The sequence below is a fragment of the Notamacropus eugenii genome, chromosome 3, assembly GCF_028372415.1.
Source record: "Notamacropus eugenii isolate mMacEug1 chromosome 3, mMacEug1.pri_v2, whole genome shotgun sequence".
Classification (NCBI taxonomy): domain Eukaryota; kingdom Metazoa; phylum Chordata; class Mammalia; order Diprotodontia; family Macropodidae; genus Notamacropus; species Notamacropus eugenii.
Window position 1 is genome coordinate 97,689,992 of NC_092874.1, and position 66,270 is coordinate 97,756,261.

The 66,270-nt window shown below is 61.7% G+C and overlaps 1 protein-coding gene and 20 non-coding genes across 22 annotated transcripts in view; 20 read left to right on the forward strand and 1 right to left on the reverse strand.

Annotated features, from left to right (window-relative positions):
* The first annotated feature begins 12,904 nt into the window (after window positions 1-12,904).
* On the forward strand, window positions 12,905-12,976 carry TRNAC-GCA (transfer RNA cysteine (anticodon GCA)). Its single transcript has one exon. It is a non-coding gene; the product is annotated as a tRNA-Cys (tRNA).
* Window positions 12,977-14,765: 1,789 nt separating this feature from the next.
* TRNAC-GCA (transfer RNA cysteine (anticodon GCA)) lies at window positions 14,766-14,837 on the forward strand. The gene has a single exon. It is a non-coding gene; the product is annotated as a tRNA-Cys (tRNA).
* Window positions 14,838-16,635: 1,798 nt separating this feature from the next.
* Window positions 16,636-16,707, forward strand: TRNAC-GCA (transfer RNA cysteine (anticodon GCA)). Its single transcript has one exon. It is a non-coding gene; the product is annotated as a tRNA-Cys (tRNA).
* Window positions 16,708-18,477: 1,770 nt separating this feature from the next.
* Window positions 18,478-18,549, forward strand: TRNAC-GCA (transfer RNA cysteine (anticodon GCA)). The gene has a single exon. It is a non-coding gene; the product is annotated as a tRNA-Cys (tRNA).
* A 1,797-nt stretch (window positions 18,550-20,346) lies between these two features.
* On the forward strand, window positions 20,347-20,418 carry TRNAC-GCA (transfer RNA cysteine (anticodon GCA)). Its single transcript has one exon. It is a non-coding gene; the product is annotated as a tRNA-Cys (tRNA).
* A 1,787-nt stretch (window positions 20,419-22,205) lies between these two features.
* On the forward strand, window positions 22,206-22,277 carry TRNAC-GCA (transfer RNA cysteine (anticodon GCA)). Its single transcript has one exon. It is a non-coding gene; the product is annotated as a tRNA-Cys (tRNA).
* Window positions 22,278-24,060: 1,783 nt separating this feature from the next.
* TRNAC-GCA (transfer RNA cysteine (anticodon GCA)) lies at window positions 24,061-24,132 on the forward strand. Its single transcript has one exon. It is a non-coding gene; the product is annotated as a tRNA-Cys (tRNA).
* Window positions 24,133-25,931: 1,799 nt separating this feature from the next.
* Window positions 25,932-26,003, forward strand: TRNAC-GCA (transfer RNA cysteine (anticodon GCA)). Its single transcript has one exon. It is a non-coding gene; the product is annotated as a tRNA-Cys (tRNA).
* Window positions 26,004-27,803: 1,800 nt separating this feature from the next.
* On the forward strand, window positions 27,804-27,875 carry TRNAC-GCA (transfer RNA cysteine (anticodon GCA)). The gene has a single exon. It is a non-coding gene; the product is annotated as a tRNA-Cys (tRNA).
* Window positions 27,876-29,657: 1,782 nt separating this feature from the next.
* On the forward strand, window positions 29,658-29,729 carry TRNAC-GCA (transfer RNA cysteine (anticodon GCA)). Its single transcript has one exon. It is a non-coding gene; the product is annotated as a tRNA-Cys (tRNA).
* A 1,799-nt stretch (window positions 29,730-31,528) lies between these two features.
* Window positions 31,529-31,600, forward strand: TRNAC-GCA (transfer RNA cysteine (anticodon GCA)). The gene has a single exon. It is a non-coding gene; the product is annotated as a tRNA-Cys (tRNA).
* A 1,779-nt stretch (window positions 31,601-33,379) lies between these two features.
* On the forward strand, window positions 33,380-33,451 carry TRNAC-GCA (transfer RNA cysteine (anticodon GCA)). The gene has a single exon. It is a non-coding gene; the product is annotated as a tRNA-Cys (tRNA).
* Window positions 33,452-35,230: 1,779 nt separating this feature from the next.
* Window positions 35,231-35,302, forward strand: TRNAC-GCA (transfer RNA cysteine (anticodon GCA)). Its single transcript has one exon. It is a non-coding gene; the product is annotated as a tRNA-Cys (tRNA).
* Window positions 35,303-37,099: 1,797 nt separating this feature from the next.
* On the forward strand, window positions 37,100-37,171 carry TRNAC-GCA (transfer RNA cysteine (anticodon GCA)). Its single transcript has one exon. It is a non-coding gene; the product is annotated as a tRNA-Cys (tRNA).
* Window positions 37,172-38,968: 1,797 nt separating this feature from the next.
* On the forward strand, window positions 38,969-39,040 carry TRNAC-GCA (transfer RNA cysteine (anticodon GCA)). Its single transcript has one exon. It is a non-coding gene; the product is annotated as a tRNA-Cys (tRNA).
* A 1,778-nt stretch (window positions 39,041-40,818) lies between these two features.
* TRNAC-GCA (transfer RNA cysteine (anticodon GCA)) lies at window positions 40,819-40,890 on the forward strand. Its single transcript has one exon. It is a non-coding gene; the product is annotated as a tRNA-Cys (tRNA).
* A 1,798-nt stretch (window positions 40,891-42,688) lies between these two features.
* TRNAC-GCA (transfer RNA cysteine (anticodon GCA)) lies at window positions 42,689-42,760 on the forward strand. The gene has a single exon. It is a non-coding gene; the product is annotated as a tRNA-Cys (tRNA).
* A 1,797-nt stretch (window positions 42,761-44,557) lies between these two features.
* On the forward strand, window positions 44,558-44,629 carry TRNAC-GCA (transfer RNA cysteine (anticodon GCA)). Its single transcript has one exon. It is a non-coding gene; the product is annotated as a tRNA-Cys (tRNA).
* Window positions 44,630-46,426: 1,797 nt separating this feature from the next.
* TRNAC-GCA (transfer RNA cysteine (anticodon GCA)) lies at window positions 46,427-46,498 on the forward strand. The gene has a single exon. It is a non-coding gene; the product is annotated as a tRNA-Cys (tRNA).
* A 1,787-nt stretch (window positions 46,499-48,285) lies between these two features.
* On the forward strand, window positions 48,286-48,357 carry TRNAC-GCA (transfer RNA cysteine (anticodon GCA)). Its single transcript has one exon. It is a non-coding gene; the product is annotated as a tRNA-Cys (tRNA).
* A 10,910-nt stretch (window positions 48,358-59,267) lies between these two features.
* The window catches only part of LOC140533065 (zinc finger protein 783-like), a 25,427-nt gene continuing 18,424 nt past the window's right edge, over window positions 59,268-66,270 (reverse strand). For both annotated transcript variants that reach the window (XM_072652387.1, XM_072652386.1), the window contains 2 exons: window positions 64,099-64,215; window positions 59,268-62,792 (listed from right to left, as the gene is read on the reverse strand). In XM_072652387.1, the coding sequence (XP_072508488.1) occupies window positions 61,591-62,792; window positions 64,099-64,215 (1,319 nt within the window). In that variant the 3' untranslated portion in view covers window positions 59,268-61,590. The remainder of the gene's footprint in view (window positions 62,793-64,098; window positions 64,216-66,270) is intronic.

A 66,270-nucleotide genomic window follows, 5' to 3' on the forward strand; every position in this document is an offset into this window, starting at 1 on the left:
TTCAGTCACGACGGCCCCGGGCTTCTCAGGCTTCTCAGGCTTCTCAGGGGCATGAGGACCCCCTAGCCGCCGCCTCCCCAGGTCTTCCCAAGCCCCGGGTGCCCACTTTCCCTGCTCCTAAGGGCCTGGTCTCGGGTTGCCACCTCTCCTTTGTCCCTCACGGGTGGGGTGGGGCTCTTCCTCTCTCTGCCACTGAGTCTCGGGCCCCTGTCTCTGGGGCTTGCTGGTCACGTGGCCCCAGCCTACGCCTGGTGCCCAGCAGGGTGGGCTGAGTGCTGTGCACCCAGGCCTCCCCGCCTCCGTCTGGCACGGCGCCAGCCTGGCTCACGTTCCAGCGCCTCTGGCCAGCCGCGGCAGCGGGGCTCCTTGGGGCCACCTTGGCATGACCTCCTCGGTGTCCTGCTTCCTCAGGCCTCGGGAGACGCTCTTCTGGCTACCGAGGGCTCCAGGCCGCCCAGCCAGCAGCCTGCTGGCTGAACCCGCTGGGCCCTGGCGCTTTCGGGCTGGACCTGGTGCACAGCGCCCAGGGAGCTTGCCTGTGCTTCCAGGGGCTAGCCTGTTCTATCGCATCCGTCCCCCAGGGGACAGGAGCTGCCAGGAGGCTCGACAGGAGCTGGAGAGCCTGGCAGCGATGGGAGATGGGGAGCCTGGTGCCCAGACCCAGACAAGAGCGGGCCTTGGCAGGGCTGGTTCAAGATGGGGGCAGCAGACCCTGCACCTGAGCCTGGATGGAGAGCCTGGCCCTCTGCAGGACAGCCGGTACCAGGCCTGTGCTGCCCGGCCATGCCAGCTGTGCCACGGGCATGCCAGGTCCCGCCACGTTGCCGAAAGACCACCCCAGCGTCTGCGGACATGTGACTCTGCACCGGACCGGCCCGGGCTTCATGCCGACGGCCAAACGCAGATGGGCCTGCGGGCTGGCCACCCAGGCCCAGACCTGCCTTCTGAAAGGCCCCAAGCGCCACGGCTTCTGCTGCCTGAGGGACAGGCTTCCTTGCCTGTGGGCCCCCCCCCCCACCACCACCAGTGGACCCCAAAGTCCCAGCAAGGCTTTCAGGCGGGCGTTCTGGGGAATGGGCTGGTGTTGGCACCCGGGGGCCCTTCCTGCTGGGTGCCCGCCTGGGTGAAGTTCCCCTCACACTGGCGGGGAGGGCAGCGCTCAGCACAAACTGCGGGGGTGGCCAGGGCTTCCGTGGCAATGGGGGAGGCCCAGGGCTCGAGCAGAGGGCATCCTGGGGGCTGGGGACCCCCGAGGAGGGGCTGGCCCCGGCCCCCAGGGCCAGGGCTGGCAGCTGGGCCCTGGGCAGGCTTCTCCCTGCCAGTGGCCACGCCTCTGGGATCCAGCTGCTGTGGGTGTGGCAGGGCAGCTTCGAAGGTGCTAATTGAGGGTGTCCCTGCGGGCCAGGGGGTATAGCTCAGGGGTAGAGCATTTGACTGCAGATCAAGAGGTCCCTGGTTCAAATCCAGGTGCCCCCTACCAGCTGCCTCACCTTTTAGGCCTTCCAGCCGCTCCTGGCCCAGCAAGTTCCTGCCAGGCCCCCAGCCTCAGCCACAGCAGGACCTGGGCTGGAGCAGCTGGCCCACTCCACAGATGCTTGTCACGGGCCCAGGCTGGGGCCACACCCTGAGCTCCTGCTGCCCAGCCCTGGGTGACTCCCCACGTTGCCTCCCCGTGGCCAGCGTGCCCTCGGGCCCAGCTCTTGGGGCGTCACGGCCTCAGGGGACGGAGAGTCTGGCCCTGGCCCAGCTGACTCACACTTGAGGCCCAGACTCCCCCCTCTGAGAGCCTCGAGGGGGCCCTTCACAAGTGTCAGGCTGATGCCACGGGCTTGCCAGAGCCAACCCGCTCACCAGGCAGATTTCAGTCACGACGGCCCCGGGCTTCTCAGGCTTCTCAGGCTTCTCAGGCTTCTCAGGGGCATGAGGACCCCCTAGCCGCCGCCTCCCCAGGTCTTCCCAAGCCCCGGGTGCCCACTTTCCCTGCTCCTAAGGGCCTGGTCTCGGGTTGCCACCTCTCCTTTGTCCCTCACGGGTGGGGTGGGGCTCTTCCTCTCTCTGCCACTGAGTCTCGGGCCCCTGTCTCTGGGGCTTGCTGGTCACGTGGCCCCAGCCAACGCCTGGTGCCCAGCAGGGTGGGCTGAGTGCTGTGCACCCAGGCCTCCCCGCCTCCGTCTGGCACGGCGCCAGCCTGGCTCACGTTCCAGCGCCTCTGGCCAGCCGCGGCAGCGGGGCTCCTTGGGGCCACCTTGGCATGACCTCCTCGGTGTCCTGCTTCCTCAGGCCTCGGGAGACGCTCTTCTGGCTACCGAGGGCTCCAGGCCGCCCAGCCAGCAGCCTGCTGGCTGAACCCGCTGGGCCCTGGCGCTTTCGGGCTGGACCTGGTGCACAGCGCCCAGGGAGCTTGCCTGTGCTTCCAGGGGCTAGCCTGTTCTATCGCATCCGTCCCCCAGGGGACAGGAGCTGCCAGGAGGCTCGACAGGAGCTGGAGAGCCTGGCAGCGATGGGAGATGGGGAGCCTGGTGCCCAGACCCAGACAAGAGCGGGCCTTGGCAGGGCTGGTTCAAGATGGGGGCAGCAGACCCTGCACCTGAGCCTGGATGGAGAGCCTGGCCCTCTGCAGGACAGCCGGTACCAGGCCTGTGCTGCCCGGCCATGCCAGCTGTGCCACGGGCATGCCAGGTCCCGCCACGTTGCCGAAAGACCACCCCAGCGTCTGCGGACATGTGACTCTGCACCGGACCGGCCCGGGCTTCATGCCGACGGCCAAACGCAGATGGGCCTGCGGGCTGGCCACCCAGGCCCAGACCTGCCTTCTGAAAGGCCCCAAGCGCCACGGCTTCTGCTGCCTGAGGGACAGGCTTCCTTGCCTGTGGGCCCCCCCCACCACCACCACCAGTGGACCCCAAAGTCCCAGCAAGGCTTTCAGGCGGGCGTTCTGGGGAATGGGCTGGTGTTGGCACCCGGGGGCCCTTCCTGCTGGGTGCCCGCCTGGGTGAAGTTCCCCTCACACTGGCGGGGAGGGCAGCGCTCAGCACAAACTGCGGGGGTGGCCAGGGCTTCCGTGGCAATGGGGGAGGCCCAGGGCTCGAGCAGAGGGCATCCTGGGGGCTGGGGACCCCCGAGGAGGGGCTGGCCCCGGCCCCCAGGGCCAGGGCTGGCAGCTGGGCCCTGGGCAGGCTTCTCCCTGCCAGTGGCCACGCCTCTGGGATCCAGCTGCTGTGGGTGTGGCAGGGCAGCTTCGAAGGTGCTAATTGAGGGTGTCCCTGCGGGCCAGGGGGTATAGCTCAGGGGTAGAGCATTTGACTGCAGATCAAGAGGTCCCTGGTTCAAATCCAGGTGCCCCCTACCAGCTGCCTCACCTTTTAGGCCTTCCAGCCGCTCCTGGCCCAGCAAGTTCCTGCCAGGCCCCCAGCCTCAGCCACAGCAGGACCTGGGCTGGAGCAGCTGGCCCACTCCACAGATGCTTGTCACGGGCCCAGGCTGGGGCCACACCCTGAGCTCCTGCTGCCCAGCCCTGGGTGACTCCCCACGTTGCCTCCCCGTGGCCAGCGTGCCCTCGGGCCCAGCTCTTGGGGCGTCACGGCCTCAGGGGACGGAGAGTCTGGCCCTGGCCCAGCTGACTCACACTTGAGGCCCAGACTCCCCCCTCTGAGAGCCTCGAGGGGGCCCTTCACAAGTGTCAGGCTGATGCCACGGGCTTGCCAGAGCCAACCCGCTCACCAGGCAGATTTCAGTCACGACGGCCCCGGGCTTCTCAGGCTTCTCAGGCTTCTCAGGCTTCTCAGGGGCATGAGGACCCCCTAGCCGCCGCCTCCCCAGGTCTTCCCAAGCCCCGGGTGCCCACTTTCCCTGCTCCTAAGGGCCTGGTCTCGGGTTGCCACCTCTCCTTTGTCCCTCACGGGTGGGGTGGGGCTCTTCCTCTCTCTGCCACTGAGTCTCGGGCCCCTGTCTCTGGGGCTTGCTGGTCACGTGGCCCCAGCCTACGCCTGGTGCCCAGCAGGGTGGGCTGAGTGCTGTGCACCCAGGCCTCCCCGCCTCCGTCTGGCACGGCGCCAGCCTGGCTCACGTTCCAGCGCCTCTGGCCAGCCGCGGCAGCGGGGCTCCTTGGGGCCACCTTGGCATGACCTCCTCGGTGTCCTGCTTCCTCAGGCCTCGGGAGACGCTCTTCTGGCTACCGAGGGCTCCAGGCCGCCCAGCCAGCAGCCTGCTGGCTGAACCCGCTGGGCCCTGGCGCTTTCGGGCTGGACCTGGTGCACAGCACCCAGGGAGCTTGCCTGTGCTTCCAGGGGCTAGCCTGTTCTATCGCATCCGTCCCCCAGGGGACAGGAGCTGCCAGGAGGCTCGACAGGAGCTGGAGAGCCTGGCAGCGATGGGAGATGGGGAGCCTGGTGCCCAGACCCAGACAAGAGCGGGCCTTGGCAGGGCTGGTTCAAGATGGGGGCAGCAGACCCTGCACCTGAGCCTGGATGGAGAGCCTGGCCCTCTGCAGGACAGCCGGTACCAGGCCTGTGCTGCCCGGCCATGCCAGCTGTGCCACGGGCATGCCAGGTCCCGCCACGTTGCCGAAAGACCACCCCAGCGTCTGCGGACATGTGACTCTGCACCGGACCGGCCCGGGCTTCATGCCGACGGCCAAACGCAGATGGGCCTGCGGGCTGGTCACGGCCTCAGGGGACGGAGAGTCTGGCCCTGGCCCAGCTGACTCACACTTGAGGCCCAGACTCCCCCCTCTGAGAGCCTCGAGGGGGCCCTTCACAAGTGTCAGGCTGATGCCACGGGCTTGCCAGAGCCAACCCGCTCACCAGGCAGATTTCAGTCACGACGGCCCCGGGCTTCTCAGGCTTCTCAGGCTTCTCAGGCTTCTCAGGGGCATGAGGACCCCCTAGCCGCCGCCTCCCCAGGTCTTCCCAAGCCCCGGGTGCCCACTTTCCCTGCTCCTAAGGGCCTGGTCTCGGGTTGCCACCTCTCCTTTGTCCCTCACGGGTGGGGTGGGGCTCTTCCTCTCTCTGCCACTGAGTCTCGGGCCCCTGTCTCTGGGGCTTGCTGGTCACGTGGCCCCAGCCTACGCCTGGTGCCCAGCAGGGTGGGCTGAGTGCTGTGCACCCAGGCCTCCCCGCCTCCGTCTGGCACGGCGCCAGCCTGGCTCACGTTCCAGCGCCTCTGGCCAGCCGCGGCAGCGGGGCTCCTTGGGGCCACCTTGGCATGACCTCCTCGGTGTCCTGCTTCCTCAGGCCTCGGGAGACGCTCTTCTGGCTACCGAGGGCTCCAGGCCGCCCAGCCAGCAGCCTGCTGGCTGAACCCGCTGGGCCCTGGCGCTTTCGGGCTGGACCTGGTGCACAGCGCCCAGGGAGCTTGCCTGTGCTTCCAGGGGCTAGCCTGTTCTATCGCATCCGTCCCCCAGGGGACAGGAGCTGCCAGGAGGCTCGACAGGAGCTGGAGAGCCTGGCAGCGATGGGAGATGGGGAGCCTGGTGCCCAGACCCAGACAAGAGCGGGCCTTGGCAGGGCTGGTTCAAGATGGGGGCAGCAGACCCTGCACCTGAGCCTGGATGGAGAGCCTGGCCCTCTGCAGGACAGCCGGTACCAGGCCTGTGCTGCCCGGCCATGCCAGCTGTGCCACGGGCATGCCAGGTCCCGCCACGTTGCCGAAAGACCACCCCAGCGTCTGCGGACATGTGACTCTGCACCGGACCGGCCCGGGCTTCATGCCGACGGCCAAACGCAGATGGGCCTGCGGGCTGGCCACCCAGGCCCAGACCTGCCTTCTGAAAGGCCCCAAGCGCCACGGCTTCTGCTGCCTGAGGGACAGGCTTCCTTGCCTGTGGGCCCCCCCCCCCACCACCACCAGTGGACCCCAAAGTCCCAGCAAGGCTTTCAGGCGGGCGTTCTGGGGAATGGGCTGGTGTTGGCACCCGGGGGCCCTTCCTGCTGGGTGCCCGCCTGGGTGAAGTTCCCCTCACACTGGCGGGGAGGGCAGCGCTCAGCACAAACTGCGGGGGTGGCCAGGGCTTCCGTGGCAATGGGGGAGGCCCAGGGCTCGAGCAGAGGGCATCCTGGGGGCTGGGGACCCCCGAGGAGGGGCTGGCCCCGGCCCCCAGGGCCAGGGCTGGCAGCTGGGCCCTGGGCAGGCTTCTCCCTGCCAGTGGCCACGCCTCTGGGATCCAGCTGCTGTGGGTGTGGCAGGGCAGCTTCGAAGGTGCTAATTGAGGGTGTCCCTGCGGGCCAGGGGGTATAGCTCAGGGGTAGAGCATTTGACTGCAGATCAAGAGGTCCCTGGTTCAAATCCAGGTGCCCCCTACCAGCTGCCTCACCTTTTAGGCCTTCCAGCCGCTCCTGGCCCAGCAAGTTCCTGCCAGGCCCCCAGCCTCAGCCACAGCAGGACCTGGGCTGGAGCAGCTGGCCCACTCCACAGATGCTTGTCACGGGCCCAGGCTGGGGCCACACCCTGAGCTCCTGCTGCCCAGCCCTGGGTGACTCCCCACGTTGCCTCCCCGTGGCCAGCGTGCCCTCGGGCCCAGCTCTTGGGGCGTCACGGCCTCAGGGGACGGAGAGTCTGGCCCTGGCCCAGCTGACTCACACTTGAGGCCCAGACTCCCCCCTCTGAGAGCCTCGAGGGGGCCCTTCACAAGTGTCAGGCTGATGCCACGGGCTTGCCAGAGCCAACCCGCTCACCAGGCAGATTTCAGTCACGACGGCCCCGGGCTTCTCAGGCTTCTCAGGCTTCTCAGGCTTCTCAGGGGCATGAGGACCCCCTAGCCGCCGCCTCCCCAGGTCTTCCCAAGCCCCGGGTGCCCACTTTCCCTGCTCCTAAGGGCCTGGTCTCGGGTTGCCACCTCTCCTTTGTCCCTCACGGGTGGGGTGGGGCTCTTCCTCTCTCTGCCACTGAGTCTCGGGCCCCTGTCTCTGGGGCTTGCTGGTCACGTGGCCCCAGCCTACGCCTGGTGCCCAGCAGGGTGGGCTGAGTGCTGTGCACCCAGGCCTCCCCGCCTCCGTCTGGCACGGCGCCAGCCTGGCTCACGTTCCAGCGCCTCTGGCCAGCCGCGGCAGCGGGGCTCCTTGGGGCCACCTTGGCATGACCTCCTCGGTGTCCTGCTTCCTCAGGCCTCGGGAGACGCTCTTCTGGCTACCGAGGGCTCCAGGCCGCCCAGCCAGCAGCCTGCTGGCTGAACCCGCTGGGCCCTGGCGCTTTCGGGCTGGACCTGGTGCACAGCACCCAGGGAGCTTGCCTGTGCTTCCAGGGGCTAGCCTGTTCTATCGCATCCGTCCCCCAGGGGACAGGAGCTGCCAGGAGGCTCGACAGGAGCTGGAGAGCCTGGCAGCGATGGGAGATGGGGAGCCTGGTGCCCAGACCCAGACAAGAGCGGGCCTTGGCAGGGCTGGTTCAAGATGGGGGCAGCAGACCCTGCACCTGAGCCTGGATGGAGAGCCTGGCCCTCTGCAGGACAGCCGGTACCAGGCCTGTGCTGCCCGGCCATGCCAGCTGTGCCACGGGCATGCCAGGTCCCGCCACGTTGCCGAAAGACCACCCCAGCGTCTGCGGACATGTGACTCTGCACCGGACCGGCCCGGGCTTCATGCCGACGGCCAAACGCAGATGGGCCTGCGGGCTGGTCACGGCCTCAGGGGACGGAGAGTCTGGCCCTGGCCCAGCTGACTCACACTTGAGGCCCAGACTCCCCCCTCTGAGAGCCTCGAGGGGGCCCTTCACAAGTGTCAGGCTGATGCCACGGGCTTGCCAGAGCCAACCCGCTCACCAGGCAGATTTCAGTCACGACGGCCCCGGGCTTCTCAGGCTTCTCAGGCTTCTCAGGGGCATGAGGACCCCCTAGCCGCCGCCTCCCCAGGTCTTCCCAAGCCCCGGGTGCCCACTTTCCCTGCTCCTAAGGGCCTGGTCTCGGGTTGCCACCTCTCCTTTGTCCCTCACGGGTGGGGTGGGGCTCTTCCTCTCTCTGCCACTGAGTCTCGGGCCCCTGTCTCTGGGGCTTGCTGGTCACGTGGCCCCAGCCTACGCCTGGTGCCCAGCAGGGTGGGCTGAGTGCTGTGCACCCAGGCCTCCCCGCCTCCGTCTGGCACGGCGCCAGCCTGGCTCACGTTCCAGCGCCTCTGGCCAGCCGCGGCAGCGGGGCTCCTTGGGGCCACCTTGGCATGACCTCCTCGGTGTCCTGCTTCCTCAGGCCTCGGGAGACGCTCTTCTGGCTACCGAGGGCTCCAGGCCGCCCAGCCAGCAGCCTGCTGGCTGAACCCGCTGGGCCCTGGCGCTTTCGGGCTGGACCTGGTGCACAGCACCCAGGGAGCTTGCCTGTGCTTCCAGGGGCTAGCCTGTTCTATCGCATCCGTCCCCCAGGGGACAGGAGCTGCCAGGAGGCTCGACAGGAGCTGGAGAGCCTGGCAGCGATGGGAGATGGGGAGCCTGGTGCCCAGACCCAGACAAGAGCGGGCCTTGGCAGGGCTGGTTCAAGATGGGGGCAGCAGACCCTGCACCTGAGCCTGGATGGAGAGCCTGGCCCTCTGCAGGACAGCCGGTACCAGGCCTGTGCTGCCCGGCCATGCCAGCTGTGCCACGGGCATGCCAGGTCCCGCCACGTTGCCGAAAGACCACCCCAGCGTCTGCGGACATGTGACTCTGCACCGGACCGGCCCGGGCTTCATGCCGACGGCCAAACGCAGATGGGCCTGCGGGCTGGCCACCCAGGCCCAGACCTGCCTTCTGAAAGGCCCCAAGCGCCACGGCTTCTGCTGCCTGAGGGACAGGCTTCCTTGCCTGTGGGCCCCCCCCACCACCACCACCAGTGGACCCCAAAGTCCCAGCAAGGCTTTCAGGCGGGCGTTCTGGGGAATGGGCTGGTGTTGGCACCCGGGGGCCCTTCCTGCTGGGTGCCCGCCTGGGTGAAGTTCCCCTCACACTGGCGGGGAGGGCAGCGCTCAGCACAAACTGCGGGGGTGGCCAGGGCTTCCGTGGCAATGGGGGAGGCCCAGGGCTCGAGCAGAGGGCATCCTGGGGGCTGGGGACCCCCGAGGAGGGGCTGGCCCCGGCCCCCAGGGCCAGGGCTGGCAGCTGGGCCCTGGGCAGGCTTCTCCCTGCCAGTGGCCACGCCTCTGGGATCCAGCTGCTGTGGGTGTGGCAGGGCAGCTTCGAAGGTGCTAATTGAGGGTGTCCCTGCGGGCCAGGGGGTATAGCTCAGGGGTAGAGCATTTGACTGCAGATCAAGAGGTCCCTGGTTCAAATCCAGGTGCCCCCTACCAGCTGCCTCACCTTTTAGGCCTTCCAGCCGCTCCTGGCCCAGCAAGTTCCTGCCAGGCCCCCAGCCTCAGCCACAGCAGGACCTGGGCTGGAGCAGCTGGCCCACTCCACAGATGCTTGTCACGGGCCCAGGCTGGGGCCACACCCTGAGCTCCTGCTGCCCAGCCCTGGGTGACTCCCCACGTTGCCTCCCCGTGGCCAGCGTGCCCTCGGGCCCAGCTCTTGGGGCGTCACGGCCTCAGGGGACGGAGAGTCTGGCCCTGGCCCAGCTGACTCACACTTGAGGCCCAGACTCCCCCCTCTGAGAGCCTCGAGGGGGCCCTTCACAAGTGTCAGGCTGATGCCACGGGCTTGCCAGAGCCAACCCGCTCACCAGGCAGATTTCAGTCACGACGGCCCCGGGCTTCTCAGGCTTCTCAGGCTTCTCAGGCTTCTCAGGGGCATGAGGACCCCCTAGCCGCCGCCTCCCCAGGTCTTCCCAAGCCCCGGGTGCCCACTTTCCCTGCTCCTAAGGGCCTGGTCTCGGGTTGCCACCTCTCCTTTGTCCCTCACGGGTGGGGTGGGGCTCTTCCTCTCTCTGCCACTGAGTCTCGGGCCCCTGTCTCTGGGGCTTGCTGGTCACGTGGCCCCAGCCTACGCCTGGTGCCCAGCAGGGTGGGCTGAGTGCTGTGCACCCAGGCCTCCCCGCCTCCGTCTGGCACGGCGCCAGCCTGGCTCACGTTCCAGCGCCTCTGGCCAGCCGCGGCAGCGGGGCTCCTTGGGGCCACCTTGGCATGACCTCCTCGGTGTCCTGCTTCCTCAGGCCTCGGGAGACGCTCTTCTGGCTACCGAGGGCTCCAGGCCGCCCAGCCAGCAGCCTGCTGGCTGAACCCGCTGGGCCCTGGCGCTTTCGGGCTGGACCTGGTGCACAGCGCCCAGGGAGCTTGCCTGTGCTTCCAGGGGCTAGCCTGTTCTATCGCATCCGTCCCCCAGGGGACAGGAGCTGCCAGGAGGCTCGACAGGAGCTGGAGAGCCTGGCAGCGATGGGAGATGGGGAGCCTGGTGCCCAGACCCAGACAAGAGCGGGCCTTGGCAGGGCTGGTTCAAGATGGGGGCAGCAGACCCTGCACCTGAGCCTGGATGGAGAGCCTGGCCCTCTGCAGGACAGCCGGTACCAGGCCTGTGCTGCCCGGCCATGCCAGCTGTGCCACGGGCATGCCAGGTCCCGCCACGTTGCCGAAAGACCACCCCAGCGTCTGCGGACATGTGACTCTGCACCGGACCGGCCCGGGCTTCATGCCGACGGCCAAACGCAGATGGGCCTGCGGGCTGGCCACCCAGGCCCAGACCTGCCTTCTGAAAGGCCCCAAGCGCCACGGCTTCTGCTGCCTGAGGGACAGGCTTCCTTGCCTGTGGGCCCCCCCCACCACCACCACCAGTGGACCCCAAAGTCCCAGCAAGGCTTTCAGGCGGGCGTTCTGGGGAATGGGCTGGTGTTGGCACCCGGGGGCCCTTCCTGCTGGGTGCCCGCCTGGGTGAAGTTCCCCTCACACTGGCGGGGAGGGCAGCGCTCAGCACAAACTGCGGGGGTGGCCAGGGCTTCCGTGGCAATGGGGGAGGCCCAGGGCTCGAGCAGAGGGCATCCTGGGGGCTGGGGACCCCCGAGGAGGGGCTGGCCCCGGCCCCCAGGGCCAGGGCTGGCAGCTGGGCCCTGGGCAGGCTTCTCCCTGCCAGTGGCCACGCCTCTGGGATCCAGCTGCTGTGGGTGTGGCAGGGCAGCTTCGAAGGTGCTAATTGAGGGTGTCCCTGCGGGCCAGGGGGTATAGCTCAGGGGTAGAGCATTTGACTGCAGATCAAGAGGTCCCTGGTTCAAATCCAGGTGCCCCCTACCAGCTGCCTCACCTTTTAGGCCTTCCAGCCGCTCCTGGCCCAGCAAGTTCCTGCCAGGCCCCCAGCCTCAGCCACAGCAGGACCTGGGCTGGAGCAGCTGGCCCACTCCACAGATGCTTGTCACGGGCCCAGGCTGGGGCCACACCCTGAGCTCCTGCTGCCCAGCCCTGGGTGACTCCCCACGTTGCCTCCCCGTGGCCAGCGTGCCCTCGGGCCCAGCTCTTGGGGCGTCACGGCCTCAGGGGACGGAGAGTCTGGCCCTGGCCCAGCTGACTCACACTTGAGGCCCAGACTCCCCCCTCTGAGAGCCTCGAGGGGGCCCTTCACAAGTGTCAGGCTGATGCCACGGGCTTGCCAGAGCCAACCCGCTCACCAGGCAGATTTCAGTCACGACGGCCCCGGGCTTCTCAGGCTTCTCAGGCTTCTCAGGCTTCTCAGGGGCATGAGGACCCCCTAGCCGCCGCCTCCCCAGGTCTTCCCAAGCCCCGGGTGCCCACTTTCCCTGCTCCTAAGGGCCTGGTCTCGGGTTGCCACCTCTCCTTTGTCCCTCACGGGTGGGGTGGGGCTCTTCCTCTCTCTGCCACTGAGTCTCGGGCCCCTGTCTCTGGGGCTTGCTGGTCACGTGGCCCCAGCCTACGCCTGGTGCCCAGCAGGGTGGGCTGAGTGCTGTGCACCCAGGCCTCCCCGCCTCCGTCTGGCACGGCGCCAGCCTGGCTCACGTTCCAGCGCCTCTGGCCAGCCGCGGCAGCGGGGCTCCTTGGGGCCACCTTGGCATGACCTCCTCGGTGTCCTGCTTCCTCAGGCCTCGGGAGACGCTCTTCTGGCTACCGAGGGCTCCAGGCCGCCCAGCCAGCAGCCTGCTGGCTGAACCCGCTGGGCCCTGGCGCTTTCGGGCTGGACCTGGTGCACAGCGCCCAGGGAGCTTGCCTGTGCTTCCAGGGGCTAGCCTGTTCTATCGCATCCGTCCCCCAGGGGACAGGAGCTGCCAGGAGGCTCGACAGGAGCTGGAGAGCCTGGCAGCGATGGGAGATGGGGAGCCTGGTGCCCAGACCCAGACAAGAGCGGGCCTTGGCAGGGCTGGTTCAAGATGGGGGCAGCAGACCCTGCACCTGAGCCTGGATGGAGAGCCTGGCCCTCTGCAGGACAGCCGGTACCAGGCCTGTGCTGCCCGGCCATGCCAGCTGTGCCACGGGCATGCCAGGTCCCGCCACGTTGCCGAAAGACCACCCCAGCGTCTGCGGACATGTGACTCTGCACCGGACCGGCCCGGGCTTCATGCCGACGGCCAAACGCAGATGGGCCTGCGGGCTGGCCACCCAGGCCCAGACCTGCCTTCTGAAAGGCCCCAAGCGCCACGGCTTCTGCTGCCTGAGGGACAGGCTTCCTTGCCTGTGGGCCCCCCCCCCCACCACCACCAGTGGACCCCAAAGTCCCAGCAAGGCTTTCAGGCGGGCGTTCTGGGGAATGGGCTGGTGTTGGCACCCGGGGGCCCTTCCTGCTGGGTGCCCGCCTGGGTGAAGTTCCCCTCACACTGGCGGGGAGGGCAGCGCTCAGCACAAACTGCGGGGGTGGCCAGGGCTTCCGTGGCAATGGGGGAGGCCCAGGGCTCGAGCAGAGGGCATCCTGGGGGCTGGGGACCCCCGAGGAGGGGCTGGCCCCGGCCCCCAGGGCCAGGGCTGGCAGCTGGGCCCTGGGCAGGCTTCTCCCTGCCAGTGGCCACGCCTCTGGGATCCAGCTGCTGTGGGTGTGGCAGGGCAGCTTCGAAGGTGCTAATTGAGGGTGTCCCTGCGGGCCAGGGGGTATAGCTCAGGGGTAGAGCATTTGACTGCAGATCAAGAGGTCCCTGGTTCAAATCCAGGTGCCCCCTACCAGCTGCCTCACCTTTTAGGCCTTCCAGCCGCTCCTGGCCCAGCAAGTTCCTGCCAGGCCCCCAGCCTCAGCCACAGCAGGACCTGGGCTGGAGCAGCTGGCCCACTCCACAGATGCTTGTCACGGGCCCAGGCTGGGGCCACACCCTGAGCTCCTGCTGCCCAGCCCTGGGTGACTCCCCACGTTGCCTCCCCGTGGCCAGCGTGCCCTCGGGCCCAGCTCTTGGGGCGTCACGGCCTCAGGGGACGGAGAGTCTGGCCCTGGCCCAGCTGACTCACACTTGAGGCCCAGACTCCCCCCTCTGAGAGCCTCGAGGGGGCCCTTCACAAGTGTCAGGCTGGATGCCACGGGCTTGCCAGAGCCAACCCGCTCACCAGGCAGATTTCAGTCACGACGGCCCCGGGCTTCTCAGGCTTCTCAGGCTTCTCAGGGGCATGAGGACCCCCTAGCCGCCGCCTCCCCAGGTCTTCCCAAGCCCCGGGTGCCCACTTTCCCTGCTCCTAAGGGCCTGGTCTCGGGTTGCCACCTCTCCTTTGTCCCTCACGGGTGGGGTGGGGCTCTTCCTCTCTCTGCCACTGAGTCTCGGGCCCCTGTCTCTGGGGCTTGCTGGTCACGTGGCCCCAGCCTACGCCTGGTGCCCAGCAGGGTGGGCTGAGTGCTGTGCACCCAGGCCTCCCCGCCTCCGTCTGGCACGGCGCCAGCCTGGCTCACGTTCCAGCGCCTCTGGCCAGCCGCGGCAGCGGGGCTCCTTGGGGCCACCTTGGCATGACCTCCTCGGTGTCCTGCTTCCTCAGGCCTCGGGAGACGCTCTTCTGGCTACCGAGGGCTCCAGGCCGCCCAGCCAGCAGCCTGCTGGCTGAACCCGCTGGGCCCTGGCGCTTTCGGGCTGGACCTGGTGCACAGCGCCCAGGGAGCTTGCCTGTGCTTCCAGGGGCTAGCCTGTTCTATCGCATCCGTCCCCCAGGGGACAGGAGCTGCCAGGAGGCTCGACAGGAGCTGGAGAGCCTGGCAGCGATGGGAGATGGGGAGCCTGGTGCCCAGACCCAGACAAGAGCGGGCCTTGGCAGGGCTGGTTCAAGATGGGGGCAGCAGACCCTGCACCTGAGCCTGGATGGAGAGCCTGGCCCTCTGCAGGACAGCCGGTACCAGGCCTGTGCTGCCCGGCCATGCCAGCTGTGCCACGGGCATGCCAGGTCCCGCCACGTTGCCGAAAGACCACCCCAGCGTCTGCGGACATGTGACTCTGCACCGGACCGGCCCGGGCTTCATGCCGACGGCCAAACGCAGATGGGCCTGCGGGCTGGCCACCCAGGCCCAGACCTGCCTTCTGAAAGGCCCCAAGCGCCACGGCTTCTGCTGCCTGAGGGACAGGCTTCCTTGCCTGTGGGCCCCCCCCACCACCACCACCAGTGGACCCCAAAGTCCCAGCAAGGCTTTCAGGCGGGCGTTCTGGGGAATGGGCTGGTGTTGGCACCCGGGGGCCCTTCCTGCTGGGTGCCCGCCTGGGTGAAGTTCCCCTCACACTGGCGGGGAGGGCAGCGCTCAGCACAAACTGCGGGGGTGGCCAGGGCTTCCGTGGCAATGGGGGAGGCCCAGGGCTCGAGCAGAGGGCATCCTGGGGGCTGGGGACCCCCGAGGAGGGGCTGGCCCCGGCCCCCAGGGCCAGGGCTGGCAGCTGGGCCCTGGGCAGGCTTCTCCCTGCCAGTGGCCACGCCTCTGGGATCCAGCTGCTGTGGGTGTGGCAGGGCAGCTTCGAAGGTGCTAATTGAGGGTGTCCCTGCGGGCCAGGGGGTATAGCTCAGGGGTAGAGCATTTGACTGCAGATCAAGAGGTCCCTGGTTCAAATCCAGGTGCCCCCTACCAGCTGCCTCACCTTTTAGGCCTTCCAGCCGCTCCTGGCCCAGCAAGTTCCTGCCAGGCCCCCAGCCTCAGCCACAGCAGGACCTGGGCTGGAGCAGCTGGCCCACTCCACAGATGCTTGTCACGGGCCCAGGCTGGGGCCACACCCTGAGCTCCTGCTGCCCAGCCCTGGGTGACTCCCCACGTTGCCTCCCCGTGGCCAGCGTGCCCTCGGGCCCAGCTCTTGGGGCGTCACGGCCTCAGGGGACGGAGAGTCTGGCCCTGGCCCAGCTGACTCACACTTGAGGCCCAGACTCCCCCCTCTGAGAGCCTCGAGGGGGCCCTTCACAAGTGTCAGGCTGATGCCACGGGCTTGCCAGAGCCAACCCGCTCACCAGGAAGATTTCAGTCACGACGGCCCCGGGCTTCTCAGGCTTCTCAGGCTTCTCAGGCTTCTCAGGGGCATGAGGACCCCCTAGCCGCCGCCTCCCCAGGTCTTCCCAAGCCCCGGGTGCCCACTTTCCCTGCTCCTAAGGGCCTGGTCTCGGGTTGCCACCTCTCCTTTGTCCCTCACGGGTGGGGTGGGGCTCTTCCTCTCTCTGCCACTGAGTCTCGGGCCCCTGTCTCTGGGGCTTGCTGGTCACGTGGCCCCAGCCTACGCCTGGTGCCCAGCAGGGTGGGCTGAGTGCTGTGCACCCAGGCCTCCCCGCCTCCGTCTGGCACGGCGCCAGCCTGGCTCACGTTCCAGCGCCTCTGGCCAGCCGCGGCAGCGGGGCTCCTTGGGGCCACCTTGGCATGACCTCCTCGGTGTCCTGCTTCCTCAGGCCTCGGGAGACGCTCTTCTGGCTACCGAGGGCTCCAGGCCGCCCAGCCAGCAGCCTGCTGGCTGAACCCGCTGGGCCCTGGCGCTTTCGGGCTGGACCTGGTGCACAGCGCCCAGGGAGCTTGCCTGTGCTTCCAGGGGCTAGCCTGTTCTATCGCATCCGTCCCCCAGGGGACAGGAGCTGCCAGGAGGCTCGACAGGAGCTGGAGAGCCTGGCAGCGATGGGAGATGGGGAGCCTGGTGCCCAGACCCAGACAAGAGCGGGCCTTGGCAGGGCTGGTTCAAGATGGGGGCAGCAGACCCTGCACCTGAGCCTGGATGGAGAGCCTGGCCCTCTGCAGGACAGCCGGTACCAGGCCTGTGCTGCCCGGCCATGCCAGCTGTGCCACGGGCATGCCAGGTCCCGCCACGTTGCCGAAAGACCACCCCAGCGTCTGCGGACATGTGACTCTGCACCGGACCGGCCCGGGCTTCATGCCGACGGCCAAACGCAGATGGGCCTGCGGGCTGGCCACCCAGGCCCAGACCTGCCTTCTGAAAGGCCCCAAGCGCCACGGCTTCTGCTGCCTGAGGGACAGGCTTCCTTGCCTGTGGGCCCCCCCCACCACCACCACCAGTGGACCCCAAAGTCCCAGCAAGGCTTTCAGGCGGGCGTTCTGGGGAATGGGGCTGGTGTTGGCACCCGGGGGCCCTTCCTGCTGGGTGCCCGCCTGGGTGAAGTTCCCCTCACACTGGCGGGGAGGGCAGCGCTCAGCACAAACTGCGGGGGTGGCCAGGGCTTCCGTGGCAATGGGGGAGGCCCAGGGCTCGAGCAGAGGGCATCCTGGGGGCTGGGGACCCCCGAGGAGGGGCTGGCCCCGGCCCCCAGGGCCAGGGCTGGCAGCTGGGCCCTGGGCAGGCTTCTCCCTGCCAGTGGCCACGCCTCTGGGATCCAGCTGCTGTGGGTGTGGCAGGGCAGCTTCGAAGGTGCTAATTGAGGGTGTCCCTGCGGGCCAGGGGGTATAGCTCAGGGGTAGAGCATTTGACTGCAGATCAAGAGGTCCCTGGTTCAAATCCAGGTGCCCCCTACCAGCTGCCTCACCTTTTAGGCCTTCCAGCCGCTCCTGGCCCAGCAAGTTCCTGCCAGGCCCCCAGCCTCAGCCACAGCAGGACCTGGGCTGGAGCAGCTGGCCCACTCCACAGATGCTTGTCACGGGCCCAGGCTGGGGCCACACCCTGAGCTCCTGCTGCCCAGCCCTGGGTGACTCCCCACGTTGCCTCCCCGTGGCCAGCGTGCCCTCGGGCCCAGCTCTTGGGGCGTCACGGCCTCAGGGGACGGAGAGTCTGGCCCTGGCCCAGCTGACTCACACTTGAGGCCCAGACTCCCCCCTCTGAGAGCCTCGAGGGGGCCCTTCACAAGTGTCAGGCTGATGCCACGGGCTTGCCAGAGCCAACCCGCTCACCAGGCAGATTTCAGTCACGACGGCCCCAGGCTTCTCAGGGGCATGAGGACCCCCTAGCCGCCGCCTCCCCAGGTCTTCCCAAGCCCCGGGTGCCCACTTTCCCTGCTCCTAAGGGCCTGGTCTCGGGTTGCCACCTCTCCTTTGTCCCTCACGGGTGGGGTGGGGCTCTTCCTCTCTCTGCCACTGAGTCTCGGGCCCCTGTCTCTGGGGCTTGCTGGTCACGTGGCCCCAGCCTACGCCTGGTGCCCAGCAGGGTGGGCTGAGTGCTGTGCACCCAGGCCTCCCCGCCTCCGTCTGGCACGGCGCCAGCCTGGCTCACGTTCCAGCGCCTCTGGCCAGCCGCGGCAGCGGGGCTCCTTGGGGCCACCTTGGCATGACCTCCTCGGTGTCCTGCTTCCTCAGGCCTCGGGAGACGCTCTTCTGGCTACCGAGGGCTCCAGGCCGCCCAGCCAGCAGCCTGCTGGCTGAACCCGCTGGGCCCTGGCGCTTTCGGGCTGGACCTGGTGCACAGCGCCCAGGGAGCTTGCCTGTGCTTCCAGGGGCTAGCCTGTTCTATCGCATCCGTCCCCCAGGGGACAGGAGCTGCCAGGAGGCTCGACAGGAGCTGGAGAGCCTGGCAGCGATGGGAGATGGGGAGCCTGGTGCCCAGACCCAGACAAGAGCGGGCCTTGGCAGGGCTGGTTCAAGATGGGGGCAGCAGACCCTGCACCTGAGCCTGGATGGAGAGCCTGGCCCTCTGCAGGACAGCCGGTACCAGGCCTGTGCTGCCCGGCCATGCCAGCTGTGCCACGGGCATGCCAGGTCCCGCCACGTTGCCGAAAGACCACCCCAGCGTCTGCGGACATGTGACTCTGCACCGGACCGGCCCGGGCTTCATGCCGACGGCCAAACGCAGATGGGCCTGCGGGCTGGCCACCCAGGCCCAGACCTGCCTTCTGAAAGGCCCCAAGCGCCACGGCTTCTGCTGCCTGAGGGACAGGCTTCCTTGCCTGTGGGCCCCCCCCACCACCACCACCAGTGGACCCCAAAGTCCCAGCAAGGCTTTCAGGCGGGCGTTCTGGGGAATGGGCTGGTGTTGGCACCCGGGGGCCCTTCCTGCTGGGTGCCCGCCTGGGTGAAGTTCCCCTCACACTGGCGGGGAGGGCAGCGCTCAGCACAAACTGCGGGGGTGGCCAGGGCTTCCGTGGCAATGGGGGAGGCCCAGGGCTCGAGCAGAGGGCATCCTGGGGGCTGGGGACCCCCGAGGAGGGGCTGGCCCCGGCCCCCAGGGCCAGGGCTGGCAGCTGGGCCCTGGGCAGGCTTCTCCCTGCCAGTGGCCACGCCTCTGGGATCCAGCTGCTGTGGGTGTGGCAGGGCAGCTTCGAAGGTGCTAATTGAGGGTGTCCCTGCGGGCCAGGGGGTATAGCTCAGGGGTAGAGCATTTGACTGCAGATCAAGAGGTCCCTGGTTCAAATCCAGGTGCCCCCTACCAGCTGCCTCACCTTTTAGGCCTTCCAGCCGCTCCTGGCCCAGCAAGTTCCTGCCAGGCCCCCAGCCTCAGCCACAGCAGGACCTGGGCTGGAGCAGCTGGCCCACTCCACAGATGCTTGTCACGGGCCCAGGCTGGGGCCACACCCTGAGCTCCTGCTGCCCAGCCCTGGGTGACTCCCCACGTTGCCTCCCCGTGGCCAGCGTGCCCTCGGGCCCAGCTCTTGGGGCGTCACGGCCTCAGGGGACGGAGAGTCTGGCCCTGGCCCAGCTGACTCACACTTGAGGCCCAGACTCCCCCCTCTGAGAGCCTCGAGGGGGCCCTTCACAAGTGTCAGGCTGATGCCACGGGCTTGCCAGAGCCAACCCGCTCACCAGGCAGATTTCAGTCACGACGGCCCCGGGCTTCTCAGGCTTCTCAGGCTTCTCAGGCTTCTCAGGGGCATGAGGACCCCCTAGCCGCCGCCTCCCCAGGTCTTCCCAAGCCCCGGGTGCCCACTTTCCCTGCTCCTAAGGGCCTGGTCTCGGGTTGCCACCTCTCCTTTGTCCCTCACGGGTGGGGTGGGGCTCTTCCTCTCTCTGCCACTGAGTCTCGGGCCCCTGTCTCTGGGGCTTGCTGGTCACGTGGCCCCAGCCTACGCCTGGTGCCCAGCAGGGTGGGCTGAGTGCTGTGCACCCAGGCCTCCCCGCCTCCGTCTGGCACGGCGCCAGCCTGGCTCACGTTCCAGCGCCTCTGGCCAGCCGCGGCAGCGGGGCTCCTTGGGGCCACCTTGGCATGACCTCCTCGGTGTCCTGCTTCCTCAGGCCTCGGGAGACGCTCTTCTGGCTACCGAGGGCTCCAGGCCGCCCAGCCAGCAGCCTGCTGGCTGAACCCGCTGGGCCCTGGCGCTTTCGGGCTGGACCTGGTGCACAGCGCCCAGGGAGCTTGCCTGTGCTTCCAGGGGCTAGCCTGTTCTATCGCATCCGTCCCCCAGGGGACAGGAGCTGCCAGGAGGCTCGACAGGAGCTGGAGAGCCTGGCAGCGATGGGAGATGGGGAGCCTGGTGCCCAGACCCAGACAAGAGCGGGCCTTGGCAGGGCTGGTTCAAGATGGGGGCAGCAGACCCTGCACCTGAGCCTGGATGGAGAGCCTGGCCCTCTGCAGGACAGCCGGTACCAGGCCTGTGCTGCCCGGCCATGCCAGCTGTGCCACGGGCATGCCAGGTCCCGCCACGTTGCCGAAAGACCACCCCAGCGTCTGCGGACATGTGACTCTGCACCGGACCGGCCCGGGCTTCATGCCGACGGCCAAACGCAGATGGGCCTGCGGGCTGGCCACCCAGGCCCAGACCTGCCTTCTGAAAGGCCCCAAGCGCCACGGCTTCTGCTGCCTGAGGGACAGGCTTCCTTGCCTGTGGGCCCCCCCCACCACCACCACCAGTGGACCCCAAAGTCCCAGCAAGGCTTTCAGGCGGGCGTTCTGGGGAATGGGCTGGTGTTGGCACCCGGGGGCCCTTCCTGCTGGGTGCCCGCCTGGGTGAAGTTCCCCTCACACTGGCGGGGAGGGCAGCGCTCAGCACAAACTGCGGGGGTGGCCAGGGCTTCCGTGGCAATGGGGGAGGCCCAGGGCTCGAGCAGAGGGCATCCTGGGGGCTGGGGACCCCCGAGGAGGGGCTGGCCCCGGCCCCCAGGGCCAGGGCTGGCAGCTGGGCCCTGGGCAGGCTTCTCCCTGCCAGTGGCCACGCCTCTGGGATCCAGCTGCTGTGGGTGTGGCAGGGCAGCTTCGAAGGTGCTAATTGAGGGTGTCCCTGCGGGCCAGGGGGTATAGCTCAGGGGTAGAGCATTTGACTGCAGATCAAGAGGTCCCTGGTTCAAATCCAGGTGCCCCCTACCAGCTGCCTCACCTTTTAGGCCTTCCAGCCGCTCCTGGCCCAGCAAGTTCCTGCCAGGCCCCCAGCCTCAGCCACAGCAGGACCTGGGCTGGAGCAGCTGGCCCACTCCACAGATGCTTGTCACGGGCCCAGGCTGGGGCCACACCCTGAGCTCCTGCTGCCCAGCCCTGGGTGACTCCCCACGTTGCCTCCCCGTGGCCAGCGTGCCCTCGGGCCCAGCTCTTGGGGCGTCACGGCCTCAGGGGACGGAGAGTCTGGCCCTGGCCCAGCTGACTCACACTTGAGGCCCAGACTCCCCCCTCTGAGAGCCTCGAGGGGGCCCTTCACAAGTGTCAGGCTGATGCCACGGGCTTGCCAGAGCCAACCCGCTCACCAGGCAGATTTCAGTCACGACGGCCCCGGGCTTCTCAGGCTTCTCAGGGGCATGAGGACCCCCTAGCCGCCGCCTCCCCAGGTCTTCCCAAGCCCCGGGTGCCCACTTTCCCTGCTCCTAAGGGCCTGGTCTCGGGTTGCCACCTCTCCTTTGTCCCTCACGGGTGGGGTGGGGCTCTTCCTCTCTCTGCCACTGAGTCTCGGGCCCCTGTCTCTGGGGCTTGCTGGTCACGTGGCCCCAGCCTACGCCTGGTGCCCAGCAGGGTGGGCTGAGTGCTGTGCACCCAGGCCTCCCCGCCTCCGTCTGGCACGGCGCCAGCCTGGCTCACGTTCCAGCGCCTCTGGCCAGCCGCGGCAGCGGGGCTCCTTGGGGCCACCTTGGCATGACCTCCTCGGTGTCCTGCTTCCTCAGGCCTCGGGAGACGCTCTTCTGGCTACCGAGGGCTCCAGGCCGCCCAGCCAGCAGCCTGCTGGCTGAACCCGCTGGGCCCTGGCGCTTTCGGGCTGGACCTGGTGCACAGCGCCCAGGGAGCTTGCCTGTGCTTCCAGGGGCTAGCCTGTTCTATCGCATCCGTCCCCCAGGGGACAGGAGCTGCCAGGAGGCTCGACAGGAGCTGGAGAGCCTGGCAGCGATGGGAGATGGGGAGCCTGGTGCCCAGACCCAGACAAGAGCGGGCCTTGGCAGGGCTGGTTCAAGATGGGGGCAGCAGACCCTGCACCTGAGCCTGGATGGAGAGCCTGGCCCTCTGCAGGACAGGCCGGTACCAGGGCCTGTGCTGCCCGGCCATGCCAGCTGTGCCACGGGCATGCCAGGTCCCGCCACGTTGCCGAAAGACCACCCCAGCGTCTGCGGACATGTGACTCTGCACCGGACCGGCCCCGGGCTTCATGCCGACGGCCAAACGCAGATGGGCCTGCGGGCTGGCCACCCAGGCCCAGACCTGCCTTCTGAAAGGCCCCAAGCGCCACGGCTTCTGCTGCCTGAGGGACAGGCTTCCCTTGCCTGTGGGCCCCCCCCCCCACCACCACCAGTGGACCCCAAAGTCCCAGCAAGGCTTTCAGGCGGGCGTTCTGGGAATGGGCTGGTGTTGGCACCCGGGGGCCCTTCCTGCTGGGTGCCCCGCCTGGGTGAAGTTCCCCTCACACTGGCGGGGAGGGCAGCGCTCAGCAACAAACTGCGGGGGTGGCCAGGGCTTCCGTGGCAATGGGGGAGGCCCAGGGCTCGAGCAGAGGGCATCCTGGGGGCTGGGGACCCCCGAGGAGGGGCTGGCCCCGGCCCCCAGGGCCAGGGGCTGGCAGCTGGGGCCCCTGGGCAGGCTTCTCCCTGCCAGTGGCCACGCCTCTGGGATCCAGCTGCTGTGGGTGTGGCAGGGCAGCTTCGAAGGTGCTAATTGAGGGTGTCCCTGCGGGCCAGGGGGTATAGCTCAGGGGTAGAGCATTTGACTGCAGATCAAGAGGTCCCTGGTTCAAATCCAGGTGCCCCCTACCAGCTGCCTCACCTTTTAGGCCTTCCAGCCGCTCCTGGCCCAGCAAGTTCCTGCCAGGCCCCCAGCCTCAGCCACAGCAGGACCTGGGCTGGAGCAGCTGGCCCACTCCACAGATGCTTGTCACGGCCCAGGCTGGGGCCACACCCTGAGCTCCTGCTGCCCAGCCCTGGGTGACTCCCCACGTTGCCTCCCCCGTGGCCAGCGTGCCCTCGGGCCCAGCTCTTGGGGCGTCACGGCCTCAGGGGACGGAGAGGTCTGGCCCTGGCCCAGCTGACTCACACTTGAGGCCCAGACTCCCCCCTCTGAGAGCCTCGAGGGGGCCCTTCACAAGTGTCAGGCTGATGCCACGGGCTTGCCAGAGCCAACCCGCTCACCAGGCAGATTTCAGTCACGACGGCCCCGGGCTTCTCAGGCTTCTCAGGGGCATGAGGACCCCCCTAGCCGCCGCCTCCCCAGGTCTTCCCAAGCCCCGGGTGCCCACTTTCCCTGCTCCTAAGGGCCTGGTCTCGGGTTGCCACCTCTCCTTTGTCCCTCACGGGTGGGGTGGGGCTCTTCCTCTCTCTGCCACTGAGTCTCGGGCCCCTGTCTCTGGGGCTTGCTGGTCACGTGGCCCCCAGCCTACGCCTGGTGCCCAGCAGGGTGGGCTGAGTGCTGTGCACCCAGGCCTCCCCCGCCTCCGTCTGGCACGGCGCCAGCCTGGCTCACGTTCCAGCGCCTCTGGCCAGCCGCGGCAGCGGGGCTCCTTGGGGCCACCTTGGCATGACCTCCTCGGTGTCCTGCTTCCTCAGGCCTCGGGAGACGCTCTTCTGGGCTACCGAGGGCTCCAGGCCGCCCAGCCAGCAGCCTGCTGGCTGAACCCGCTGGGCCCTGGCGCTTTCGGCTGGACCTGGTGCACAGCGCCCAGGGAGCTTGCCTGTGCTTCCAGGGGCTAGCCTGTTCTATCGCATCCGTCCCCCAGGGGACAGGAGCTGCCAGGAGGCTCGACAGGAGCTGGAGAGCCTGGCAGCGATGGAGATGGGGAGCCTGGTGCCCAGACCCAGACAAGAGCGGGCCTTGGCAGGGCTGGTTCAAGATGGGGGGCAGCAGACCCTGCACCTGAGCCTGGATGGAGAGCCTGGCCCTCTGCAGGACAGCCGGTACCAGGCCTGTGCTGCCCGGCCATGCCAGCTGTGCCACGGGCATGCCAGGTCCCGCCACGTTGCCGAAAGACCACCCCAGCGTCTGCGGACATGTGACTCTGCACCGGACCGGCCCGGGCTTCATGCCGACGGCCAAACGCAGATGGGCCTGCGGGCTGGCCACCCAGGCCCAGACCTGCCTTCTGAAAGGCCCCAAGCGCCACGGCTTCTGCTGCCTGAGGGACAGGCTTCCTTGCCTGTGGGCCCCCCCCACCACCACCACCAGTGGACCCCAAAGTCCCAGCAAGGCTTTCAGGCGGGCGTTCTGGGGAATGGGCTGGTGTTGGCACCCGGGGGCCCTTCCTGCTGGGTGCCCGCCTGGGTGAAGTTCCCCTCACACTGGCGGGGAGGGCAGCGCTCAGCACAAACTGCGGGGGTGGCCAGGGCTTCCGTGGCAATGGGGGAGGCCCAGGGCTCGAGCAGAGGGCATCCTGGGGGCTGGGGACCCCCGAGGAGGGGCTGGCCCCGGCCCCCAGGGCCAGGGCTGGCAGCTGGGCCCTGGGCAGGCTTCTCCCTGCCAGTGGCCACGCCTCTGGGATCCAGCTGCTGTGGGTGTGGCAGGGCAGCTTCGAAGGTGCTAATTGAGGGTGTCCCTGCGGGCCAGGGGGTATAGCTCAGGGGTAGAGCATTTGACTGCAGATCAAGAGGTCCCTGGTTCAAATCCAGGTGCCCCCTACCAGCTGCCTCACCTTTTAGGCCTTCCAGCCGCTCCTGGCCCAGCAAGTTCCTGCCAGGCCCCCAGCCTCAGCCACAGCAGGACCTGGGCTGGAGCAGCTGGCCCACTCCACAGATGCTTGTCACGGGCCCAGGCTGGGGCCCACACCTGAGCTCCTGCTGCCCAGCCCTGGGTGACTCCCCACGTTGCCTCCCCGTGGCCAGCGTGCCCTCGGGCCCAGCTCTTGGGGCGTCACGGCCTCAGGGGACGGAGAGTCTGGCCCCTGGCCCAGCTGACTCACACTTTGAGGCCCAGACTCCCCCCTCTGAGAGCCTCGAGGGGGCCCTTCACAAGTGTCAGGCTGATGCCACGGGCTTGCCAGAGCAACCCGCTCACCAGGCCAGATTTCAGTCACGACGGCCCCGGGCTTCTCAGGCTTCTCAGGGCTTCTCAGGGGCATGAGGACCCCTAGCGCCGCCTCCCCAGGTCTTCCCAAGCCCCGGGTGCCCACTTTCCCTGCTCCTAAGGGCCTGGTCTCGGGTTGCCACCTCTCCTTTGTCCCTCACGGGTGGGGTGGGGCTCTTCCTCTCTCTGCCACTGAGTCTCGGGCCCCTGTCTCTGGGGCTTGCTGGTCACGTGGCCCCAGCCTACGCCTGGTGCCCAGCAGGGTGGGCTGAGTGCTGTGCACCCAGGCCTCCCCGCCTCCTCTCTGGCACGGCGCCAGCCTGGCTCACGTTCCAGCGCCTCTGGCCAGCCGCGGCAGCGGGGCTCCTTGGGGCTCACCTTGGCATGACCTCCTCGGTGTCCTGCTTCCTCAGGCCTCGGGAGACGCTCTTCTGGCTACCGAGGGCTCCAGGCCGCCCAGCCAGCAGCCTGCTGGCTGACACCCGCTGGGCCCCTGGCGCTTTCCGGGCTGGACCTGGTGCACAGCGCCCAGGGAGCTTGCCTGTGCTTCCAGGGGCTAGCCTGTTCTATCGCATCCGTCCCCCAGGGGACAGGAGCTGCCAGGAGGCTCGACAGCGAGCTGGAGAGCCTGGCAGCGATGGGAGATGGGGAGCCTGGTGCCCAGACCCAGACAAGAGCGGGCCTTGGCAGGGCTGGTTCAAGATGGGGGCAGCAGACCCTGCACCTGAGCCTGGATGGAGAGCCTGGCCCTCTGCAGGACAGCCGGTACCAGGCCTGTGCTGCCCGGCCATGCCAGCTGTGCCACGGGCATGCCAGGTCCCGCCACGTTGCCGAAAGACCACCCCAGCGTCCTGCGGACATGTGACTCTGCACCGGGACCGGCCCGGGCTTCATGCCGACGGCCAAACGCAGATGGGCCTGCGGGCTGGCCACCCAGGCCCCAGACCTGCCTTCTGAAAGGCCCCAAGCGCCACGGCTTCTGCTGCCTGAGGGACAGGCTTCCTTGCCTGTGGGCCCCCCCCACCACCACCACCAGTGGACCCCAAAGTCCCAGCAAGGCTTTCAGGCGGGCGTTCTGGGGAATGGGGCTGGTGTTGGCACCCGGGGGCCCTTCCTGCTGGGTGCCCGCCTGGGTGAAGTTCCCCTCACACTGGCGGGGAGGGCAGCGCTCAGCACAAACTGCGGGGGTGGCCAGGGCTTCCGTGGCAATGGGGGAGGCCCAGGGCTCGAGCAGAGGGCATCCTGGGGGCTGGGGACCCCCGAGGAGGGGCTGGCCCCGGCCCCCAGGGCCAGGGCTGGCAGCTGGGCCCTGGGCAGGCTTCTCCCTGCCAGTGGCCACGCCTCTGGGATCCAGCTGCTGTGGGTGTGGCAGGGCAGCTTCGAAGGTGCTAATTGAGGGTGTCCCTGCGGGCCAGGGGGTATAGCTCAGGGGTAGAGCATTTGACTGCAGATCAAGAGGTCCCTGGTTCAAATCCAGGTGCCCCCTACCAGCTGCCTCACCTTTTAGGCCTTCCAGCCGCTCCTGGCCCAGCAAGTTCCTGCCAGGCCCCCAGCCTCAGCCACAGCAGGACCTGGGCTGGAGCAGCTGGCCCACTCCACAGATGCTTGTCACGGGCCCAGGCTGGGGCCACACCCTGAGCTCCTGCTGCCCAGCCCTGGGTGACTCCCCACGTTGCCTCCCCGTGGCCAGCGTGCCCTCGGGCCCAGCTCTTGGGGCGTCACGGCCTCAGGGGACGGAGAGTCTGGCCCTGGCCCAGCTGACTCACACTTGAGGCCCAGACTCCCCCCTCTGAGAGCCTCGAGGGGGCCCTTCACAAGTGTCAGGCTGATGCCACGGGCTTGCCAGAGCCAACCCGCTCACCAGGCAGATTTCAGTCACGACGGCCCCGGGCTTCTCAGGCTTCTCAGGCTTCTCAGGCTTCTCAGGGGCATGAGGACCCCCTAGCCGCCGCCTCCCCAGGTCTTCCCAAGCCCCGGGTGCCCACTTTCCCTGCTCCTAAGGGCCTGGTCTCGGGTTGCCACCTCTCCTTTGTCCCTCACGGGTGGGGTGGGGCTCTTCCTCTCTCTGCCACTGAGTCTCGGGCCCCTGTCTCTGGGGCTTGCTGGTCACGTGGCCCCAGCCTACGCCTGGTGCCCAGCAGGGTGGGCTGAGTGCTGTGCACCCAGGCCTCCCCGCCTCCGTCTGGCACGGCGCCAGCCTGGCTCACGTTCCAGCGCCTCTGGCCAGCCGCGGCAGCAGGGCTCCTTGGGGCCACCTTGGCATGACCTCCTCGGTGTCCTGCTTCCTCAGGCCTCGGGAGACGCTCTTCTGGCTACCGAGGGCTCCAGGCCGCCCAGCCAGCAGCCTGCTGGCTGAACCCGCTGGGCCCTGGCGCTTTCGGGCTGGACCTGGTGCACAGCGCCCAGGGAGCTTGCCTGTGCTTCCAGGGGCTAGCCTGTTCTATCGCATCCGTCCCCCAGGGGACAGGAGCTGCCAGGAGGCTCGACAGGAGCTGGAGAGCCTGGCAGCGATGGGAGATGGGGAGCCTGGTGCCCAGACCCAGACAAGAGCGGGGCCTTGGCAGGGCTGGTTCAAGATGGGGGCAGCAGACCCTGCACCTGAGCCTGGATGGAGAGCCTGGCCCTCTGCAGGACAGCCGGTACCAGGCCTGTGCTGCCCGGCCATGCCAGCTGTGCCACGGGCATGCCAGGTCCCGCCACGTTGCCGAAAGACCACCCCAGCGTCTGCGGACATGTGACTCTGCACCGGACCGGCCCGGGCTTCATGCCGACGGCCAAACGCAGATGGGCCTGCGGGCTGGCCACCCAGGCCCAGACCTGCCTTCTGAAAGGCCCCAAGCGCCACAGCTTCTGCTGCCTGAGGGACAGGCTTCCTTGCCTGTGGGCCCCCCCCCCACCACCACCACCAGTGGACCCCAAAGTCCCAGCAAGGCTTTCAGGCGGGCGTTCTGGGGAATGGGCTGGTGTTGGCACCCGGGGGCCCTTCCTGCTGGGTGCCCGCCTGGGTGAAGTTCCCCTCACACTGGCGGGGAGGGCAGCGCTCAGCACAAACTGCGGGGGTGGCCAGGGCTTCCGTGGCAATGGGGGAGGCCCAGGGCTCGAGCAGAGGGCATCCTGGGGGCTGGGGACCCCCGAGGAGGGGCTGGCCCCGGCCCCCAGGGCCAGGGCTGGCAGCTGGGCCCTGGGCAGGCTTCTCCCTGCCAGTGGCCACGCCTCTGGGATCCAGCTGCTGTGGGTGTGGCAGGGCAGCTTCGAAGGTGCTAATTGAGGGTGTCCCTGCGGGCCAGGGGGTATAGCTCAGGGGTAGAGCATTTGACTGCAGATCAAGAGGTCCCTGGTTCAAATCCAGGTGCCCCCTACCAGCTGCCTCACCTTTTAGGCCTTCCAGCCGCTCCTGGCCCAGCAAGTTCCTGCCAGGCCCCCAGCCTCAGCCACAGCAGGACCTGGGCTGGAGCAGCTGGCCCACTCCACAGATGCTTGTCACGGGCCCAGGCTGGGGCCACACCCTGAGCTCCTGCTGCCCAGCCCTGGGTGACTCCCCACGTTGCCTCCCCGTGGCCAGCGTGCCCTCGGGCCCAGCTCTTGGGGCGTCACGGCCTCAGGGGACGGAGAGTCTGGCCCTGGCCCAGCTGACTAACACTTGAGGCCCAGACTCCCCCCTCTGAGAGCCTCGAGGGGGCCCTTCACAAGTGTCAGGCTGATGCCACGGGCTTGCCAGAGCCAACCCGCTCACCAGGCAGATTTCAGTCACGACGGCCCCGGGCTTCTCAGGCTTCTCAGGGGCATGAGGACCCCCTAGCCGCCGCCTCCCCAGGTCTTCCCAAGCCCCGGGTGCCCACTTTCCCTGCTCCTAAGGGCCTGGTCTCGGGTTGCCACCTCTCCTTTGTCCCTCACGGGTGGGGTGGGGCTCTTCCTCTCTCTGCCACTGAGTCTCGGGCCCCTGTCTCTGGGGCTTGCTGGTCACGTGGCCCCAGCCTACGCCTGGTGCCCAGCAGGGTGGGCTGAGTGCTGTGCACCCAGGCCTCCCCGCCTCCGTCTGGCACGGCGCCAGCCTGGCTCACGTTCCAGCGCCTCTGGCCAGCCGCGGCAGCGGGGCTCCTTGGGGCCACCTTGGCATGACCTCCTCGGTGTCCTGCTTCCTCAGGCCTCGGGAGACGCTCTTCTGGCTACCGAGGGCTCCAGGCCGCCCAGCCAGCAGCCTGCTGGCTGAACCCGCTGGGCCCTGGCGCTTTCGGGCTGGACCTGGTGCACAGCGCCCAGGGAGCTTGCCTGTGCTTCCAGGGGCTAGCCTGTTCTATCGCATCCGTCCCCCAGGGGACAGGAGCTGCCAGGAGGCTCGACAGGAGCTGGAGAGCCTGGCAGCGATGGGAGATGGGGAGCCTGGTGCCCAGACCCAGACAAGAGCGGGCCCTTGGCAGGGCTGGTTCAAGATGGGGGCAGCAGACCCTGCACCTGAGCCTGGATGGAGAGCCTGGCCCTCTGCAGGACAGCCGGTACCAGGCCTGTGCTGCCCGGCCATGCCAGCTGTGCCACGGGCATGCCAGGTCCCGCCACGTTGCCGAAAGACCACCCCAGCGTCTGCGGACATGTGACTCTGCACCGGACCGGCCCGGGCTTCATGCCGACGGCCAAACGCAGATGGGCCTGCGGGCTGGCCACCCAGGCCCAGACCTGCCTTCTGAAAGGCCCCAAGCGCCACGGCTTCTGCTGCCTGAGGGACAGGCTTCCTTGCCTGTGGGCCCCCCCCCCCCACCACCACCAGTGGACCCCAAAGTCCCAGCAAGGCTTTCAGGTGGGCGTTCTGGGGAATGGGCTGGTGTTGGCACCCGGGGGGCCCTTCCTGCTGGGTGCCCGCCTGGGTGAAGTTCCCCTCACACTGGCGGGGAGGGCAGCGCTCAGCACAAACTGCGGGGGTGGCCAGGGCTTCCGTGGCAATGGGGGAGGCCCAGGGCTCGAGCAGAGGGCATCCTGGGGGCTGGGGACCCCCGAGGAGGGGCTGGCCCCGGCCCCCAGGGCCAGGGCTGGCAGCTGGGCCCTGGGCAGGCTTCTCCCTGCCAGTGGCCACGCCTCTGGGATCCAGCTGCTGTGGGTGTGGCAGGGCAGCTTCGAAGGTGCTAATTGAGGGTGTCCCTGCGGGCCAGGGGGTATAGCTCAGGGGTAGAGCATTTGACTGCAGATCAAGAGGTCCCTGGTTCAAATCCAGGTGCCCCCTACCAGCTGCCTCACCTTTTAGGCCTTCCAGCCGCTCCTGGCCCAGCAAGTTCCTGCCAGGCCCCCAGCCTCAGCCACAGCAGGACCTGGGCTGGAGCAGCTGGCCCACTCCACAGATGCTTGTCACGGGCCCAGGCTGGGGCCACACCCTGAGCTCCTGCTGCCCAGCCCTGGGTGACTCCCCACGTTGCCTCCCCGTGGCCAGCGTGCCCTCGGGCCCAGCTCTTGGGGCGTCACGGCCTCAGGGGACGGAGAGTCTGGCCCTGGCCCAGCTGACTCACACTTGAGGCCCAGACTCCCCCCTCTGAGAGCCTCGAGGGGGCCCTTCACAAGTGTCAGGCTGATGCCACGGGCTTGCCAGAGCCAACCCGCTCACCAGGCAGATTTCAGTCACGACGGCCCCGGGCTTCTCAGGCTTCTCAGGCTTCTCAGGCTTCTCAGGGGCATGAGGACCCCCTAGCCGCCGCCTCCCCAGGTCTTCCCAAGCCCCGGGTGCCCACTTTCCCTGCTCCTAAGGGCCTGGTCTCGGGTTGCCACCTCTCCTTTGTCCCTCACGGGTGGGGGTGGGGCTCTTCCTCTCTCTGCCACTGAGTCTCGGGCCCCTGTCTCTGGGGCTTGCTGGTCACGTGGCCCCAGCCTACGCCTGGTGCCCAGCAGGGTGGGCTGAGTGCTGTGCACCCAGGCCTCCCCGCCTCCGTCTGGCACGGCGCCAGCCTGGCTCACGTTCCAGCGCCTCTGGCCAGCCGCGGCAGCGGGGCTCCTTGGGGCCACCTTGGCATGACCTCCTCGGTGTCCTGCTTCCTCAGGCCTCGGGAGACGCTCTTCTGGCTACCGAGGGCTCCAGGCCGCCCAGCCAGCAGCCTGCTGGCTGAACCCGCTGGGCCCTGGCGCTTTCGGGCTGGACCTGGTGCACAGCGCCCAGGGAGCTTGCCTGTGCTTCCAGGGGCTAGCCTGTTCTATCGCATCCGTCCCCCAGGGGACAGGAGCTGCCAGGAGGCTCGACAGGAGCTGGAGAGCCTGGCAGCGATGGGAGATGGGGAGCCTGGTGCCCAGACCCAGACAAGAGCGGGCCTTGGCAGGGCTGGTTCAAGATGGGGGCAGCAGACCCTGCACCTGAGCCTGGATGGAGAGCCTGGCCCTCTGCAGGACAGCCGGTACCAGGCCTGTGCTGCCCGGCCATGCCAGCTGTGCCACGGGCATGCCAGGTCCCGCCACGTTGCCGAAAGACCACCCCAGCGTCTGCGGACATGTGACTCTGCACCGGACCGGCCCGGGCTTCATGCCGACGGCCAAACGCAGATGGGCCTGCGGGCTGGCCACCCAGGCCCAGACCTGCCTTCTGAAAGGCCCCAAGCGCCACGGCTTCTGCTGCCTGAGGGACAGGCTTCCTTGCCTGTGGGCCCCCCCCCACCACCACCACCAGTGGACCCCAAAGTCCCAGCAAGGCTTTCAGGCGGGCGTTCTGGGGAATGGGCTGGTGTTGGCACCCGGGGGCCCTTCCTGCTGGGTGCCCGCCTGGGTGAAGTTCCCCTCACACTGGCGGGGAGGGCAGCGCTCAGCACAAACTGCGGGGGTGGCCAGGGCTTCCGTGGCAATGGGGGAGGCCCAGGGCTCGAGCAGAGGGCATCCTGGGGGCTGGGGACCCCCGAGGAGGGGCTGGCCCCGGCCCCCAGGGCCAGGGCTGGCAGCTGGGCCCTGGGCAGGCTTCTCCCTGCCAGTGGCCACGCCTCTGGGATCCAGCTGCTGTGGGTGTGGCAGGGCAGCTTCGAAGGTGCTAATTGAGGGTGTCCCTGCGGGCCAGGGGGTATAGCTCAGGGGTAGAGCATTTGACTGCAGATCAAGAGGTCCCTGGTTCAAATCCAGGTGCCCCCTACCAGCTGCCTCACCTTTTAGGCCTTCCAGCCGCTCCTGGCCCAGCAAGTTCCTGCCAGGCCCCCAGCCTCAGCCACAGCAGGACCTGGGCTGGAGCAGCTGGCCCACTCCACAGATGCTTGTCACGGGCCCAGGCTGGGGCCACACCCTGAGCTCCTGCTGCCCAGCCCTGGGTGACTCCCCACGTTGCCTCCCCGTGGCCAGCGTGCCCTCGGGCCCAGCTCTTGGGGCGTCACGGCCTCAGGGGACGGAGAGTCTGGCCCTGGCCCAGCTGACTAACACTTGAGGCCCAGACTCCCCCCTCTGAGAGCCTCGAGGGGGCCCTTCACAAGTGTCAGGCTGATGCCACGGGCTTGCCAGAGCCAACCCGCTCACCAGGCAGATTTCAGTCACGACGGCCCCGGGCTTCTCAGGCTTCTCAGGGGCATGAGGACCCCCTAGCCGCCGCCTCCCCAGGTCTTCCCAAGCCCCGGGTGCCCACTTTCCCTGCTCCTAAGGGCCTGGTCTCGGGTTGCCACCTCTCCTTTGTCCCTCACGGGTGGGGTGGGGCTCTTCCTCTCTCTGCCACTGAGTCTCGGGCCCCTGTCTCTGGGGCTTGCTGGTCACGTGGCCCCAGCCTACGCCTGGTGCCCAGCAGGGTGGGCTGAGTGCTGTGCACCCAGGCCTCCCCGCCTCCGTCTGGCACGGCGCCAGCCTGGCTCACGTTCCAGCGCCTCTGGCCAGCCGCGGCAGCGGGGCTCCTTGGGGCCACCTTGGCATGACCTCCTCGGTGTCCTGCTTCCTCAGGCCTCGGGAGACGCTCTTCTGGCTACCGAGGGCTCCAGGCCGCCCAGCCAGCAGCCTGCTGGCTGAACCCGCTGGGCCCTGGCGCTTTCGGGCTGGACCTGGTGCACAGCGCCCAGGGAGCTTGCCTGTGCTTCCAGGGGCTAGCCTGTTCTATCGCATCCGTCCCCCAGGGGACAGGAGCTGCCAGGAGGCTCGACAGGAGCTGGAGAGCCTGGCAGCGATGGGAGATGGGGAGCCTGGTGCCCAGACCCAGACAAGAGCGGGCCTTGGCAGGGCTGGTTCAAGATGGGGGCAGCAGACCCTGCACCTGAGCCTGGATGGAGAGCCTGGCCCTCTGCAGGACAGCCGGTACCAGGCCTGTGCTGCCCGGCCATGCCAGCTGTGCCACGGGCATGCCAGGTCCCGCCACGTTGCCGAAAGACCACCCCAGCGTCTGCGGACATGTGACTCTGCACCGGACCGGCCCGGGCTTCATGCCGACGGCCAAACGCAGATGGGCCTGCGGGCTGGCCACCCAGGCCCAGACCTGCCTTCTGAAAGGCCCCAAGCGCCACGGCTTCTGCTGCCTGAGGGACAGGCTTCCTTGCCTGTGGGCCCCCCCCCCCACCACCACCAGTGGACCCCAAAGTCCCAGCAAGGCTTTCAGGTGGGCGTTCTGGGGAATGGGCTGGTGTTGGCACCCGGGGGCCCTTCCTGCTGGGTGCCCGCCTGGGTGAAGTTCCCCTCACACTGGCGGGGAGGGCAGCGCTCAGCACAAACTGCGGGGGTGGCCAGGGCTTCCGTGGCAATGGGGGAGGCCCAGGGCTCGAGCAGAGGGCATCCTGGGGGCTGGGGACCCCCGAGGAGGGGCTGGCCCCGGCCCCCAGGGCCAGGGCTGGCAGCTGGGCCCTGGGCAGGCTTCTCCCTGCCAGTGGCCACGCCTCTGGGATCCAGCTGCTGTGGGTGTGGCAGGGCAGCTTCGAAGGTGCTAATTGAGGGTGTCCCTGCGGGCCAGGGGGTATAGCTCAGGGGTAGAGCATTTGACTGCAGATCAAGAGGTCCCTGGTTCAAATCCAGGTGCCCCCTACCAGCTGCCTCACCTTTTAGGCCTTCCAGCCGCTCCTGGCCCAGCAAGTTCCTGCCAGGCCCCCAGCCTCAGCCACAGCAGGACCTGGGCTGGAGCAGCTGGCCCACTCCACAGATGCTTGTCACGGGCCCAGGCTGGGGCCACACCCTGAGCTCCTGCTGCCCAGCCCTGGGTGACTCCCCACGTTGCCTCCCCGTGGCCAGCGTGCCCTCGGGCCCAGCTCTTGGGGCGTCACGGCCTCAGGGGACGGAGAGTCTGGCCCTGGCCCAGCTGACTCACACTTGAGGCCCAGACTCCCCCCTCTGAGAGCCTCGAGGGGGCCCTTCACAAGTGTCAGGCTGATGCCACGGGCTTGCCAGAGCCAACCCGCTCACCAGGCAGATTTCAGTCACGACGGCCCCGGGCTTCTCAGGCTTCTCAGGGGCATGAGGACCCCCTAGCCGCCGCCTCCCCAGGTCTTCCCAAGCCCCGGGTGCCCACTTTCCCTGCTCCTAAGGGCCTGGTCTCGGGTTGCCACCTCTCCTTTGTCCCTCACGGGTGGGGTGGGGCTCTTCCTCTCTCTGCCACTGAGTCTCGGGCCCCTGTCTCTGGGGCTTGCTGGTCACGTGGCCCCAGCCTACGCCTGGTGCCCAGCAGGGTGGGCTGAGTGCTGTGCACCCAGGCCTCCCCGCCTCCGTCTGGCACGGCGCCAGCCTGGCTCACGTTCCAGCGCCTCTGGCCAGCCGCGGCAGCGGGGCTCCTTGGGGCCACCTTGGCATGACCTCCTCGGTGTCCTGCTTCCTCAGGCCTCGGGAGACGCTCTTCTGGCTACCGAGGGCTCCAGGCCGCCCAGCCAGCAGCCTGCTGGCTGAACCCGCTGGGCCCTGGCGCTTTCGGGCTGGACCTGGTGCACAGCGCCCAGGGAGCTTGCCTGTGCTTCCAGGGGCTAGCCTGTTCTATCGCATCCGTCCCCCAGGGGACAGGAGCTGCCAGGAGGCTCGACAGGAGCTGGAGAGCCTGGCAGCGATGGGAGATGGGGAGCCTGGTGCCCAGACCCAGACAAGAGCGGGCCTTGGCAGGGCTGGTTCAAGATGGGGGCAGCAGACCCTGCACCTGAGCCTGGATGGAGAGCCTGGCCCTCTGCAGGACAGCCGGTACCAGGCCTGTGCTGCCCGGCCATGCCAGCTGTGCCACGGGCATGCCAGGTCCCGCCACGTTGCCGAAAGACCACCCCAGCGTCTGCGGACATGTGACTCTGCACCGGACCGGCCCGGGCTTCATGCCGACGGCCAAACGCAGATGGGCCTGCGGGCTGGCCACCCAGGCCCAGACCTGCCTTCTGAAAGGCCCCAAGCGCCACGGCTTCTGCTGCCTGAGGGACAGGCTTCCTTGCCTGTGGGCCCCCCCCACCACCACCACCAGTGGACCCCAAAGTCCCAGCAAGGCTTTCAGGCGGGCGTTCTGGGGAATGGGCTGGTGTTGGCACCCGGGGGCCCTTCCTGCTGGGTGCCCGCCTGGGTGAAGTTCCCCTCACACTGGCGGGGAGGGCAGCGCTCAGCACAAACTGCGGGGGTGGCCAGGGCTTCCGTGGCAATGGGGGAGGCCCAGGGCTCGAGCAGAGGGCATCCTGGGGGCTGGGGACCCCCGAGGAGGGGCTGGCCCCGGCCCCCAGGGCCAGGGCTGGCAGCTGGGCCCTGGGCAGGCTTCTCCCTGCCAGTGGCCACGCCTCTGGGATCCAGCTGCTGTGGGTGTGGCAGGGCAGCTTCGAAGGTGCTAATTGAGGGTGTCCCTGCGGGCCAGGGGGTATAGCTCAGGGGTAGAGCATTTGACTGCAGATCAAGAGGTCCCTGGTTCAAATCCAGGTGCCCCCTACCAGCTGCCTCACCTTTTAGGCCTTCCAGCCGCTCCTGGCCCAGCAAGTTCCTGCCAGGCCCCCAGCCTCAGCCACAGCAGGACCTGGGCTGGAGCAGCTGGCCCACTCCACAGATGCTTGTCACGGGCCCAGGCTGGGGCCACACCCTGAGCTCCTGCTGCCCAGCCCTGGGTGACTCCCCACGTTGCCTCCCCGTGGCCAGCGTGCCCTCGGGCCCAGCTCTTGGGGCGTCACGGCCTCAGGGGACGGAGAGTCTGGCCCTGGCCCAGCTGACTCACACTTGAGGCCCAGACTCCCCCCTCTGAGAGCCTCGAGGGGGCCCTTCACAAGTGTCAGGCTGATGCCACGGGCTTGCCAGAGCCAACCCGCTCACCAGGCAGATTTCAGTCACGACGGCCCCGGGCTTCTCAGGCTTCTCAGGCTTCTCAGGCTTCTCAGGGGCATGAGGACCCCCTAGCCGCCGCCTCCCCAGGTCTTCCCAAGCCCCGGGTGCCCACTTTCCCTGCTCCTAAGGGCCTGGTCTCGGGTTGCCACCTCTCCTTTGTCCCTCACGGGTGGGGTGGGGCTCTTCCTCTCTCTGCCACTGAGTCTCGGGCCCCTGTCTCTGGGGCTTGCTGGTCACGTGGCCCCAGCCTACGCCTGGTGCCCAGCAGGGTGGGCTGAGTGCTGTGCACCCAGGCCTCCCCGCCTCCGTCTGGCACGGCGCCAGCCTGGCTCACGTTCCAGCGCCTCTGGCCAGCCGCGGCAGCGGGGCTCCTTGGGGCCACCTTGGCATGACCTCCTCGGTGTCCTGCTTCCTCAGGCCTCGGGAGACGCTCTTCTGGCTACCGAGGGCTCCAGGCCGCCCAGCCAGCAGCCTGCTGGCTGAACCCGCTGGGCCCTGGCGCTTTCGGGCTGGACCTGGTGCACAGCACCCAGGGAGCTTGCCTGTGCTTCCAGGGGCTAGCCTGTTCTATCGCATCCGTCCCCCAGGGGACAGGAGCTGCCAGGAGGCTCGACAGGAGCTGGAGAGCCTGGCAGCGATGGGAGATGGGGAGCCTGGTGCCCAGACCCAGACAAGAGCGGGCCTTGGCAGGGCTGGTTCAAGATGGGGGCAGCAGACCCTGCACCTGAGCCTGGATGGAGAGCCTGGCCCTCTGCAGGACAGCCGGTACCAGGCCTGTGCTGCCCGGCCATGCCAGCTGTGCCACGGGCATGCCAGGTCCCGCCACGTTGCCGAAAGACCACCCCAGCGTCTGCGGACATGTGACTCTGCACCGGACCGGCCCGGGCTTCATGCCGACGGCCAAACGCAGATGGGCCTGCGGGCTGGCCACCCAGGCCCAGACCTGCCTTCTGAAAGGCCCCAAGCGCCACGGCTTCTGCTGCCTGAGGGACAGGCTTCCTTGCCTGTGGGCCCCCCCCACCACCACCACCAGTGGACCCCAAAGTCCCAGCAAGGCTTTCAGGCGGGCGTTCTGGGGAATGGGCTGGTGTTGGCACCCGGGGGCCCTTCCTGCTGGGTGCCCGCCTGGGTGAAGTTCCCCTCACACTGGCGGGGAGGGCAGCGCTCAGCACAAACTGCGGGGGTGGCCAGGGCTTCCGTGGCAATGGGGGAGGCCCAGGGCTCGAGCAGAGGGCATCCTGGGGGCTGGGGACCCCCGAGGAGGGGCTGGCCCCGGCCCCCAGGGCCAGGGCTGGCAGCTGGGCCCTGGGCAGGCTTCTCCCTGCCAGTGGCCACGCCTCTGGGATCCAGCTGCTGTGGGTGTGGCAGGGCAGCTTCGAAGGTGCTAATTGAGGGTGTCCCTGCGGGCCAGGGGGTATAGCTCAGGGGTAGAGCATTTGACTGCAGATCAAGAGGTCCCTGGTTCAAATCCAGGTGCCCCCTACCAGCTGCCTCACCTTTTAGGCCTTCCAGCCGCTCCTGGCCCAGCAAGTTCCTGCCAGGCCCCCAGCCTCAGCCACAGCAGGACCTGGGCTGGAGCAGCTGGCCCACTCCACAGATGCTTGTCACGGGCCCAGGCTGGGGCCACACCCTGAGCTCCTGCTGCCCAGCCCTGGGTGACTCCCCACGTTGCCTCCCCGTGGCCAGCGTGCCCTCGGGCCCAGCTCTTGGGGCGTCACGGCCTCAGGGGACGGAGAGTCTGGCCCTGGCCCAGCTGACTCACACTTGAGGCCCAGACTCCCCCCTCTGAGAGCCTCGAGGGGGCCCTTCACAAGTGTCAGGCTGATGCCACGGGCTTGCCAGAGCCAACCCGCTCACCAGGCAGATTTCAGTCACGACGGCCCCGGGCTTCTCAGGCTTCTCAGGCTTCTCAGGCTTCTCAGGGGCATGAGGACCCCCTAGCCGCCGCCTCCCCAGGTCTTCCCAAGCCCCGGGTGCCCACTTTCCCTGCTCCTAAGGGCCTGGTCTCGGGTTGCCACCTCTCCTTTGTCCCTCACGGGTGGGGTGGGGCTCTTCCTCTCTCTGCCACTGAGTCTCGGGCCCCTGTCTCTGGGGCTTGCTGGTCACGTGGCCCCAGCCTACGCCTGGTGCCCAGCAGGGTGGGCTGAGTGCTGTGCACCCAGGCCTCCCCGCCTCCGTCTGGCACGGCGCCAGCCTGGCTCACGTTCCAGCGCCTCTGGCCAGCCGCGGCAGCGGGGCTCCTTGGGGCCACCTTGGCATGACCTCCTCGGTGTCCTGCTTCCTCAGGCCTCGGGAGACGCTCTTCTGGCTACCGAGGGCTCCAGGCCGCCCAGCCAGCAGCCTGCTGGCTGAACCCGCTGGGCCCTGGCGCTTTCGGGCTGGACCTGGTGCACAGCGCCCAGGGAGCTTGCCTGTGCTTCCAGGGGCTAGCCTGTTCTATCGCATCCGTCCCCCAGGGGACAGGAGCTGCCAGGAGGCTCGACAGGAGCTGGAGAGCCTGGCAGCGATGGGAGATGGGGAGCCTGGTGCCCAGACCCAGACAAGAGCGGGCCTTGGCAGGGCTGGTTCAAGATGGGGGCAGCAGACCCTGCACCTGAGCCTGGATGGAGAGCCTGGCCCTCTGCAGGACAGCCGGTACCAGGCCTGTGCTGCCCGGCCATGCCAGCTGTGCCACGGGCATGCCAGGTCCCGCCACGTTGCCGAAAGACCACCCCAGCGTCTGCGGACATGTGACTCTGCACCGGACCGGCCCGGGCTTCATGCCGACGGCCAAACGCAGATGGGCCTGCGGGCTGGCCACCCAGGCCCAGACCTGCCTTCTGAAAGGCCCCAAGCGCCACGGCTTCTGCTGCCTGAGGGACAGGCTTCCTTGCCTGTGGGCCCCCCCCACCACCACCACCAGTGGACCCCAAAGTCCCAGCAAGGCTTTCAGGCGGGCGTTCTGGGGAATGGGCTGGTGTTGGCACCCGGGGGCCCTTCCTGCTGGGTGCCCGCCTGGGTGAAGTTCCCCTCACACTGGCGGGGAGGGCAGCGCTCAGCACAAACTGCGGGGGTGGCCAGGGCTTCCGTGGCAATGGGGGAGGCCCAGGGCTCGAGCAGAGGGCATCCTGGGGGCTGGGGACCCCCGAGGAGGGGCTGGCCCCGGCCCCCAGGGCCAGGGCTGGCAGCTGGGCCCTGGGCAGGCTTCTCCCTGCCAGTGGCCACGCCTCTGGGATCCAGCTGCTGTGGGTGTGGCAGGGCAGCTTCGAAGGTGCTAATTGAGGGTGTCCCTGCGGGCCAGGGGGTATAGCTCAGGGGTAGAGCATTTGACTGCAGATCAAGAGGTCCCTGGTTCAAATCCAGGTGCCCCCTACCAGCTGCCTCACCTTTTAGGCCTTCCAGCCGCTCCTGGCCCAGCAAGTTCCTGCCAGGCCCCCAGCCTCAGCCACAGCAGGACCTGGGCTGGAGCAGCTGGCCCACTCCACAGATGCTTGTCACGGGCCCAGGCTGGGGCCACACCCTGAGCTCCTGCTGCCCAGCCCTGGGTGACTCCCCACGTTGCCTCCCCGTGGCCAGCGTGCCCTCGGGCCCAGCTCTTGGGGCGTCACGGCCTCAGGGGACGGAGAGTCTGGCCCTGGCCCAGCTGACTCACACTTGAGGCCCAGACTCCCCCCTCTGAGAGCCTCGAGGGGGCCCTTCACAAGTGTCAGGCTGATGCCACGGGCTTGCCAGAGCCAACCCGCTCACCAGGCAGATTTCAGTCACGACGGCCCCGGGCTTCTCAGGCTTCTCAGGGGCATGAGGACCCCCTAGCCGCCGCCTCCCCAGGTCTTCCCAAGCCCCGGGTGCCCACTTTCCCTGCTCCTAAGGGCCTGGTCTCGGGTTGCCACCTCTCCTTTGTCCCTCACGGGTGGGGTGGGGCTCTTCCTCTCTCTGCCACTGAGTCTCGGGCCCCTGTCTCTGGGGCTTGCTGGTCACGTGGCCCCAGCCTACGCCTGGTGCCCAGCAGGGTGGGCTGAGTGCTGTGCACCCAGGCCTCCCCGCCTCCGTCTGGCACGGCGCCAGCCTGGCTCACGTTCCAGCGCCTCTGGCCAGCCGCGGCAGCGGGGCTCCTTGGGGCCACCTTGGCATGACCTCCTCGGTGTCCTGCTTCCTCAGGCCTCGGGAGACGCTCTTCTGGCTACCGAGGGCTCCAGGCCGCCCAGCCAGCAGCCTGCTGGCTGAACCCGCTGGGCCCTGGCGCTTTCGGGCTGGACCTGGTGCACAGCGCCCAGGGAGCTTGCCTGTGCTTCCAGGGGCTAGCCTGTTCTATCGCATCCGTCCCCCAGGGGACAGGAGCTGCCAGGAGGCTCGACAGGAGCTGGAGAGCCTGGCAGCGATGGGAGATGGGGAGCCTGGTGCCCAGACCCAGACAAGAGCGGGCCTTGGCAGGGCTGGTTCAACATGGGGGCAGCAGACCCTGCACCTGAGCCTGGATGGAGAGCCTGGCCCTCTGCAGGACAGCCGGTACCAGGCCTGTGCTGCCCGGCCATGCCAGCTGTGCCACGGGCATGCCAGGTCCCGCCACGTTGCCGAAAGACCACCCCAGCGTCTGCGGACATGTGACTCTGCACCGGACCGGCCCGGGCTTCATGCCGACGGCCAAACGCAGATGGGCCTGCGGGCTGGCCACCCAGGCCCAGACCTGCCTTCTGAAAGGCCCCAAGCGCCACGGCTTCTGCTGCCTGAGGGACAGGCTTCCTTGCCTGTGGGCCCCCCCCCCCACCACCACCAGTGGACCCCAAAGTCCCAGCAAGGCTTTCAGGCGGGCGTTCTGGGGAATGGGCTGGTGTTGGCACCCGGGGGCCCTTCCTGCTGGGTGCCCGCCTGGGTGAAGTTCCCTCACACTGGCGGGGAGGGCAGCGCTCAGCACAAACTGCGGGGGTGGCCAGGGCTTCCGTGGCAATGGGGGAGGCCCAGGGCTCGAGCAGAGGGCATCCTGGGGGCTGGGGACCCCCGAGGAGGGGCTGGCCCCGGCCCCCAGGGCCAGGGCTGGCAGCTGGGCCCTGGGCAGGCTTCTCCCTGCCAGTGGCCACGCCTCTGGGATCCAGCTGCTGTGGGTGTGGCAGGGCAGCTTCGAAGGTGCTAATTGAGGGTGTCCCTGCGGGCCAGGGGGTATAGCTCAGGGGTAGAGCATTTGACTGCAGATCAAGAGGTCCCTGGTTCAAATCCAGGTGCCCCCTACCAGCTGCCTCACCTTTTAGGCCTTCCAGCCGCTCCTGGCCCAGCAAGTTCCTGCCAGGCCCCCAGCCTCAGCCACAGCAGGACCTGGGCTGGAGCAGCTGGCCCACTCCACAGATGCTTGTCACGGGCCCAGGCTGGGGCCACACCCTGAGCTCCTGCTGCCCAGCCCTGGGTGACTCCCCACGTTGCCTCCCCGTGGCCAGCGTGCCCTCGGGCCCAGCTCTTGGGGCGTCACGGCCTCAGGGGACGGAGAGTCTGGCCCTGGCCCAGCTGACTCACACTTGAGGCCCAGACTCCCCCCTCTGAGAGCCTCGAGGGGGCCCTTCACAAGTGTCAGGCTGATGCCACGGGCTTGCCAGAGCCAACCCGCTCACCAGGCAGATTTCAGTCACGACGGCCCCGGGCTTCTCAGGCTTCTCAGGCTTCTCAGGCTTCTCAGGGGCATGAGGACCCCCTAGCCGCCGCCTCCCCAGGTCTTCCCAAGCCCCGGGTGCCCACTTTCCCTGCTCCTAAGGGCCTGGTCTCGGGTTGCCACCTCTCCTTTGTCCCTCACGGGTGGGGTGGGGCTCTTCCTCTCTCTGCCACTGAGTCTCGGGCCCCTGTCTCTGGGGCTTGCTGGGTCACGTGGCCCCAGCCAACGCCTGGTGCCCAGCAGGGTGGGCTGAGTGCTGTGCACCCAGGCCTCCCCGCCTCCGTCTGGCACGGCGCCAGCCTGGCTCACGTTCCAGCGCCTCTGGCCAGCCGCGGCAGCGGGGCTCCTTGGGGCCACCTTGGCATGACCTCCTCGGTGTCCTGCTTCCTCAGGCCTCGGGAGACGCTCTTCTGGCTACCGAGGGCTCCAGGCCGCCCAGCCAGCAGCCTGCTGGCTGAACCCGCTGGGCCCTGGCGCTTTCGGGCTGGACCTGGTGCACAGCGCCCAGGGAGCTTGCCTGTGCTTCCAGGGGCTAGCCTGTTCTATCGCATCCGTCCCCCAGGGGACAGGAGCTGCCAGGAGGCTCGACAGGAGCTGGAGAGCCTGGCAGCGATGGGAGATGGGGAGCCTGGTGCCCAGACCCAGACAAGAGCGGGCCTTGGCAGGGCTGGTTCAAGATGGGGGCAGCAGACCCTGCACCTGAGCCTGGATGGAGAGCCTGGCCCTCTGCAGGACAGCCGGTACCAGGCCTGTGCTGCCCGGCCATGCCAGCTGTGCCACGGGCATGCCAGGTCCCGCCACGTTGCCGAAAGACCACCCCAGCGTCTGCGGACATGTGACTCTGCACCGGACCGGCCCGGGCTTCATGCCGACGGCCAAACGCAGATGGGCCTGCGGGCTGGCCACCCAGGCCCAGACCTGCCTTCTGAAAGGCCCCAAGCGCCACGGCTTCTGCTGCCTGAGGGACAGGCTTCCTTGCCTGTGGGCCCCCCCCACCACCACCACCAGTGGACCCCAAAGTCCCAGCAAGGCTTTCAGGCGGGCGTTCTGGGGAATGGGCTGGTGTTGGCACCCGGGGGCCCTTCCTGCTGGGTGCCCGCCTGGGTGAAGTTCCCCTCACACTGGCGGGGAGGGCAGCGCTCAGCACAAACTGCGGGGGTGGCCAGGGCTTCCGTGGCAATGGGGGAGGCCCAGGGCTCGAGCAGAGGGCATCCTGGGGGCTGGGGACCCCCGAGGAGGGGCTGGCCCCGGCCCCCAGGGCCAGGGCTGGCAGCTGGGCCCTGGGCAGGCTTCTCCCTGCCAGTGGCCACGCCTCTGGGATCCAGCTGCTGTGGGTGTGGCAGGGCAGCTTCGAAGGTGCTAATTGAGGGTGTCCCTGCGGGCCAGGGGGTATAGCTCAGGGGTAGAGCATTTGACTGCAGATCAAGAGGTCCCTGGTTCAAATCCAGGTGCCCCCTACCAGCTGCCTCACCTTTTAGGCCTTCCAGCCGCTCCTGGCCCAGCAAGTTCCTGCCAGGCCCCCAGCCTCAGCCACAGCAGGACCTGGGCTGGAGCAGCTGGCCCACTCCACAGATGCTTGTCACGGGCCCAGGCTGGGGCCACACCCTGAGCTCCTGCTGCCCAGCCCTGGGTGACTCCCCACGTTGCCTCCCCGTGGCCAGCGTGCCCTCGGGCCCAGCTCTTGGGGCGTCACGGCCTCAGGGGACGGAGAGTCTGGCCCTGGCCCAGCTGACTCACACTTGAGGCCCAGACTCCCCCCTCTGAGAGCCTCGAGGGGGCCCTTCACAAGTGTCAGGCTGATGCCACGGGCTTGCCAGAGCCAACCCGCTCACCAGGCAGATTTCAGTCACGACGGCCCCGGGCTTCTCAGGCTTCTCAGGCTTCTCAGGCTTCTCAGGGGCATGAGGACCCCCTAGCCGCCGCCTCCCCAGGTCTTCCCAAGCCCCGGGTGCCCACTTTCCCTGCTCCTAAGGGCCTGGTCTCGGGTTGCCACCTCTCCTTTGTCCCTCACGGGTGGGGTGGGGCTCTTCCTCTCTCTGCCACTGAGTCTCGGGCCCCTGTCTCTGGGGCTTGCTGGTCACGTGGCCCCAGCCTACGCCTGGTGCCCAGCAGGGTGGGCTGAGTGCTGTGCACCCAGGCCTCCCCGCCTCCGTCTGGCACGGCGCCAGCCTGGCTCACGTTCCAGCGCCTCTGGCCAGCCGCGGCAGCGGGGCTCCTTGGGGCCACCTTGGCATGACCTCCTCGGTGTCCTGCTTCCTCAGGCCTCGGGAGACGCTCTTCTGGCTACCGAGGGCTCCAGGCCGCCCAGCCAGCAGCCTGCTGGCTGAACCCGCTGGGCCCTGGCGCTTTCGGGCTGGACCTGGTGCACAGCGCCCAGGGAGCTTGCCTGTGCTTCCAGGGGCTAGCCTGTTCTATCGCATCCGTCCCCCAGGGGACAGGAGCTGCCAGGAGGCTCGACAGGAGCTGGAGAGCCTGGCAGCGATGGGAGATGGGGAGCCTGGTGCCCAGACCCAGACAAGAGCGGGCCTTGGCAGGGCTGGTTCAAGATGGGGGCAGCAGACCCTGCACCTGAGCCTGGATGGAGAGCCTGGCCCTCTGCAGGACAGCCGGTACCAGGCCTGTGCTGCCCGGCCATGCCAGCTGTGCCACGGGCATGCCAGGTCCCGCCACGTTGCCGAAAGACCACCCCAGCGTCTGCGGACATGTGACTCTGCACCGGACCGGCCCGGGCTTCATGCCGACGGCCAAACGCAGATGGGCCTGCGGGCTGGCCACCCAGGCCCAGACCTGCCTTCTGAAAGGCCCCAAGCGCCACGGCTTCTGCTGCCTGAGGGACAGGCTTCCTTGCCTGTGGGCCCCCCCCACCACCACCACCAGTGGACCCCAAAGTCCCAGCAAGGCTTTCAGGCGGGCGTTCTGGGGAATGGGCTGGTGTTGGCACCCGGGGGCCCTTCCTGCTGGGTGCCCGCCTGGGTGAAGTTCCCCTCACACTGGCGGGGAGGGCAGCGCTCAGCACAAACTGCGGGGGTGGCCAGGGCTTCCGTGGCAATGGGGGAGGCCCAGGGCTCGAGCAGAGGGCATCCTGGGGGCTGGGGACCCCCGAGGAGGGGCTGGCCCCGGCCCCCAGGGCCAGGGCTGGCAGCTGGGCCCTGGGCAGGCTTCTCCCTGCCAGTGGCCACGCCTCTGGGATCCAGCTGCTGTGGGTGTGGCAGGGCAGCTTCGAAGGTGCTAATTGAGGGTGTCCCTGCGGGCCAGGGGGTATAGCTCAGGGGTAGAGCATTTGACTGCAGATCAAGAGGTCCCTGGTTCAAATCCAGGTGCCCCCTACCAGCTGCCTCACCTTTTAGGCCTTCCAGCCGCTCCTGGCCCAGCAAGTTCCTGCCAGGCCCCCAGCCTCAGCCACAGCAGGACCTGGGCTGGAGCAGCTGGCCCACTCCACAGATGCTTGTCACGGGCCCAGGCTGGGGCCACACCCTGAGCTCCTGCTGCCCAGCCCTGGGTGACTCCCCACGTTGCCTCCCCGTGGCCAGCGTGCCCTCGGGCCCAGCTCTTGGGGCGTCACGGCCTCAGGGGACGGAGAGTCTGGCCCTGGCCCAGCTGACTCACACTTGAGGCCCAGACTCCCCCCTCTGAGAGCCTCGAGGGGGCCCTTCACAAGTGTCAGGCTGATGCCACGGGCTTGCCAGAGCCAACCCGCTCACCAGGCAGATTTCAGTCACGACGGCCCCGGGCTTCTCAGGCTTCTCAGGCTTCTCAGGCTTCTCAGGGGCATGAGGACCCCCTAGCCGCCGCCTCCCCAGGTCTTCCCAAGCCCCGGGTGCCCACTTTCCCTGCTCCTAAGGGCCTGGTCTCGGGTTGCCACCTCTCCTTTGTCCCTCACGGGTGGGGTGGGGCTCTTCCTCTCTCTGCCACTGAGTCTCGGGCCCCTGTCTCTGGGGCTTGCTGGTCACGTGGCCCCAGCCTACGCCTGGTGCCCAGCAGGGTGGGCTGAGTGCTGTGCACCCAGGCCTCCCCGCCTCCGTCTGGCACGGCGCCAGCCTGGCTCACGTTCCAGCGCCTCTGGCCAGCCGCGGCAGCGGGGCTCCTTGGGGCCACCTTGGCATGACCTCCTCGGTGTCCTGCTTCCTCAGGCCTCGGGAGACGCTCTTCTGGCTACCGAGGGCTCCAGGCCGCCCAGCCAGCAGCCTGCTGGCTGAACCCGCTGGGCCCTGGCGCTTTCGGGCTGGACCTGGTGCACAGCGCCCAGGGAGCTTGCCTGTGCTTCCAGGGGCTAGCCTGTTCTATCGCATCCGTCCCCCAGGGGACAGGAGCTGCCAGGAGGCTCGACAGGAGCTGGAGAGCCTGGCAGCGATGGGAGATGGGGAGCCTGGTGCCCAGACCCAGACAAGAGCGGGCCTTGGCAGGGCTGGTTCAAGATGGGGGCAGCAGACCCTGCACCTGAGCCTGGATGGAGAGCCTGGCCCTCTGCAGGACAGCCGGTACCAGGCCTGTGCTGCCCGGCCATGCCAGCTGTGCCACGGGCATGCCAGGTCCCGCCACGTTGCCGAAAGACCACCCCAGCGTCTGCGGACATGTGACTCTGCACCGGACCGGCCCGGGCTTCATGCCGACGGCCAAACGCAGATGGGCCTGCGGGCTGGCCACCCAGGCCCAGACCTGCCTTCTGAAAGGCCCCAAGCGCCACGGCTTCTGCTGCCTGAGGGACAGGCTTCCTTGCCTGTGGGCCCCCCCCACCACCACCACCAGTGGACCCCAAAGTCCCAGCAAGGCTTTCAGGCGGGCGTTCTGGGGAATGGGCTGGTGTTGGCACCCGGGGGCCCTTCCTGCTGGGTGCCCGCCTGGGTGAAGTTCCCCTCACACTGGCGGGGAGGGCAGCGCTCAGCACAAACTGCGGGGGTGGCCAGGGCTTCCGTGGCAATGGGGGAGGCCCAGGGCTCGAGCAGAGGGCATCCTGGGGGCTGGGGACCCCCGAGGAGGGGCTGGCCCCGGCCCCCAGGGCCAGGGCTGGCAGCTGGGCCCTGGGCAGGCTTCTCCCTGCCAGTGGCCACGCCTCTGGGATCCAGCTGCTGTGGGTGTGGCAGGGCAGCTTCGAAGGTGCTAATTGAGGGTGTCCCTGCGGGCCAGGGGGTATAGCTCAGGGGTAGAGCATTTGACTGCAGATCAAGAGGTCCCTGGTTCAAATCCAGGTGCCCCCTACCAGCTGCCTCACCTTTTAGGCCTTCCAGCCGCTCCTGGCCCAGCAAGTTCCTGCCAGGCCCCCAGCCTCAGCCACAGCAGGACCTGGGCTGGAGCAGCTGGCCCACTCCACAGATGCTTGTCACGGGCCCAGGCTGGGGCCACACCCTGAGCTCCTGCTGCCCAGCCCTGGGTGACTCCCCACGTTGCCTCCCCGTGGCCAGCGTGCCCTCGGGCCCAGCTCTTGGGGCGTCACGGCCTCAGGGGACGGAGAGTCTGGCCCTGGCCCAGCTGACTCACACTTGAGGCCCAGACTCCCCCTCTGAGAGCCTGGAGGGGGCCCTTCACAAGTGTCAGGCTGATGCCACGGGCTTGCCAGAGCCAACCCGCTCACCAGGCAGATTTCAGTCACGACGGCCCCGGGCTTCTCAGGCTTCTCAGGCTTCTCAGGGGCATGAGGACCCCCTAGCCGCCGCCTCCCCAGGTCTTCCCAAGCCCCGGGTGCCCACTTTCCCTGCTCCTAAGGGCCTGGTCTCGGGTTGCCACCTCTCCTTTGTCCCTCACGGGTGGGGTGGGGCTCTTCCTCTCTCTGCCACTGAGTCTCGGGCCCCTGTCTCTGGGGCTTGCTGGTCACGTGGCCCCAGCCAACGCCTGGTGCCCAGCAGGGTGGGCTGAGTGCTGTGCACCCAGGCCTCCCCGCCTCCGTCTGGCACGGCGCCAGCCTGGCTCACGTTCCAGCGCCTCTGGCCAGCCGCGGCAGCGGGGCTCCTTGGGGCCACCTTGGCATGACCTCCTCGGTGTCCTGCTTCCTCAGGCCTCGGGAGACGCTCTTCTGGCTACCGAGGGCTCCAGGCCGCCCAGCCAGCAGCCTGCTGGCTGAACCCGCTGGGCCCTGGCGCTTTCGGGCTGGACCTGGTGCACAGCGCCCAGGGAGCTTGCCTGTGCTTCCAGGGGCTAGCCTGTTCTATCGCATCCGTCCCCCAGGGGACAGGAGCTGCCAGGAGGCTCGACAGGAGCTGGAGAGCCTGGCAGCGATGGGAGATGGGGAGCCTGGTGCCCAGACCCAGACAAGAGCGGGCCTTGGCAGGGCTGGTTCAAGATGGGGGCAGCAGACCCTGCACCTGAGCCTGGATGGAGAGCCTGGCCCTCTGCAGGACAGCCGGTACCAGGCCTGTGCTGCCCGGCCATGCCAGCTGTGCCACGGGCATGCCAGGTCCCGCCACGTTGCCGAAAGACCACCCCAGCGTCTGCGGACATGTGACTCTGCACCGGACCGGCCCGGGCTTCATGCCGACGGCCAAACGCAGATGGGCCTGCGGGCTGGCCACCCAGGCCCAGACCTGCCTTCTGAAAGGCCCCAAGCGCCACGGCTTCTGCTGCCTGAGGGACAGGCTTCCTTGCCTGTGGGCCCCCCCCACCACCACCACCAGTGGACCCCAAAGTCCCAGCAAGGCTTTCAGGCGGGCGTTCTGGGGAATGGGCTGGTGTTGGCACCCGGGGGCCCTTCCTGCTGGGTGCCCGCCTGGGTGAAGTTCCCCTCACACTGGCGGGGAGGGCAGCGCTCAGCACAAACTGCGGGGGTGGCCAGGGCTTCCGTGGCAATGGGGGAGGCCCAGGGCTCGAGCAGAGGGCATCCTGGGGGCTGGGGACCCCCGAGGAGGGGCTGGCCCCGGCCCCCAGGGCCAGGGCTGGCAGCTGGGCCCTGGGCAGGCTTCTCCCTGCCAGTGGCCACGCCTCTGGGATCCAGCTGCTGTGGGTGTGGCAGGGCAGCTTCGAAGGTGCTAATTGAGGGTGTCCCTGCGGGCCAGGGGGTATAGCTCAGGGGTAGAGCATTTGACTGCAGATCAAGAGGTCCCTGGTTCAAATCCAGGTGCCCCCTACCAGCTGCCTCACCTTTTAGGCCTTCCAGCCGCTCCTGGCCCAGCAAGTTCCTGCCAGGCCCCCAGCCTCAGCCACAGCAGGACCTGGGCTGGAGCAGCTGGCCCACTCCACAGATGCTTGTCACGGGCCCAGGCTGGGGCCACACCCTGAGCTCCTGCTGCCCAGCCCTGGGTGACTCCCCACGTTGCCTCCCCGTGGCCAGCGTGCCCTCGGGCCCAGCTCTTGGGGCGTCACGGCCTCAGGGGACGGAGAGTCTGGCCCTGGCCCAGCTGACTCACACTTGAGGCCCAGACTCCCCCCTCTGAGAGCCTCGAGGGGGCCCTTCACAAGTGTCAGGCTGATGCCACGGGCTTGCCAGAGCCAACCCGCTCACCAGGCAGATTTCAGTCACGATGGCCCCGGGCTTCTCAGGCTTCTCAGGCTTCTTAGGGGCATGAGGACCCCCTAGCCGCCGCCTCCCCAGGTCTTCCCAAGCCCCGGGTGCCCACTTTCCCTGCTCCTAAGAGCCTGGTCTAGGGTTGCATCACCTCCTCTTTCAGTATCTTGTGGGGAAGCACTCTTCCTTTTCCTGAGATTACTTCTAGTTTTGATTTTCCCTTCTACTTTTTTTATGTTTGTTGTTCATTATTTCATCCGAGCTCCTTAGTTTTCATTTTCTTTTTTTTTATCCTTTCATGATGCAGTAGGTCCATTTTTTTTTGGTGTTCTTCGTACAGGGAGCCTCCTCCATGCTTTTTTTGGTGCAGAAAGTAGTGTCTTTTTCCCATTTTCTTCTTACCACTTGGCTTCATATCAATCAGTCTTGTGTCTCAGTTTTTTTTCCCACATCATCTGTTAATTTAGTGCCACATTCAGCTCTTGGCTTTAGTGATGAATCTTTTGCCTCCGTTGTCTTGAGCTGTTTTCTTTGCATTTTTATCCGTTTAGTAATATTTTCTGACTCTTCTACGATTGTCAGAATTGTTGGAGGTTGCAACAAGTTACTTTGTTCCCAGTACTGAGGAAACCTCAGCACAGATTTAATGGCCACAAGACACCTTGTAGTTTTACCACAAGTAAGACCAAGGAAAGCTCAATCCTTTGGCAGTCTGTGACCACTTGAATTGTTTTGCATTTTCTCCACTCACCCAGTTTCCCTCTTTCTTTCCAAATCCTCTTGTGGACAATGTATGGACATTCCTCTATCTTCACTTCTCCTCTTGTGTTTGTCCTTCTCCCTCTCTGTGATGGACTTCTGCCTCCTAGGTCTCCTACTGCAGCTGTCTTCTGGGTTCTCCCACTCATCTTTCCTCAACAGGCCTAGACTTCCTCATCCTCTGTCTTCTTAGATCAACTGATCTTTGCTGGAGGTCATTTGAGGACCAGTCTTTGGAAGGCCCCTCCTGCATCAGGGATAGTTTAAGATCTGGAAGCTTCTCTTCTGGACTAGCAAGCCCTTGTGACTACCCAGCCAGAGGGCTGCTGGTTGAGCATGCATGTCCCTTGGGCTTCCTGGCTTGTGGCAAACAGCAAGTTTGCCTGAGGTTGCAGAGGTAGCTGGTTCAAATATGCTTCTGTTTTCTCAGTTCTGTCCCTTCTAGTAATTTCTTGAGGTGAGATTTCAGAGGAGGGCATGTGTGTTAGGGTTTTTTAAATCTAATCTTTTCTTACTGAGTCTCCTATTAACCAAAATATTTTCATCAGTGTCTTCCAATAAGTCTAACATTTATGCATACATGGCATCCCTGTACCTATGTAGTGTAATCACAAGTTAAGATTCCTTAAAAAAATAAATTATTACAAAATTTGCAGAATATCCATATATCAATAATTATCTTTCAGTTATAGCATTTATAGAATATACTTTAAATGCCATATAGATCTCTTAGATATTATTATTGTTTTTATTATTTCCATTTTACCCTTAGTGTTTTAAAAGTGTTGTAAGATCTGATTCTAAGATTGTTCATTTCTCTACTAATTTTGAAAGGGTTCCATACCTGAAAAGCATGCCCCAATGAATTTATGTGTTTGCCAGTGTTAATGGTAGAAGTACATGGTTGGCCTCTTTCAATAAATATTCATAATCATTTTTCATTTTCAGCTACCTATTACAACATGAATTTTGTTGTATTTCTAATAGAAAACTTCCATCTTCCCTGATTTTGGCCCGTTATTTTTTTTGAAAAATTTTTTTATTCATTTATTTTAAATTTCATTAATTTTCAGTGTTCCACAATCACTACCACACAACCTAGGTGTTTTTTTTCCCTCCCTCCTCCTACCTCCCCACTCCCTCCCCAAGACGGCATACAATTTTATATAGGTTCTACACATTCCTATTAAATACATTTTCACCATAGTCATGTTGTATAGAAGAATTAAAATGAATGGGAGAAATCATGTAACAAACCAAAATGTAATACAAAAGAAAATGATCTACTACATTCTGTGATCTACTTCCATAGTTCTTTCTCTGGATGTGGAAGGTATTTTGCCTTAAAAGACCATTGGGAATTTTTTAAGTCCTTGCATCGCAGTGAAGTTCTAAGTCCATCAGAAAAATTCTTTGAACACTATGGTTGTTGCTGTGTACAAAGTTCTCCTGGTTCCGCTCCTTTCACTCAGCATCAGATAATATAAGTCTTTCCAGGCCTCTCTGAAGTCTTCCTGTTCATCAATTCTTATAGCACAATAGTATTCCATTACATTCATATACCATGATTTATTCAGCCATTCCTCAACTGATGGGCATCCCCTTGATTTCCAGCTCTTGGCCACTACAAAGAGTGCTGCTATAAATAATTTTGTACATGTGGGACCCTTTCCCATTTTTATGATCTCTTGGGGATACAGTCCTCGAAGCGGTATTGCTGGGTCATTGCACATTTTTGTAGCCCTTTGGGCATAGTTCCAAATTGCTCTCCAGAATGGTTGGATGAGCTCACAGCTCCACCAACGATGAATTAGTGTTCCAACTCTCCCACATCTTCTTCAACATTTATCATCTTCCTCTTTTGTCATGTTAGCCAATCTGATAGGTGTGATGTGGTATCTCAGAGTTGTTTTGATTTGCATCTCTCTAATCAAGTGATTTAGAGCATTTTTTCATATAATTATAGATATCTTTAATTTCTTCCTCTGAGAACTGCCTATTCATATCCTTTAACCATTTATTAATTGGGGAATGACTTGTGTTCTTGCATATTTGACTCAGTTCTCTACATATTTGAGAAATGAGGTTGGCCCATTATTCTTATCAATTTATCAGTAGCTGTTGTGTTTTTACATAGTCTTGTAAATTGGTTTGAAACTCACTCATACCTTCTCCTTTTCAGGGCTTTTAAAAGTCTCTAAATTGTTTTCACATTTTAAAAATGTGCATATATGTCAGTATTTATCAGTGGTATACGTCATTTTTAGACACCCAGAGAGAAGAGAGAGTGTGCAGACTGAGATGGTGGTCAACAGGTTCACATTCTACAGAAAAGTCAGGAAGGATGAGACTCAAGGAAAGGTCAATGTGTCAATTATATGATCACTTATACTGGTGAGGAGGGTAGTTCATTTGAGAGTTGTCAAGAAAAAGGAAGAGTAAGACTGAAAGTGTATTGGTGTTCTTAACAGAAATAAGGAAGCTCAGAACGAAGGTGGTTTGGGATGCAGATAATATCTAAGGATCATAATCCATCCATGGCTGCTCATCCTTTGCCACTCAATCCCTTCTCTCTCAAAAGTGTGTGTGTGTGTGCGTGCGTGTATGTTTCTGTGCTAGTGCACACATGCTCAAGGGGGAAGATGGGAGAAATATGACAGTCCATTGGTGTGGAGTGCAAAGACCTGCTTGCTAAAACAGTAATTAAATGACCTTACATATCATTAAGGGTGTGAGCACACTAGGAATGGAATCAGTTATCTTCTCTACTCTGCTTCTACATGGGGCTTTGAAGACTCAGAGAAGGCAAGTGAAGAGAGGTGGTTAAGGACTAGACTAGGCAAAGGGGGTTATTGTAATTATGCCGGAGACAAGTCCATCGTTGGCTATCACCAAGTGCCAGCTTCTCACCCTCCTATTGGTTTATCTCATATCCCTTGGGATCACACCATGCCAAGCACTGCTTCCACTCTCTTAGTCATAAGGCTGAGGCTCCAACTTTGGAGACCAATTAGTACTGAGAACCAGACTGAAGGATCACCCTGTTCGCTGATATGCTGAATTTTGAGGCTGAGTAAATGGAACAGCCCAGTGAGCTTTTCTGGCCCTGGTATAGCCCTAGAGGTCTCCATCTATTCTCAGTCATAGGTTATATGTTCTGCTCAGGATAAGGAGCAAAAGTAGCCTGTGTGTTCAGGAATTTCCAGCTGGGGATCTGGGAGGAAGTTAAATAAACCCAGCAGTGATGCAACTAAGAAATGTCAGTAAACTGAAAGCCTGCATGTCTGTGGACAGGCCTTCCTCTACCTTGGACCTACACATGGCCCTTCACACCCCCATCTCAGGAGTCGCCCAACCGTAGGGTCCTAGCTATTTGCTAGGGGTTGTGTTAAAGGTGCTTGTTAAACAGATCTTAAGAATTCTTGACAGTTCTGCCTCAGGCTTTCAGAGGAGGATGGAGAGAATTTCCATCTCCTCCCCATCCTCAGTTACAGTGCTTGAAGCCATGTACTGCAGCATGTATATAAGGCTTTTATGGGCAAGTCTGAGACTGGGGCCTGAGTCTCTGGTGGTCAAACAATGATCCCAAGATGAATGTTTCTAGCCTCAGTCAACATCTCCTGAGTTTAAGAGTTTTGTAGTTCTTAGATGCTGACTGGCAACAGGGGATGCTTTCTGCCTCTTTATATAACCTTTACAAGAGGGTTAGCCATGCCAGGGATAGCCAGATGACATGCACCTCAAATGTTCTTCAATAACAGATCTGAAGTGAATATTCATATCTATTTAGCTGATTCACAAGTCTCCCTGGAGTCTGCTGCCTGGGAGAGTATAATGGAAGTGTTGGGTTTTAGTTTATATTTTAAGTATGTGATGATGAGTATTTATGAAGCTTTTGTATTAAAAAATTTTTTTTTTTGTGGTAGGGGAGATAAGTAATGATCCTTTGCTTGGTATTTACTACATGTACTTCAGGTACTGAATTTTTCCCCCCTAGAATGGACCGTGTTAATCCTATTTGTGCAGACCTTAAGCTTTATATATTAGATTCTCCCTGGGATTCCAGGATAGGGAATTAAATATAGGGAGAGGAGGGAGCCTGAATCTTATTTCCATTATGCCCTACCCCCATGTTTTGAGGTCAGGGTCTTTCCAGACTGAACACAATCTTGGTGAATCTACAGCTGGGGTCCTATTGTGAAATGACATCCCATGGGTCACATTAGGGAAGAGGATTCATGAATGTGACCCTCATTGACCTCACAGATCTGACAAAGGCTTGAAGGCAAGTTGTATGTGGAGTATCTTCCCCAGTATAAGGTGCAGATTGCTCCTGACAGGAACTATTTAGCCTTGAGAATGGGGTCCATGAATAGTAGTAAAGGTTCCCCCATGGGACCCAATATGGAGGTGGGTGGATTAATTGGTGGGCACAGCAGGGACTGGTTGGTGGTTGGAGAGCTATTAGGAGTGTTCCCAGGGCAGGGCTTGCAGTGCCTCTGGAATCCAGCTACAGTGGGTGTGGCAGGCAGCTTCAAAAGTGCTAATTGAGGGTGCCCCTACGGATCAGAGGGTATAGCTCAGGGCTAGAGTATTTGACCGCAGATCAAGAGGTCCCTGGTTCAAATGCAGGTGCCCCCTACCAGCTGCCTCACCTTTTAGGCCTTCCAGTTCCTTCTAATATCAATGTCTATGACCCATATTACCCAATTGTTTTGCTGAAGACAACGCCTTTTTCTGCACAAGTATTATCTTAGCAAACTGGTTCACTCCTCTTGTATATAAGTGCTTCCAGGTCATTTTAAAATATTTTCGGCTATACACAGACCTCTGGGTCAAACCTTCTCAATCTGAATAAAGAAAAAGAGAACTGTGGTCCTTGCTGCCCCGTCCCCTATCTCCCTACGGACATGGACATTAATTGTACATTAACTGACATTGAGTTATATGATTCTTCTGTAATTCTTAGGTCCTCTTTTCTTCATTATTTTTGTAAGCACAAAGACAGACAGCCTATTAAAACTTTGTAAAGTGGTAATGGTTTGTTAAATTGTTAAATATTGCTATTTATTTGGAAGTTAAGTGGCACGGTGGCTAGAGTGCTAGGCCCACTGGAGTCAGGAAGACTCAACTTCTTGAGTTCAAATTCAGCCTGACACACTTACTAGCTATGTGACCCTGGGCAAATGCACTTAATATTGTTTGTCTCAATTTTCTGAACTGTAAAATGAACTGGAGGAAAACGGCAAACAACTCCAGCATCTATGCCCAGAAAACCCCGTCTGGGGTCACAAAGAGTTGAACATGACTAAATAATTTATTTAGAAGAATGTGAATTACCAAATTTGATTACGAACTGTGCCATATACATAGTCTTCCACAAGACCATAGTACGAACACTGAGAAAGGCATTCCAAAAGGAAATGCAGCCCCTCTCCAAGTCATGCAGGATCCATCTAAGATTTGGGACTATGGACTTCAACAAACACATCCCAGTAGGGCTGCTGAAAACAGCAGATTAAAATTGGGGAGAGAGTGTGATAGTGGGACTTGACTGAGCAAATAAATCAAGTGTCATCCCACCTCATTTAAATTAAATGATAAAATTTTACCTTCTGATACCTTAACCTTATGAGAACATGTCAAATCAGTGGTAGTTTTAGACAAGTGTGTAACATTCTTATCAGCAGGAGTGATTTAGGGTTAGAGTTAGCTAAGAAAACTTGTTAATATCCAACATAAAACCAGGCAACTAGTTCAGAACCCAAGACATTCAAAGAAAGGGTAAGAGAGTCTTCTAGCTAACCCCTGAGACAGAACCAATTGGGAGGGAAGGCACAATGTTGTAGGCCCCTCCACTGCAGTCTCCCCCACCGCGAAGAGTTCAGAGACTGGTGGACTTCTCATCTTCTCATGGAAGCCACAGCAGCATCCTCCAATCCTGAAAGGCAGTGGCAGCACTGGGAGGTGATAACAAGAGACTAGAAACAGACTGCAGGCTCTCCGATGAGTCTAGCAGAAAAACTACAACATACAGAAGAGGAGTATCTTGACATTTCCAGCAAAGGGACTTCTATAAATTAAGCCAACTTTCCCCTGGGCTACAGAAAGAAGAGTATATCATAAAATTTTGGGAGACGTTTTGAACCTGTTCTTTTTACCAGGACACCTTAGTAAATATCCCTTTCTGAAAGATAATTAAGTCTAGGTAATTGATAATCCCCTAAGAATAAGAATCATCACCGAAAAACCATCAATGGGGGCTTGTTAGAGCACTGAAAAAGACACCTCAGGGGTACCCCTAGAACCCTGAAAGGGAGATTTAACTAGTCTTGCTATGGGAAACCACAGTCTTCAGTGTGAATAGCAGTTGGAACAAGGATCCTCAGATCCTACATATGCTACACTTACAGAAACTGCTATGGTTTTTCTGGCTGTCATTCCCAACTTGGGTTGGCATGCAGGGCATCTGTATGTGCTCGTCTTGCATCAGGCAGCAATATCCTCTTCTATCCAATTTTTAATCTTTTCACAATCCATTTCTTTTTTCTTCCCTTTCTACTCTCACCACATCATTTCATCACAAGACGTTCCTGTCTTGATCAATTCTTTCTTCAGTGTCAAATAAGCAAAGTATCTAGTTTACATAGCTTCAAACTACAGCTCTGTTTTGATTCCTTCCCTCTTGAGATTTTGTTACACAGAATCACAGAACCTCAGGGTTGTAAGGGACTTCACTGGCCACCTTGCCTAATCTGGATCTGTATAACAATCCATTCTACAGGATTCTCAATAAGCAGGAGAGGCAGGGGTAGAAGGAAGGGGAAGAGTGGGAATACATGATTTCCTTAGTCATTACCTCTGATTCTACCTCTTCAGTTTCTCCCTATTGCTCTTAGTTCTGCTTCTGGAGTTCAGTGACTGTTCAGTCATTTCTGATTCTGTGACCCCGTGTACCACAGCACACACGCCAATGTTTTTCATGGGGTTTTCTTGGCAAAGACACTAGAGTGGTTTGCCATTTCCTTCCCCAGTGGATTAAGGCAAACAAATTAAGTGACTTGACCAGGATAACATAGCTAGCGTGTGAGGCATGATTTTAGCTCAGCACTCTATCCAACTGAACAATCTAGCTGCCTGTGTTACTGTCTCAGTGACTTGACTAGTCACCAATTTGGTGGCTTTTGCTTAGTCAGCTTATTATTTGGTCTCTCTACAACCTCAGTATAAATTATCTTCTTCTGTAAACATTCTTCTCTTTGGACTTCCATGACCCAACCTAGTGATATATCCTTTTGGATGGAGCCCAGACCTGTGATCTCATTGGCATAAGAATTCCCAGTGAGCAAACTGTCTCCTGATACAGTTACTTAACTTCTAAATACCTCAGACATCTCTCTGAGACACCAAGTGATTAAATTACTTTTATTCATACTGCTGACAGAAACTGTAGAGAAGTATTACTGTATGTTCATGCAATATTGTCAGTTTGGGGTGAACACTTTCCTTGTGTGGAAGCTGTGATTTGTGGCAATCTCTGGGAGTGGTGTAAAAAGAGCATTAGTTTTCAAAAGATCCAAGTTCTAAGTCCAGGTTCTAACAGGTCCCAGGGTCCATATGACCTGGCATATCGCTGAACTGTTCCTGTTTCTTCAGCTACAGAACAGTAATGCCTGCCTTTTCTTCCTGGACTGTTATAAAGAAAGCATAGATTGAGAACTGGAAGGACACCCGAAGTCATCTAAACCAACTCTCAATTTTTACAGATACAAAGACTAAGGCCCAGGGAGGTTGCAACTTGTTCCAGCTTACCCAGGTGATACCTATCAGATGTGGGATCTGAACTCAGGGTCTCTAGCTTCATTCTATCACGATTCCTGACTACAAGTTTCTGAGCACTACAGAGTATATAATCTAAGCCTGAAGAACCTGGCAAATACAGTTGAATGGCTGGGACAAATGTGAGATACATAGCTGGACCCGGTAGCTGCGTGTCACTTTGAACCAGACTAATAAATGGGTACTTGGAAGCACCTGGCCATGGCTGCTACAGGATGAGCCAGAAGGGACCTGTTTCCAAGAGATGGAATAGTAGGGAAGGTAACTGGAGGCTGAAGGTTAGTGAAGCTGTCCTATTTGCTCTCTCTAGAAGCACCGCAGCTGGCTCCTTGGTGAATGCTGGGCAAGGGGTTCACGTAGGTGGCAAGGAGCTTAGTTCAAGAAAGCTGTGGCTCAGCTTCGTGGGGCCTCTGACAGCCATTTTTCTATGTAAGCTAGAATTTTTTTTCATTTCCCAGAATTATATTCAGTGCTCACAGGGACTTTGGGGGTTATCTAGTCTAACCCCTTCATTATACAGCTGAGGAAATCAAGGGCCATAGAGGGTTAATGATTTGCCCAAGGCTTCATAGACAGTAAGTAGTAGAACAGGCTGCCAAATCCAGCATTCTTCTTTCTGGGCCAGTGGTAGTAATAACAGTGCCACTTGCTAGAGAGCATCATACTCAGCAGGCAATAACCCAAAAGGACCTGGAGGCACAGGAAAACTGAAACAGAAAAGGCATCATACTCACTAGTGTTAAAAATAAGGGAGACATCAAGACTGCGCCAAGGCTGCCAGTTTGTGCATTCAGAGATGGATGCTGGATTATTATAAGGAAAATTATTGATGACTTTTCAATATCACAATACTTTGTGACTTTATCTCCCCTCACTTTCCTAAGCTTTTTCTTGTACCAAAAGTCTTTAAAAGTTAAGCAAAACCAATCTACACATCATGTGCATTTGACAACACTTGTATTTCATATCTCTCTCCTCCATACCTCCCCAGAACCACCCACAGAAGAAGGGAAATATATTTTCTCACCTTTTCTCTAGGGCCAAGCTCAGTCACAGTAATCAGTGTTTACATTTTCAAAGACTCATTTCTGAGGTCTTGATCTCTTCTCACAAGCTCACCTGCCACTGGCACTTCAAATTCAATGGGAAAAACCCAAAAGTTATGAACTCTTCCTTCCTGGGCCCCACCAAATATAGAAATGGAGAACTTCAGCAACTCTTTTACTTTCGCAATCTCAATCAAAAAACATCGCTGATAATTTGACTCAGCCCTCTCTTTTACACACTTTTTCCACCCTCCAGGAATGAGGACAGGAAAACCATAGGGCCCTAAGCAGATGTTCAGTTGTTCCTTCAGGGAGTGGGCTGAATCTGCCCTAGAGCTAGTATGACAGATCCACACAGGGTGATGTTAGAGGAACCCGCTCATCATAGAACTTTTAAGAATCTTCAGGGCATATACAGCTCAAATTTGAAGACTGGCTATCTACCTGGAGGCCGCTGAGATCAAATAAGTGGGATTGTCCTAGAAGGCCTATGTTTTCATTTCACAAAAGCAGTGCTAAGAAGCCTGATTCCCAGCTTTTATCTTGACTGGGGAATTAAGGATTTTGGAGCAGGGAAGGCCTGGGTTGGGCAACACAAGTGGCCTGCAGGACAGGAAGTGGTTGCTAGGAGGTAGATGGGTCCAACCACAGAGGCTGAGGCACATTGGAAGGGTACTTTGCCAAACTTACCCAATGCCATGAAAAAAGTCACACGAGACTGACATTCTGTTCTCCCTTGCAGAGCCAAAAACAAATAAAAATTTGAGGAACTGAATTGAGTTCTCTTTGTCTTAATATGCTCTTAGGACAAAATATCTGCCATTTCCCCTAGAGTCTCTCCACTGTAAGCATTAAAAAAAAAACAAAACAAAAACTTCAAAGAATGTGCACATTTGAAAATAGCTTTATTTAACCACTGTTCAGATCCTGCAGTCAAAAACACAGTTACTGCATCATAAATAAGAAATTACCATCAAAAGAACAAGCAAAGCAGAGAAATTCAACCTCAAAACTGCATAAATACTTTGCCTAATTACAGAATTTGTAAGTATACACAACAATTAACCAATCCATGGAAGTTCCAAAACATTGCTGCCTGCCTATGAGACAAACATACAAATGCCTCTAACACCATGAAGCAATGGAAGAAGAAATGTTGGATTGTCCCCCCCATGCAATCTCAAGATGAGGAGTTTTGCTAGTATTTCCCACAATGTCCCAGAAGCAGGAAAGGGATGGACAACGAGAATAGAGAGCAACTCTTCCTACCTGTTCTTAAAAAACAAAGCAGTATATGCACCCAACACATAGACAGATTTCAATGCTACCCTCAAGATTAATTGCCAAGTGAAGAGTTCCTTGTGGCCGCTGGAAAACCAGACAAAGTTTGAGGCTGCGAGTACAGCACAGGCAAGTCTTTAACTGACTGGGTCAATCAATCCAGCTTTGGCAAAGATTTCCTGCAAAGTAGTGGTAATGCAACTTGACAAGATTGCTAGAGTCCCAAACTGGTTATCTGTTCAAATTCACTCTTAGATATCCCAAACACTATAGGCCTAAAATCTGTCAAGGACATTTTTTAAAAGTGGGAGAGGCCCTTTAAATCCTTGGGATGGGTACTCAAATAGCTCTTGTTACTTTTTTTTTATGTGCATATATAATCTCCTCCAAAAGGCAGATAGCTAATATGTCCCTGACAGCCATAACACAGAACTAGACCAGTGTGATTATTTTCTAGTGTGAAAGTATACGGAGAGAATTCTGGAAAAACAATTCCTCTCTAGGAAGGAGGCCGCTTGAGGGGATGACGCATAGGAGAGAACTTAGCAAGGTGGGTAAACCTGGTAACCTGAGCTAGGAGAGGCTTGGTTAGTCATTGCGTTCAGATCTGTCAGTCATCTCCTAATATGTAAGAGGGCTGAGAATAAGGGGCACCTCTCAGGCTAGAAATAGGGAAGCATTGGGTAGTCCAGTAGTAGCGGTACATGAACTCTAAAACAACGAGAATTTCACTTTTAGCCCTTGGAGGGAGGAACACAGGAACCAAAGATGATGACACTATCCTTGAGGTCACATGGATGCCAGAAGTAAGTTATTTTTAGAACAGGTTAAAAAAAAAAACAAACCCAACCCAAAACAAAAAACTGGGCTTTATTAAAGGATAAAAATCTCAAATACAGATGAGGAAAAAAATCTACAGAACCAGGAGTCAATGTGGTATGAGCTCCAGGCCCACCTGCAGCTGGACCATAATTACTTTGGAATCAGAAATCTGCTAGCTAAAGCTCATCCTTAGGGAAACTTCAGATGCCTTCAGAGAAGGCCTGTGAGTATACAGGGGCACTACCAGGAGCAAACATGACGAGCATACTTTCAGGAAGAGTTCTCAGGATCATAGATTCAAAACTGTAAGGGAACCTAGAGGTCATCTAGTACAATCTCTTCTTTCATAGAGGAGGGAGCTAGAAGGCAAATCAAGTAGGTATCAATGCTGAGGCCATGTGTCCTGACTGGCTAAGCCAGGCGGCACAGGAGGAATTAGTTAATTCCTCTAGAGAGCTCTGGCAACCACCACCCATCTACTCACATGTAAGAGAAGGCAAAACCCTCCAGTCCTGTGCTGCATGGCAAGATAGGGATTAGTGAAGGGTACAGAGGTACAAAGGAACAGCACCAGTCCCCACAGTGGTCATTTAAGCATGAGATGACAGGAACCAGTAAATTAGAAAACTTGCCACTGGGAAACCTTCAATCCACTCTGAGGAAGTGCTTCAAAATCTGCATAGTTAAAAGTTTATTTCTCTTAAAAACTCAGGGTGGTTTCAAAAGAAATAGCAACCACAGGCCTGAGCTTCCAACCTCAGAACAGTGAGGAGAGCAGTCTGTCTTCCCGTCCCACCCATCTGGGATCGACTCCCCTGGAGTCACTGCAGTCAGTTTGGTGAGTCCAGAGTATAATGAAAGCTCCACTGGGAGGGCTGCTCCCATTCAGTGCATCTCCTGGGCTTGCAGAAAGAAACCCCCTCAAGTGCTTCATCATCCCTTTATCCTTAGTTTTCCTTCCTGAGAAAATTTGGTCATTCATGCCCAGAGACACTATGTCCTTGTCCTGTAGTTTCCTTCCAAGGAGAGGGAGTTTTCAATTCTCCATGGAGGAAAGTGAGTTTACCCCACCTGGCCCTCAACCCTGGGCAGGGTTCTTCCAAGGATGCTAGCCCACATTCTCCATCTTCACATAGGAATGTGGGTTGTGCATTGGTTCCCCAAGGCTCCCTTGGGCATCACTCCCTTGTTCTCGGGGCCCTCGGCGCCCCTTTTGGTCTTGCCCAGTCCTAGTACCTTCTCCATCATGTTTTCCCAAAAGGCCTTCAGAAGTCTGCAGTCTCTCCTGGCCTCCACTCCCAAGGGGGCCAGCAGGAGGGTCTTTAGATGGTGGGCAGCCCCTCTCACATTCAGTGCAGGGACGGGGCAGCTCACCAACATGGCTGCCCTGGTGCCGAACCAGCCAGGAGCGGCAAATGAAGCTCTTACCACACTGCCCACATGGGTATAGCTTCTCTTGTGTGTGACTGCGGAGGTGGCGCAAGAAGCTGGGTTTCTGGGCAAAGCGTTTACCACACTGGGCACACTTGTAGGTGCGTTCGCCAGAGTGGGTATTCTGGTGCACTGTCAGGTTAGCCAGCCTTGTGAAACGCTTTTCACACTCAGCACACTGATAGGGCTTTTCACCAGTGTGGGTCCGTCGATGCTCCACCAACGTGGATAAGCGGCTGAAGCGACGTTCACATTCAGTGCACTGGTAAGGCTTTTCACCAGTGTGGGTCCGCCGATGCTCCAAAAGGGTTGACAATCGGCTGAAACGCTTCTCACATTCTGCACAGGGATAGGGTTTCTCACCAGTGTGGGTCCGGTAGTGTGTAGTAAGAGTAGACTGGTGGATGAAGCTTTTCCCACACTGGGCACAGGTATAGGCTCGTTCACCTGTGTGTATGCGGTAGTGGCTGGTGAGAGTGGCTTGTTGGGCAAAGCTCTTAGGGCACTGGGGACAGGCAAAGGGACGAGGGCTATGGAGGGCTTGCTGGTGCTGTGTGCGGTGCTCCTTTCGGCTGAAGCTCTGGCCACATTCAGCACAGGGATAAGGCCTTTCCACTGAAACTGATGCTGGAGCATCTGGACAGTAGGAACTGGGAGGAAGGGCACTGAAGTCTCGCTCCCATGGGGCAGATTTGCCAGCTGGACCTCTTAGAAGGGATGAACTGCAAGGGTTCTCACAAGACCCCCCTCCTAGGCCCAGATCAGGGGTTTGATGAAGGCTCTCCTTGTCTCGGCCCTGCAGAACCCAACTTGGCTCCAGGTCCTTAGAACCTTTCTCCTGGCTCTTTTCCTTTTCTTTACTGACCAGCCAGTCCTCTGCTGGGAGAAAACACACACACACACACACACACACACACACACACACCACACACACAACATACACATGCACGTATGAATCACTTCTGCCTCTGGTTTGCCCAGTGAGTTTGGAGTGACTCATTCCCCTCTTTTATCTTGTAGTTCTATAATCCCAGTCAAAGAGAGGTAATGCAGCCCTGGCATTCAAGGCTCCCAGAATTTCATCTCACTCTACCTTTATCTTCCACTACTTTCTCCATACCAATCTTTCCGCTTTATAACCCTCTCTCTTAACAGACCACTCTATAACTGTCCCTGGGGTGTCCTTCCCTTTCCTCTTCATTCTCTAAATCCTACTCATCCTTCCAGGCCCAGCTTAAGTTCTGTCTTCTCCACAAGGCCTTCCTTAGAAGCCGCCACTTCATAGTCATGCACCTTTAAGCACCTATGGAACTTGTCTGTGGCTTATGGATAGCTATTAATCATGTGACTTTTTTGGAAAAATCTTTGTGATTTTTTGGTATTATCACTTCATATGTTCCACATACATTAGTCTCATCTCCTTACCTAGACTAAGTACCTTGAAGGCAGGGACCATCTTATTGTACCACCCCCTCAACTGATATGCTCCATGTCTTACATGTATGCGCATGCATGTGTGTGCATGCGCATGCATGCATGTGTGTGCATGCGCATGCACACACACGTACACACACACACACAGCCAAAGACTAACACAGGGTTGGCACAAAGACACTTAAATTTGTTCAACAAAGACATCAAGTGAAAGGCAACTTTCATCTTGAAATAATGACCTATTAAGTCAAGTTCCCTGAGAAAGGAGCCCACAGCAAACAAGGCAAACAAGATACAGAGATATTGGTATTGGCTTTCAGGTTCAAAACGTTTTCTTTCTTCCCCATAGTGAGGTGGGGCATGGACCCTGGGCAAGATTTCTAAGTTCAAAGTTTAAAACTCAACCTAGGAATTACTTCTGAAGTAAAAAGGCAACTCAGAGTCACTGTGACCATGGTTAAGTTATCTTGCCCCACTATCTTCATTTTACAATGAGGGGACTGGACTAGATGAGCTCCAAGGTTCCTTCCTGTAAGGACTTGTTCCTTGGGAAAACTCAAGTGGAAATTCCTGGAGAAAGGCAACATCTGCTGGGCTATGAAAGGAGCATTTTTCCCAAGATGTGCTGGCTTTGCTATATTAAACACAACTACTTGGGAGCCATGGACATCAGATTTGATGCCTTCCTGATGGCTCCTCTCACCCACAGTAGACACACCATAATTAGAGGGAGAAGAGATTCAACCCTTACCTGTGCAGAGATCGGTGGAAATCTCACTCTCTTGTAGACTCTGCTGATTCCTCCCACATCCTCCTTCTTGTTTAATCCACGGAAGTACGTCTTGAGAAGAAACCAGTGTACTTGTTTCTGCAGGGGAGAGAATGAATTAAGGGTTACAAATCACTGGGCTTTTTTTTACTCTATGGACCATGCTGTCAATGGGTGCAGCTAGAGGCCAGACACAAAACAGCAAGGCAAATGATTCAGCACATGATTGCCCCAATGCCTTACAGGCAACATGGAATCTCCCAGATACACTAAATAGACCAAATTTCAGATTTGATTTCAGATGATGTGAAGTGTGGTATGGCAGAAAAACACACTGGGCTGCCAGTCAGCAGGTGATGCTAGTCGAAGTTCTGCTAAACAGAACAGCTTACCTTGAGAAAAACACTTCAACTTAAATGAACTGATGCAGTCATAACCTTGATCTTATCAACACCCACAAAAGCACCACCTCCATTTTCAAGATCTCTGAAATTCCCCATATCTGACCATAATCAACTGGCTTTTCTCCTCTCCTGACTTGCAACCTCATACACTACTCTTTGTCCTCACTAAGACCTCCCATCCCTCCCCCTGCAGTTCTTTCCCAAGCCATCACCCTTGGACTGGCTACACTCGCCTCTCTTTTCCATTCTGACCTCATGATGAACCTCTACCCTGTCTCAAGTCCCTTGTCCCTTTATCCTATTGAAGATCTTGCCCTGTCAATCCCCAGCTTTAGATTATTCCCACTACAGCTGCCTCTACTCCTGCTCATGGGCTGCTGAAGGAAGCTATAGGGAAAAAAAAAATCACAAATCTTTGGTGACTAGCACTACTACAATTTTATGTTGCACCTGGGCCCTCCCTGAAGCAAGACAATCCTTTTACACTTCCCTTATTAACTTACTATCCCACCAACAAAGCCTATTTTCCAAATCTTTATCCTTCCTCAAACCTCCCATGGCTCCCTCTCCTCCATGCCTTCAGCTGACAACCTTCCCTCATATATTACTGAAAAACTGGAGTCATTTACTGAGAGTTACCTCTTCTCCCCTCCTCCTCACATCACATCTTTCAGATATCTTTCTCTACTTTTCCTGTAGCCGAGACAGGAATATATGAAAATAGTTTATGAATAAAAATATATGAAATACACACAAATATTTATGAATAAAATATATTAAAATTATTTCATATGAAGAAACAGGCTTTTGCCTTGCCAAGGCGAGCCTCTCTACACTCACAAATGATTCCATTACAACCCATCTTTTCCACAAAAAAGGGCCCCTCTATCATCCCTATTTTCTCACTAATCTTCAAAACACTCTGTCTACTGGCTTATTTCCTAATGCCTACCAACATGCCCATGTCTCTTCTATTCTTAAAAAACCCTCATTTGATTCATCCATCTCTGCTAGCTATCATCCCACTCTCCTTCCTTTTGTGGCTACTCTGCTGGAGAAGATACCTCCACTTTCCTTCCTTTCACTCTCTTAACTGCAGCCTGGCCTCCTAGCTCATCATTCACCTGCTCTCTCCAAAGTCACTAATGATCTTTTAACTGCCAAATCTAATGTCCTTTTCTCAACCTTCATCCCTCTTGACCTCTCCACAGCCCCTGACACTGTTGCTCTCCTCCTCCTCTTTTTTAAAAAATAAAATATTTATGTTCAGTTTTCAGTTTTAAATTTTTCTCCTCCTTTCCTTCCCCAAGACAGTGTGTGAACTAATATAGGTCATACGTGTACAACCAAATTAAACCTATTTCCACATTAATATGTTGTAAAAAAAAAAAAAAAAATTGGAACCAAAGGGAAAAACCACAAGAAAGAAAAAAAAAAGGAAAAATAGTATGGTTCCATCTGCATTCAGACTCCATAGTTCTTTCTCTGTATGAGGATAGCATTTTCCATCATGAATCTTTTGAAATTGTCTTAGATCACTGCATTACCGAGAAGAGTTAAGTCTATCAAAGTCAGTCATCACACAGTGTGGCTGTTACTGTGTACAACGTTCTCCTCGTTCTGCTCACTTCACTCAGCATCAGTTCATGTAAGTCGTTCCAGGCTTTTCTGAAATCCGCCTGCTCATCATTTCTTACAGAACAATTATATTGCATTACATTCATATATCACAACTTGTTCAGTCATTTCC